The sequence below is a fragment of the Cannabis sativa genome, chromosome 8 (assembly GCF_029168945.1).
Source record: "Cannabis sativa cultivar Pink pepper isolate KNU-18-1 chromosome 8, ASM2916894v1, whole genome shotgun sequence".
In the NCBI taxonomy this organism is placed as follows: Eukaryota; Viridiplantae; Streptophyta; class Magnoliopsida; order Rosales; family Cannabaceae; genus Cannabis; species Cannabis sativa.
This window is the reverse complement of record NC_083608.1, coordinates 49,484,615-49,556,703: the sequence shown is the minus strand read 5'-3', so window position 1 is coordinate 49,556,703 and position 72,089 is coordinate 49,484,615. Positions and strand designations below refer to the sequence as shown.

General features: G+C 30.0%; 6 protein-coding genes, 1 long non-coding RNA gene and 1 other non-coding gene across 8 annotated transcripts in view; 6 read left to right on the top strand and 2 right to left on the bottom strand.

The window, feature by feature from the left end:
- The first annotated feature begins 2,818 nt into the window (after positions 1-2,818).
- LOC133030662 (uncharacterized) lies at positions 2,819-4,379 on the top strand. The gene is made up of 3 exons (XM_061103475.1): positions 2,819-2,936; positions 3,297-3,657; positions 3,830-4,379. The coding sequence occupies exons 1-3, from the start codon at positions 2,819-2,821 to the stop codon at positions 4,377-4,379; spliced, it is 1,029 nt and encodes a 342-aa protein (XP_060959458.1).
- Positions 4,380-4,827: 448 nt separating this feature from the next.
- LOC133030358 (uncharacterized) lies at positions 4,828-6,345 on the top strand. The gene is made up of 2 exons (XR_009684198.1): positions 4,828-5,609; positions 6,099-6,345. It is a non-coding gene; the product is annotated as an uncharacterized LOC133030358 (long non-coding RNA).
- Positions 6,346-22,514: 16,169 nt separating this feature from the next.
- LOC115698585 (transcription factor MYB30) lies at positions 22,515-24,198 on the bottom strand. Its single transcript, XM_030625691.2, has 3 exons — positions 23,858-24,198; positions 23,650-23,779; positions 22,515-23,555 (listed from the first exon to the last, which is right to left on the bottom strand). Exons 1-3 carry the CDS (start codon positions 23,988-23,990, stop codon positions 22,832-22,834), a joined length of 987 nt encoding a protein of 328 aa, XP_030481551.2. The 5' UTR covers positions 23,991-24,198; the 3' UTR covers positions 22,515-22,831.
- Positions 24,199-45,266: 21,068 nt separating this feature from the next.
- On the top strand, positions 45,267-49,448 carry LOC115701290 (uncharacterized). Its single transcript, XM_030629043.2, has 6 exons — positions 45,267-45,575; positions 45,748-46,005; positions 46,096-47,210; positions 48,274-48,657; positions 48,756-48,991; positions 49,170-49,448. Exons 2-6 carry the CDS (start codon positions 45,851-45,853, stop codon positions 49,419-49,421), a joined length of 2,142 nt encoding a protein of 713 aa, XP_030484903.2. The 5' UTR covers positions 45,267-45,575; positions 45,748-45,850; the 3' UTR covers positions 49,422-49,448.
- A 1,935-nt stretch (positions 49,449-51,383) lies between these two features.
- Positions 51,384-55,740, bottom strand: LOC115701484 (protease Do-like 8, chloroplastic). Its single transcript, XM_030629296.2, has 13 exons — positions 55,440-55,740; positions 55,217-55,341; positions 54,803-54,885; positions 54,593-54,691; positions 54,090-54,156; positions 53,814-53,889; positions 53,646-53,712; positions 52,960-53,177; positions 52,794-52,861; positions 52,625-52,704; positions 52,461-52,547; positions 51,934-52,041; positions 51,384-51,841 (listed from the first exon to the last, which is right to left on the bottom strand). Exons 1-13 carry the CDS (start codon positions 55,727-55,729, stop codon positions 51,713-51,715), a joined length of 1,497 nt encoding a protein of 498 aa, XP_030485156.1. The 5' UTR covers positions 55,730-55,740; the 3' UTR covers positions 51,384-51,712.
- A 60-nt stretch (positions 55,741-55,800) lies between these two features.
- Positions 55,801-55,881, top strand: TRNAL-CAG (transfer RNA leucine (anticodon CAG)). Its single transcript has one exon. It is a non-coding gene; the product is annotated as a tRNA-Leu (tRNA).
- Positions 55,882-61,206: 5,325 nt separating this feature from the next.
- Positions 61,207-63,588, top strand: LOC115700780 (putative NAC domain-containing protein 94). The gene is made up of 3 exons (XM_030628421.2): positions 61,207-61,767; positions 61,870-62,201; positions 62,788-63,588. Exons 1-3 carry the CDS (start codon positions 61,590-61,592, stop codon positions 63,376-63,378), a joined length of 1,101 nt encoding a protein of 366 aa, XP_030484281.2. The 5' UTR covers positions 61,207-61,589; the 3' UTR covers positions 63,379-63,588.
- Positions 63,589-68,380: 4,792 nt separating this feature from the next.
- The window catches only part of LOC115700490 (DExH-box ATP-dependent RNA helicase DExH18, mitochondrial), a 3,883-nt gene continuing 174 nt past the window's right edge, over positions 68,381-72,089 (top strand). The window contains exons 1-3 of the mRNA XM_030628033.2: positions 68,381-71,105; positions 71,519-71,583; positions 71,881-72,089. The exon at positions 71,881-72,089 is cut by the window's right edge and continues 174 nt beyond it. Coding sequence (XP_030483893.2) covers positions 68,710-71,105; positions 71,519-71,573 — 2,451 coding nt within the window. The 5' untranslated portion in view covers positions 68,381-68,709 and the 3' untranslated portion in view covers positions 71,574-71,583; positions 71,881-72,089. The remainder of the gene's footprint in view (positions 71,106-71,518; positions 71,584-71,880) is intronic.

Below are 72,089 nucleotides of genomic sequence, written 5' to 3'. Positions count from 1 at the left end.
CTGGAAGGAATCATTCATAGGCAGGACGAAGAACTTCGTCGGGCGAGACGTCAACCGAGCCGCCGGTCAAATCGGGCAAGATGCGGAAAATAGAGACCCACCAAGTGCGGTGGTATATCCTGCTACGGAGAGGCTAGACATGAGTTGTTAGCGAGAGAGATTTCGAAAACAACACCCACCTGAGTTTGAGGGAGGCATAGACCCGGTAGTGGCTGAGGAGTGGATAAGTCGCATAGAAAGCATTTTGCAGATGCTAAGGGTGGATGGGAATGACCGAGTGAAGTGTGCATCTTACATGCTGAGGAAAGATGCTCGTATCTGGTGGGAGGTGGTGGAACAAACAAAGGATGTAGATACCATGAACTGGAACGATTTCAAAAGGGTCTTTAATGAGAAGTATTATAACTCAAATAGCGGTTCTAGCGAAGAAGGTCGATGAATTCTTTGGGTTAGTCCAAGGGAGTCTTCTTGTGATCGAGTATGCACAAAAATTTGATAGATTGGCGAAATTTGCTCCGGATCCGGTACTCTGCGATAGAGTGCGAGCACATCGATTTGTGGAAGGCCCGAAACCAATGGTTGCTCGAGATGTGGAAATTGTGTCAAGGGGTCAATTCGGCTATGCTCAAGTTGTCGAAATGGCTCTTACGGGCGAGCGGAGTGAAAACAAAATTTGGAAGGAAAATGCGCCAGAGAGAATCTAAGAAAGGTGGAGCCAATTCTAATGACCACAAGAAACGGGGACGGGACCGGTCAGGGCGGCCAAGTCAAGACAAGAGGTACAAAAGTGATAACGACCAACGATTTAATGGCGGCGGTGGGCGAACCATTCCGTAATGCCCTAAATGTACCAAACGTCATCTCGGTGAGGGTCGCGCAAAATCATGCTACAAATGTGGAAAAGAAGGACACATCAAACGCAATTGCCCACCGTGGGGACGGGCGGGAACGAGAGCGGGAACCCAAGAAAGATGACAAGTATGTTCCGGCCGAGTTTTTGCCATCACTCAAGCGAAGCCGAGGCCGGTCCTTCGGTTGTATCGGGTCGGATTCCTATGGCCAACACCACTTGTAAAGTTTTGTTTGATTACGGTGCAACTCATTCCTTTATTGCTAGCACAATTGTAAATCATATAAATGCACCGAGTGAATTATTTACCGTGGGGTTTGGGACCATGTTACCATGCGGGGAGGTTGTAATCTCTGAAGTTGGCTTAGGGGTATACTGTCGGGATAGATGGTAGAGAATTATTTGTAGACCTGATTGTATTAGATTTATTTGATTTTGATGTAATCTTGGGCATGGATTTTCTTACCAAATATGGAGCATCAATTGACTGCAAGCAAAAGAAAGTTGTTTTCACACCAGAAGATGGAGAGACTTTCGAGTTCGGGGGTAGGAAAGAAACCCCGCACTCCTATTATTTCGGCAATGAAGGCTGGGCAACTATTGCAGCGTGGGTGCTTAGGGTATCTAGTTAATGTGGTTGATGACACCAAGAAAATTGAAAGAAAGCCGGAGGAAACACGGGTAGTTGCTGAGTTTCTTGATGTATTTCCGGAAGGAGTTACCCGGGTTACCACCACACGGAGAAATCGAATTTGTGATAGAATTAGTGCCCGGAACAGCACCAGTTTCCCGCGCACCATATAGGATGGCACCATCGGAATTGAAAGAACTCAAAATACAGTTGGAAGAATTGCTTAAGTTAGGGTTTATCAGACCTAGCTACTCTCCGTGGGGCGCACCAGTTCTATTTGTTAAAAAGAAAGACGGTACTATGAGAATGTGCATAGATTACCGAGAATTGAACAAGGTGACTATAAAGAATCGGTACCGCCGAGGATTGACGACTTGTTTGACCGGCTTCAAGGGAAAAAGGTGTTTTCTAAGATTGATCTTCGTTCGGGGTATCATCGGCTAAGAATCAAAAATGAAGATATACCGAAGACTGGCCTTCGTAACGAGATACGGGCATTATGAGTTCATGGTGATGTCATTTGGACTTACAAATGCCCCGGCGGCTTTTATGGACCTCATGAACCGAGTCTTCAAGGAATATCTGGATCAGTTTGTCATTGTATTCATAGATGATATATTGATTTATTCTAAGACAGAGGAGGAACATGAGGAGCACTTACGCTTGACCTTGCAGCGACTAAGAGAACATCAATTGTATGCCAAGTACAAAAAATGTGAGTTCTGGTTGTCCGAGGTTGCATTTTTGGGCCACATTGTCACTAACGGGGGAATAAAAGTAGATCCTGCCAAGGTTCTTTGCGGTGAAAGAATGGCCTAGACCAAAGACCGCCTCAGAGGTTCGAAGCTTTTTGGGTTTAGCAGGCTATTATAGAAGGTTTGTTGAGGGGTTCTCAAAGATAGCCACACCCTTAACAGAATTAACTAGGAAGAATCTAAAATTTTCCTGGTCAGACAAGTGTGAGCAAAGCTTCCAAGAGTTGAAGAATAGACTTATCTCAGCACCAATCCTCAGTTTACCAACAGAAGAGGGACAATTTACGGTATATTGTGATGCATCTAAACAAGGGTTGGGTTGTGTTCTAATGCAAGAAGGGAAGGTAATTGCTTACGCTTCAAGGCAATTAAAAGAATACGAACAGAGATACCCGACACATGACCTAGAGTTAGCCGCAGTAGTTTTTGCACTAAAAATGCAAGGCGTCATTATCTCTATGGAGTGAAATGTGAAATCTACACCGATCATAAGAGTTTAAAGTACTTTTTCACCCGAGAGAGAGTTAAACATGAGGCGAGAGGAGATGGTTGGAGCTAGTCAAAGACTACGACTGCGAGATAATGTACCATCCCGGTAAAGCCAATGTGGTAGCGGATGCACTCAGCCGTAGAGGTCCCGGACTAGTTTCCACTTTACAAGGAGTATCAAGGGAATTAGTGGAAGACATGGAACGAGCTGGTATAGAATTTATTACAGGGCAACTTGCAAAGGTCACACTTAAATCCACTTTGTTAGAAAGAATTAAGGAGGGGCAGACGACAGATCAAAAGCTCAGTGAACTAAAGCAAGAAATATTGAATAGTAACGCCAAAGATTATGAAATATCAGACACGGGATTAATTCGGTTCAAGGGACGAATTTATGTGCCCGATAATGATGAGCTCAAGAAGGGGATATTGGTAGAAGCTCATACTACACCTTATTCAGTTCATCCCGGGACCACTAAAATGTACCATGACCTAAAAGCATTGTATTGGTGGCCTGGTATGAAAAAGGATGTAGTTGAATTTGTGGCCAAATGCTTAACATGTCAACAAGTTAAAGCAGAGCATCAAAGACCAGCGGGATTGTTACAACCACTGAAGCTCCCTGAATGGAAGTGGGAAGAGATTTCCATGGATTTTGTGACTGGATTACCTAAGACTACAAAGCAACATGACGCCATTTGGGTAGTCGTCGATAGGTATACAAAATCTGCCCATTTTCTACCAGTACGCATGACTTACTCCATGGACCATTTTGCTGAACTTTATGTGAATGAGATTGTGAGATTAAATGGGGCACCGTATTCTATTGTTTGTGATCGAGATGCTCGGTTCACTTCGTTTTTTGGGAAAGCTTACGAGAGAGCAATGGGAACTCGATTGAAGTTCGACCGCATATCATCCAGAGACAGATGGTCAGACTGAGAGAACAAATCAGATCTTGGAAGATATGTTGAGGGCATGTGTGATAGATTTCCAAGGATCATGGAGCAAATACCTGCCTTTGATTGAATTTTCTTACAACAACAGCTATCAGTCTACTATCGGGGTAGCACCCTATGAGATGTTGTATGGGAGAAAATGCAGGTCTCCACTGCATTGGGATGAGTTGGGAGAGAACAAACTCCTAGGGCCAGATGCAGTTCAGCACACCAACGAAGCTATTCAAAAGATCAGGGCTAGAATGATCACAGCTCAGAGCAGACAGAAATCTTATGCAGACCTGAAGCGGAGAGACATTGAGTTCGAAGTGGGTGATCATGTGTTTCTTCGAGTGACACCACGAAAAGGACTCTCGGTGAAGAGATTTGGCAAGAGAGGGAAACTAAGTCCTAGATATGTTGGTCCATTTCAGATATTGGATAGAGTGGGCAGTGTAGCTTATAGAATAGCTTTACCGCCATCATTATCTGGGGTGCATAATGTATTTCATGTATCTCAACTCCGGAAATATGTGTCAGACCCATCGCATGTTTTGAGCTATGAAACACTGGGTTTGCAGGAAGATTTGTCCTACAATGAACGTCCGGTGAAGATTCTTGATCAAAAGGATAGGATTTTGAGAAATAAGACAATTACCCTGGTGAAAGTCCTATGGAGAAACAAAGGTGGCCGAGGAAGCTACTTGGGAGCTTGAATCTGATATGCGAGAACAATATCCAGAATTATTTGAGTAAAATTTCGGGACGAAATTTTCTTTTAGAGGGGGATAATTGTAATATCCGCTAACTCCGAAAGGGTATTTTTGTAATTTTATTTAGTTGAGAGTATTTTTTTTTTTTTTTATTTTACATATTTATGGATTTAAATATGTATGGGATTATTTTTATGATAATATAATATTTGATTTTATTGGCATGTGCATAATGCCTAATAGATACATATGTGTGGATATTGTTATATGGGTATATTATTATTATTATTATTATTATTATTATTATTATTATACGTATTATTATTATTATTATTATTATTATTATTATTATTATTATCATTATTATTATTATTATTATTATTATTATTATTATCATTATCATTATTATTATTATTATTATTATTATTATTATTATTATTAATATTATTAACAGTTATATATATATATGCGATACGTATACGAATAAATCGAAACCGAACTCCTATTTTGGTGGAATGGGAATCGCTCCACTTCGGTTCAATGCGATATTTTGCTTGGGTTTAAACACGATAGAAATTAGGTTTTAAACTCTATTTTTCGTTCACCCAAAACAGAGAACCAACGAGAGAGAGAGAGAGCACGTATACGGCGTATACGGTACCGAAAACTTTCGTTTCTTCAAGCGGAGTGAAACCTGGGTGAACGTGGGGGTTTGGGATCACTTATATACGACCTAAGGAAGCTTTTTAACGTGGTATAAGGGGCGGAAGTCGTCGTTTTGAGATTCGCCATTTTTGAAGCTTCAAAGGTGCGGCTTAGTTACGGACTCAAATTCGAACGTGTTTAAGCTTGTTCTTGGGTCAAGGGAGGTTATATTTGAGTGCATGGGACCCTAAGGATTGTTTTTGACGTAAGAAAACGAAGCTTTAACGTCCAAAACGAAAATCCAAAATTTTGACTCCATTAAAGGCGGTACACCGCCAACGAAGAAGACAACCCCGATCTGCCTTCTCGGACCACTTTTCTTGATCGTTTTGAGGTCCTGAGCATTGTGGAGAGCTTCCCCAATCGAAAGGACGCTTCAAGAGCCATCGGAGACAAAGTTACACTTTACCGGCGACGAAACCGACGAGAACGCCGGCGACCGCGTTCTGACCGTTTCTGAGGATCTTGTTCTCAACAAGGAAATTCGTTGAGGTGCTCGAGGTAGCAAGTGTGGTCTTAGCAACTGAGGTAAGAAGAGTGGACATCTGTACACAGGGTGTATGTTATGCATACAACTTGGGTTGGTTTGTTATTTAATTTGATAGTGTTGTGATTTCCTTATATTTTGTGAGCATCATTAGCATGAGAATAATATTAGGGTCTTGCTGCTTGTGTGAGCATAACACTTGCAGATTATAACATTATCATGGGTGAGTACAACTTATGGTAATTAATTGCCCTGTTGGATGCCAAGTGTGAGAATAACACAAGGCAGGGCAGTTTACCTCATGTCTGATCAACATGAGTGTATAGTTGATTATCGTATGTGAGTATAATGTGCGATATGAGACATGATTGGTGCATGTGAGAACAACATGCGTTGTGGTTATATTTATGGAATGTGAATTACTGTTGATTAATATTAAAGAGCAAATTATGTCAAGTAACTAGTTAGGAGGGTTATGTCCTACATAGCTCTTCTTACTGGGCGTTAGCTCACAGGTACTCTGTGTGCAGGTAAGGGTAAGGCTAAGCAGTGAGAATGAAGAGCTCGAGGCGTGGACCGCATGTTAGGGGGCTGGCACAGTATTTTGCTTTTAATGTTTTTAACTGCTAAACATTTTGGAACTATTATTTTGACTTAACTAGTTCTTATTTAAGTTTACAGTACTAAAAGTATTTTGTTTTAAACAATGAGATCTCATGCTTGGATATTTTTCAATAAAGCAGTATTTGATTGTCTTTATCTTATTAAATTATTTTATACGGACTATCCTATGTGACATCTCGGGAAATCGGGGTGTTACATCTTTAATCAATATTTACTAGTACGGTTCACTGATGCCTGTTTTTCAGTGCAAGTAATCTTGGTTCAGATTATGGATGTAGTATGACATCAAAGTGAATGTGCTGTATATAATAGAGATTATATATAACAAGGACTGAGGACTGATATGAATGAAGATGTCTTTATCTAACATGTCGTTTACTATAAAGACCTAATTCATATCATAATGATGATCAATAGTAGATCGACCTAAATCTTTGTAATATCTCGATAATCCTAATAGTAAATAATTAGAATTTATATTATATTTTAAATTAATCAAGTAATAAATAGGAATATAAGTCTAGAGTTAAACATAAATTTTAAATAATAATGATAATAAAATTACTATATTTGAAATACCATTAGGGTATTTAAATATAATTCTACTTTTTAGATTTTTTTACTTTCAATTTTATGAGATTTTCAAAAGTAACATTTTAGTTGCTTACGATGCATAAAAACAATACCAAATAATAATTACTTTTTCATTAAAAAGATTATTTTTAAATAATATTATATCGTATATTGGTTACATGATTTCAATTAGTTCTTAAAATTATGATTTTATATAAAAAATAAATATATATTTAGGCCCTTGGGTTGAGTGGGCCTTAGGCGCAAGTTTAGCCCGCGTTAGCCCAAACCCGACCCAATGAATGTTACTATATATTTTACTTTTGAAATTATATTAAAGAAACTAATGAATCATTATAAAGTATATATAAAAAGTGATCATTCTTATTAGCAAAATAGCATAGTCATATAAGTTTAAGACATCATTTAGTTACCATATTAGTTTTTTTTTTTAGCAATCTATCAAAATTTTGTAATTACATTTTTTTATTAGAATGTCATCTCATAACTTTTAAATTTAAAATATGAAGTTAATTTGTCGTTATATTGAATTTTTGTTTGTGTAAAATTTGGTTACTTTTTTTTGGTTAACAAAAATATAAAAGAAATTAAAAACTAACTTCGATTTCAAATAATTTCTCTAGCGACCATAAATGTAAGCAGTGATAGTACTATTATTTAGCTCAAACAACTAATAGGTTCGCCATATTAATTTCACAAATAAATAAAAATTGGGAAATACGTTGATGGGTTTGTAAGGTTGGAATTATCTATATATATATATTAAAATTTGACCAAAGTCTATACTATTAGAGAAGATGAAATTTTAGGGTTAGAAAAAAGAATAAGAATTAATATGAAGTTTAAGAAGATAACAAAGATCAAAGTATCATCTTTTCAACTTGCAAAATAAATATTTCCAAATGGACATATAAGTATGAAAATATGTTATTAATTGGTTTTAATTTATTAATATCTTAATACGAGAGACCTTAATTATAATTATTTCAAATTAATTTTGTGGTGGTGAAATGATAGAATATTGTGTTTATGTGAAAAGAAAATAGAAGAAGAAGAAAAAAAAAACTGATAGTAGGGATAAATTGAGTCGATGGAGACTTTATGATTGTGTTATTAGAAGATATATATAAATATATATATAAAATGAAAGGTAAAAGACATTTTGCCTCTCACCAACCCAACCCACATTTTGTGATGCCCAATCAAAAGGGGTTTGTGATTATGGCTGTTGGGGTCCTTAATTTCCTTTCTCATAAAGAATCTTAAGCCTTCTTAATCACACATTAATATGAAGATAATATTAGTTGAAATAAAAATAAATGTGAATATTTTTGATGAATAATTGAAAAAGCTCAAATGGTATTGTGTTAGCTTAAATAAGGAAATATTGTGTATATATATTTATAAGTTGATGCGTGCAACTGACCAAGAAGATTCGTATATATAAATAAATAAATAAATATATTCTTTTGCAGTGATGAAAAGAATATGATGAAATCTTTGTTTCAAATAGAGTAAGATGCCTCATTACATTGGACCACAACATGTCTATTCTAATTTTTAAGGATCATTCCACAATTATTATTACTCATCTGCAATGTGTAGCCACACATACACATTTACATATACATATTCATACATTTATATATATGCATATAATAATTAAGCTTCAAGGATTTTTTTTTTCTTTTTGTTTCACCTCACCTTTTCCTTTTTCCTTTTATTAGGTATTTGTTTTTTTGATATATATATTTTTATAATTGCATATGGTGAAAAATGAATAAATACTAATTATAATTGGAAATCAAACCTGTCATGATAAAGTTATAACATACCATGAGTATTGAATTTTCGAAAGAAAAGACATTGAATTAATCAAACCAACTTGATTAGAAACTAGAAATAGAATGTATATATAATATTTATATACATATATAATTAGTTTGATTGTATCAAAAGAAAAGATATAAAATTACTCCAACCAACTTGATTAGAATATACAAATATTATGTTTAATTTATATGAAATATTATTATTATTATTATTATTATTATTATTATTATTATTATTATTATTATTATTATTATTATTATTAGAGTTTTATTTAACCCCACAAACTAAGTACACTCTAATATTAAAAAATAAAATTAAGAAAAATTTATATAATTGACCAAAATTTTGAAAAAAAAAATACAAATATATGTCAACACTAAACTTTCTTATTTGTAAAAATACAATTTCGATAAAAATAATAAACCACTTCTTTTGATTATTTTATAATTTATTTATAATTGTATTGTAGTTATCATAAAGATAATTTTTTGATTATTTTTTTTTTGTTATTTTATAGTTTATTTTGTAGTTGTCCTAAGATTGATTTTTAGTTGTTTTCTTATTTTTTGTTGAGAAAATTGTATTTTTGTAAAAAAAAAACTTTAAGTTGTAAAATTATAAATAAAATATAAAAAATGATATTTTTGAAAATTCCTTCAAATTAATTTCATAAGATCACTTTTAATATTTTTTAGCTTTCCTTTTCATAATATTTTGGGTTAATTTGAATAATTAATTTATAATCTTTTTTTTTTTTTTATGAATCAAGTGATGTTTCAATACTCCATATCTCAATTTGTACAATCTACAAGCATTCTTAAATTAGAGGACCTTTAAGAAGCTATAATATTTACATTGTGTCAAACCGTACTTCATCACTGTTAGAAATTTTTTTTTTGGCCATATACATGAAATTCGACCTTTAGTTACATTCTTAATTTGAGTAATTACTGCGTTGCTATTTTCAACTTTGTTTTCCCGAAACTTGGTGTTTCGAGTACACCGGATAGTGTACACCAGGACTGCTAGTGCAGCAACCAAAGTGGACTTCTTAAATTTGCTCATTTTTGCTTTACCTAGCCACTTGACAGCACTTACCAAGGAGGTAGAGTTCATGTTACAATGAAACCAATTTCGTTTGGTTTAAGCAATCCTGTGAAAAGGAGCAAGCAAAAAATAGATGATCCACCGATTGCTCTTCATTGCTGCAGAACAAACATGTATCTAATTAAGTATTGAACTTTATAGCCTATTTTTAGTCTTGAGTCTCTTAAGCATAGCCAACCACAAAATAAAGCTGTGCTTGGGAGAGTTAAGTCGACTCCACACAATGACAAGCCAATGCTCTTTAGTTACTGCAGGGACAAGTTTTTTATATCCTTGTGCAATCTGATGCTTGCTCCTTGTATTTTCCCTATATCATCACTATCAAACAGCTCATTCATTTTCTCCTTTAAAGTAACTAATTCTCTCAAATACCAACTATCACTTTCTTTAACACTGTAATTCCACAAATTATCTTCTTTAATATACACACAATGCACCCATTTAACCCATAAATTATTTTCTTTCTTAGCAACAGTCCACACATATTTAAACATAGCAACTGTATTCCAATCAGAATCCTGTTTGAGTCCTAGACCCCCTGTTGATTTGGGTTGACAAACTTTGCTCCATGCCACAGCAGCAGCCCCAGTCAGATTTTGGCTGGTACTCCATAAAAAACCCATGCAAAAATAGCCTCTATGTCTCTAACAATACTTTTAGGCAGAACCATTAATTGACTCCAATAGGTGTGAATGACCATCAAAATTGAATTTATAAGATCCGCTTTACCTAAAAATGATAGATTTTTAGAGTTTCAAGTTCTAATCTTGGCCACGATTTTTTCCACTAGGATTGAGCAATCCTTTGGAGAAATTTTTTTAGGACAAATTGGAACACCCATCTGTGTCACAAATGTTATTGCAGTAGACAAAGGTCTTATTAGGATTAGGAAATAAACTTGATGTTTGAGAAAAGAGCTTGAGTCCCTGCAGCATAAAATAAATGTATTTGTAGTCCCCATTGTAAAAGAGCAAAACATCATCAGCAAAGCTCAGATGATTAAGCTTCAACTGCCCCACATCTCTCATGGTATTTGGAATCCTTCTTTAGCCCCACTTTCTTCATAATCCTAGACAGATACTTCATGCCCAACATAAAGAGTAGGAGAGACATAGGATCCCCTCGTCTCAATCCTCTCTTGGCCTCAAAGAATTCATGCATGGATCCATTAAACATCAAAGAGAATCTAGGTGTTCTGACACAGATCATAGCTTGATGAAGCTTGCTGGAAAGTTGAATGCACACCACATTTCCTCAATGAATTCCCATTCCAAGGTATCATATCCTTTTTGAAGATCCAGCTTGATCATGCAATTGGCCTTGCTTGTTTTCCTCCCATAATGCCTAATGAGATCTTGACATATCATTATATTGTGGCCAATAAATTTCCCTTGAACAAAACTACTCTGATTCTGTGAAAATACATTCAAATATACATAAAAATATAAATATATAATCGGATAGAGTAATAGGGCAATTATACACATGTATTCGTACCCTACCCTATACCTGTATTGAATCCATATTTTCATACCCTTATTTTATCCTAAACTCTATTCAACGCGTAATACCATACTCGTAAATGTATTTAGGTAAAATGGCCATCCCAAATCAAATGGCAGGGATATAATTGAAAAATGAGTAAAGATTAACATAATTTTTTTTTTGACGTAAAATTAACATAATTTGAATATATGGTAAACTTGGAAGTTTTTTTGTTAATTGGTCTATTTTTAAGCATAAAAAGATAATTTTGCCAACTCTCTAAATAAATTTAGAAAATGAATCATCGCTATAAAATTTGTCATTAATAAAAAAGTTGGAGATAATTCGAAACAAACAAATTGATACTAGTACTAGTCAAGAAAAGCTAATTAATTAATTATTAAGCATCCGCCACTTGAGAATTTCGTACATATCTAATTAAAAAAAAATCAAATTATATAAGAATCAATGTAAATTCGTATATCGATTGATATCACTACATTGGGACTTAAAAAGTAGTTTAATTAAGAATTTAAATAGAATTGCACCCATCCATTTATTGCTATTGAGAATTAGTGGTGCCCAACACTTTCTATAAGTATCACTCTATGATTAGTTAACGATATTATTCCCTAAAATTTATTTTCTTAAGTTATATGTGATTCGCTATTTAATTACACCAATAGCAGTATGACATTAAGGAGGATGCTAGACACTAGTAGTGCCCTTTAGCAACATGAAGCCAAAGTTTTTTTAAAATTTAGGAAGTTTTATCTACACCGCTAAAACATATAATTAATAATTTTTATTTTATATGAGATATATATTTAATTTTTTCTAAAAAAATATATATTTAATTTATATTATTATTTGTTTTTTTAAAAAAATCTTCTTATATTCTTAAAAAGGACATATATAAATTAAAAATAAAATATACTTAATTTAAATATTATAACAAAAAAATTAACATAACAAATTATATAAAATTTTATTAGAAAAAGTATATGAAAATAAATATAAATAACTAGTGTGAATGATGAGAATTCTATCCAGGATCCTACATATAATTAATCACCACTCATTGAATTATTTCGTGAGAAATAAGTTGAAAAAAACAAATTAAGGACATTGAAAATTTAGTGTTTCGTATCATAAAGTATTATTCATACTTTGGAGGTCATTTCCTAGAATACATTTTACTGTGCATGGTATCACCACATTATGATGAATGCGGTTGCCAAGTAGATTGCAACATATATAGTTATTCATGAAGCCAAAGTTTGACAAGAAATTTCACAAGGTTATTGAAATACAGATCCACTGTTGAATATCTTGAGGGTATTAGGTGTGAAAAGTGGGCTCATGCTTATTGTTCAAGCAACATGTACAACATAATAACAAGCAACTATGGCGAAATGTTCAATAACAAGAGAAAAAAAACAAGAAGTTTTACAATCAATACTTTCATTGAATTCATCAAGTTCACACAGCAACCTTAGTTTTCAAAGCGACATGAGAAGGCATATAAGTGTAGAACACCTTTATCGTTCTTTATGGAGGAAGACTTGGCATTACAATGAAAGAATATTAAGTACTTTAACATCGATGCTAGTGGTCCTAGTAAGTTCAATGTTTAAATAGGATGTAATGGTTCAAAGGGTAGTGACAATGCTTATGAGCCAATAACACACCCTCAAAAAAAATAAGCACAACCTCAGTCTATGCTTGTTCAGGATAAAGAGAGAGAAATACAAAACACAACAGACAACTAAAATCTAAATTGATCTTTTAGTTAGTTTAGAGAGACATACATAACACAACAGAGAAACACTAGAGATTTGATATCAGAGTTCACTCAAATTCTAGGATTACGTCTCTGTGAAGCTCGCCTTAGAGATGCTTGATTATGTACAATCAACATCAAGCTACATATATAGCCAACACAATTCGCCTCCACAATTCATTGCCAAAGAAAGTTTTTTCAAATTAATTGCATTCACCTTTTTTTAATACCTTTTTAGGCAAAATCATAATTTGAGCCCTTTAGAAATGTAACCAACAACTTATATAGACATTTAACAACATTAACCTTAAAGGTAAAAAAAATTAGTAAATCAAACTTCTTTAAATAATAACTTTTAATATATAAAAATATAAATTTGAACATAGAAAAGATGAAGAAGATAGGCCCCAACAAATTAATTAAGCTATAGATGATTGGCCCCAACCAAAAGCTATATTAATTAATAAATGAATTAATTAGTTAATTAATGTTACTTATCGTTACAAATTGTGGTCACGTTTTACTTGCCTTGCCGAAAGCCAATATAACTTTGTTGTTGTGTGGCGGCTCCTTTGTCCTTCAAAGTAATAATCTTTTTCTCACCTATATATATATATATATAGCTATATATATATATATGTTACTCTTTCATAATTATTAGTAACATTAATTAGTTAAACCCCATCATCACATTATATGTGAACAAACCTAACTTATTATTACTCATTTCTTTCTGGTGTTAAATCCATTAATATAGTCCAGTGCGAAAAATGCTATATAATATATATAGCTAGGCTATACGCATACTTATAAGGTTATTTTTTGTGTACATAATAAATTAATTAGGTTAATCAACTAATAGTATAGTACTATAATATACAGATTAGTACTATTCTTAGTATCTCAAATTAAAAATTAAAGAATAATAAAAGAGGCCGGGTTTATAGTGTATAAAAAAAAGAATTATTTAGTACCACATACTGAAATTTTTAATTTTTTTTACCGTAAGGCAGAATTTTCTTCAAAAATACTGTGTTTTTTTTTTTTCAAAAATATTGTATAAGTCTTATGCTGCGTGCTGTGTTAAGTTTTTATTTTTGTTATACGGTTATTTTTTAGTTGTTCTACTGTTGTTTTTAGTTGTTATGTTTTGTATTCCACGGTTGTTTTATAAAAATACAGTATTTTTGAAGAAAAAAAATCGTGTGATAGTATTTTTGTAAAAATTAATCTAAATTATAGTATTTTTGTAAATTTGTAAAATGAAGTTAAAAAACTTAAGAGTGAGAAAAGGACTAAAACATTAATTTAAATATTAATGATGATAGCTAAAATATTTATCATTTTATATATAAAAAAATAATTATATATATATTGCTTCTATCAAGTCCCTCAAGTTGATTAGAGTCTTTGGGCAAAAAAATTTAATAATTGGACTTTTTTATATGAAAAACTTTATATTTATATATAGTGGTGAAATTTTAAAATATAATATTTTAAAAATATAATTGGATCTTTATTTTATAAAATAGTAGAAATTATACAATATATGTAAAAATTATAAGAATTAACTTTTTATAACATAAATAAATAATATTTTAGAGTTATGGGCTTTTTAGTTTTTTACATTAGTATGTATTTTTTTATGCCATATTTTTAGGGAAATTTACAAAAATACTAATTTTTGGTCTAATCTTTACAAAAATACTGCCACACGGGAGAAATTACTTTTATATTGTCTTGGCCATTTTTTTTTTCTTTTATACTGTAAACACAAAAAAAAAAAGAGACCTCCATTTTCCACACCCACAGACAGAACCACCATAGGAACACTCAGAACAATCGAAAAACAAGCATTGCATTAATTCTTATGAGATTGAGAATAAATAGGTGAAATCGACGTCCAATAAATAATCATGGCAAAATAAATGTAAAACAATACTAAAACAAATCAAACAAAAAAAAGGGAAACATGATTAAAACAAACTAAAAATTGTTTTGTACAGCCTCAATGCAAGCCCAATCTTAAAAAAATCATAACCAAAAAACTACTAAAACAAAACAAAAACAAATGTAAAACAATAAGCAGATATAAGCACTTCGAAAAACATAAAAAAACCACACACCTCAAAATATTTTTTCTAATGAGCTCGTCAAATATATTTTTAAAAGAACCAAAATAAAAAAAAATAACTACAAAATAACCATAGAGAAGGAAGAAAAAATGTATTTTATAGCCTCCATCTTCCATACTTACGGATAGAAGAACCACAGCACAACAAGAACACCCAAAAAACAATCATTAATTCCAGTAAAAATAGAACAAGAATAGTGAAATTGATGTTAAAAAATAAATTATGGAAAACAACCGTAAAACAACACTAAAACAAACATGAGATGACCTTTGCAAGTCTAAGAAAGATGGTGGGTTGGATTTCTAAGACATTACCTTATTATGGAACTAGTGTGCTACCGAAAAGCATGTTTGGGCTATTTCTTTAAAGAAAGACAATCTTTGAGTGACATGGGTGAATGCAAATATTTTAAGAATTAGAATTGGTGTTGGTATTGGAGAAGAATTGTTCAAGTCAAGGAAAGGATAAAGGGTGTGTTTACTCAAAAGGATTTTCAAAAATACCAATTTTCCATAGCCCATCTTTGTTCCAAAATGGCGCAAGGTAATGGGACCAGATGGCGTTATAATGGTATTTGGGATAGATTTTGTCTTCTCAAACACAAGATTATTATCTAGTTATTGGCTTTGAAGAATAGACTTTCATCAATTCGTTAAATTGTTTAGTGTGTGGAAATGGGTTGGAGAGCCATTGCCACCTCTTTTTTGGCTGTTGTTACAGCAATAAAGTGATGCACAAGTTTTGGCTTTGGACGACTGGTATTCTACTAGCTCGGAAAAAAGAGCTTCATGAAATCCTTGATTAGAAAGACAAAGGGTCTATATATGTAAGTGTCATTACAACTATGATTTATTACGTTTAGCATGCTAAAAACAAAGTACTATAGGACCAAAAATTAATTATTATCAAGGTCACTTTTTTTTTGGACGTAAATGTCAATATTAATTGTATTCTTTATTTTATAAATATTAAGAAAATGAGTAGAAAGAATAAAGAGTGAGTGGAAACTTTGCATAAGGCTTTGTAAGTAATTTTAAACTTTGTAATTGTTTGTTTGTGCTCAGTATACTTGATTTAGCAAAAAATATATATATCATATTCCCTTTACAAAAATTAATTATATATTTATTTATTTATAATCCATTAGTTTTGTTCTGTGAAACAATATACTGTTTTAATTTGTTTAAAAATATAACTAAATTGACAGAAAATCAAGAGAAATTATAGAAAGGAAATTAAAATTATTCAAAAGTACTCATTTTCACAATTTATTGTTTTCTAATTTTTTTTCTTTTTTTAAATTATATTTTTTGAGTTACTTATATGATCAGATTCGATCTCATAACCCTACACACCTTATAATATACCTTTTATATGAACACTTAAAGCTAACCTTAATTAGGTGAGTTAAAAAAGTCATTACCACAATCACAAGTAATTTTATGTTACTTATAGAATATTGTCTCTCTCACTTTAAATTTTGAGGCTGGATGCAGCTATTTTTTTCTGAAGGATTAGGTAGGTTTTTTCATTACATACACTTACATATATATATATATATATGTACGTATACATGTATATATATATATATGCACCATATATGTGAAATGTATCTTTAATTAAGCACCGAATTATGACATTCATGTGGTAGCATTTAAAGATAGGGTAGCTAGCTACTAAAACACCTCTCTCTTTCTGTATGTTAGAAGAACTCTGACTCAATAAACATGTAGTACTATATATATAGTCTCATTCATCAATATCATATCTCTTTATTATTCTATGTATATATATATATATCTACACATTCATATATAGACCAGACCAAACCACTACTACTACTACTACAGTATTTTAACCAATTTTTAAGGAAAAATACTTACTGTTATACCATGTAAATATTTAATATTGGGTCCATGTACATTTAAATTGAATAATTATTGTAAAAATTATTAACTAATTTTAAAAATGTTATTTCTGAGTTAAAATTATTTTAGACTCTGTATTGATTAGACTTTTTATTTTAATATTGAACCTTATATTTTTCAAAATCATACCTTAAAGTAATTTTTTGTCAAAATAAAACTTAATAATAATTCCATCTAGAAGTATTACAACAAAAATAATTACGTACACCGTATCTACTTGTGTAAAGATTTATCTTCAAGTTAATTATATTAAAAAAAATTATCGAAAATTAAATTCAAAGTCCTATTTATACTATTTTGAAAAATACAAAATTTATTATATCATTTAACAAAAAAATATCAAATTAATTAATAATTTTTACCGAACACCAAAATTCAAAATTCAAAATATATTAACCCTAATAATAATATTAAACACCACACCACAAATAATTTAATGGTTGGATTTAATTTCATTTATGAATAATTTGTTTTTCTTATTATATCATATATATCAATTGGTCCTTCTAGAAGATCGGCAGGGGTGCCATTAGTACTACTGCCAGCTGCTTTAAGAGAGTTCATCTTTTTCTCTTTTTTCCATGCAATTATGTATTAAGTTCCAAAGTTAAATTATTGCATACTGTAATCAATATATAAATATATATATATATATATAAGAGACTAGTACTACTTAACATTGCTTGATGATATTTATATATAAAAATTTATATGATGTGATATATATTAAAATTACACATCCCAAGGTCTCATGTCAATTAACATGTATGTATGGTAATTATAGTTTCCTAAGTTTACAGAAATTACATCATTATGGACAGTTTATATAGTTAAAGATGATAGATTATATATAACTGCAGACGTTGTATATTGCGATATATAACAAATAACATATAATTATATGTATATGTATATTGTGACAATTATATATATATGCATGTTTCCTTCAAAGTAATGTGTGAGAGGCACATGCAGACATGTGTCAATAAGGAGTATAATTTATGATTCTTCATATTATGCAATCAAAATTAATGGGATTGAAATATTTGTTTAATACAGCTCAATATGTTTTCTGTGTATTTATATTTGTACATTTATTAAGTATTATTTATATACATACATTATACATATACATATATAGTACTAGACGTCTAATTTAGGGGTCCACTTTTTTCTAAGATACATAACCTATAAGCCAAGCCTTATATATACATATGAATAAATAATAAATTAAGGATGTATATATGTATATATATATATGTCATTTAAAAGATATATATTCCTGTATATATATAATATTTCTGAGTTATGGGGGAATGAATATATTTTATATACCAGAAAAAAAATATGAGAAACTAGGCATCTTAGCTAGCTCCATTCCCATATTGATGTTAAAGTATATATAAATATTATATTAATTACAATAAATATATATTATATTGTAGCTGAGCCAGCCACAGTTCTTAGTGGGAGAAAAAAAATTGTTAAAAGAATATTAATGGGATAAAAATATAATAAATTGGAATAATAATAAAAACCATATAAATAATTAATAGGAATAAAAATTAAATTATGTGGGATAAAAAATATAAAATTTATTGGGATAAAAATAAAAAATTTTAAGAATATAAATAAAAAACTATTAATTTATAGGGACAAAACATAATTTTTTAAAATTTTATACATAAAAAATTAATTTATAAAAATTTGAGGGGAGTCATCAAATGATCCCATAAGTCTCCCCTTCCCTTTGCCATGCAGCAATACTAAATAATGGTCTTGGTTGGATGGGCTTCTAAAGCTCCAAAAATATTTTTGTTGTCGGTTAGGTAAGAGTATTTCTAAGCATACTCTTTAGCTAAAATAATAAGCGAGACTTAAAAAAATGAACTTCAATCGTACAAAAAAATAGTTTTCTATAATAAAAAATGGATAGGTATTTGCTAAACTTTTTTAATAATATTTTAATAAAAAATAATATTATTTTTTCATTAATTTATATTTTACAAATTCAAATTATAAGATATTATTAAAATAATTAAATATTAACTAAAATAAAGAACATAATTAGAGCAACTACAATAAAACTAATTCTCTATTTTAACTAAAAAAAATACAATTAAAGATGCTCTAACTAGTGAATTTAATCTTTTAGCTCTAAAATTCAAAAAGCATGGCTAAGGAAGTTTCCTTTTGAAAGTGAGATGTTGACTTCAAGTAATCTCTTCTTTAATTCCTATTGATATTTTGTATGCATAAATATATATATTAGAGAGAGAGGGAGAGATTGTGTAATAATATTAATTAGTTATGGTTGAAAACAAAATTCCAATATGAGATGTCTCTATGCCATTTTGCCTAATGCCTAATGGCATGTGATGGAGGCAGACAGATATAGACCAGGAAGCAAACCTCTTTAATTCAAATTGAAACACACTTCATTTTTGCTCATCCATCCATCCATGCAAGTTGGCTAAAGTGACACTACTTTTAATTTGTTTGGTCTTTTAATTTTCACCATTTTTGTCATGTTATTGTTTTTCAATTTTATTAGGTATGTGGTTTATATTCATTATCATATATGATTCATAATAGATCATACATTGTAACATCCCCGCTTCAAGCCTCCATTGGGTCCTTACACCCACGGAATAATGGCTCTTATACACGAGTACGTCACTCTGGCTGCTTCATGGACTGATGACTGGCCCTACAGACCAACACGAGTGTTTCCAGCGTGCTTTGTCCTCACTCGCACGCTTCCTGAGAAAACTTCCCAGGAGGTCACCCATCCTGAAATTGCTCCCAAGTCAAGCACGCTTAACTGTGGAGTTCTTTCGTGATGGGCTACCGAAAAACAAGATGCACCTTGTTGACATAGGTAGTACCAATCAATCCATTTAAGCTCTCTTCAACTGTGTAGTCACATACCTACACAGTCTCAGAATCATCCCACTTGACCTTCCCCAGGCGGTGTGGGATTGCACAGCTTACCCGGTGTTTCCCCTTACGGATCACGGGACTACTGACTGTCACAATCACCCCCCCTTACAGGGTCCGACGTCCTCGTCGACCACACTTCCGGCTGGGTCAAGGCTCTGATACCATTTGTAACGTCCCCGCTTCAAGCCTCCATTGGGTCCTTACACCCACGGAATAATGGCTCTTATACACGAGTACGTCACTCCGAACCGCTTCATGGACCGATGACCGGCCCTACAGACCAACACGAGTGTTTCCAGCGTGCTTTGTCCTCACTCGCACGCTTCCTGAGAAAACTTCCCAGGAGGTCACCCATCCTGAAATTGCTCCCAAGTCAAGCACGCTTAACTGTGGAGTTCTTTCGTGATGGGCTACCGAAAAACAAGATGCACCTTGTTGACATAGGTAGTACCAATCAATCCATTTAAGCTCTCTTCAACTGTGTAGTCACATACCTACACAGTCTCAGAATCATCCCACTTGACCTTCCCCAGGCGGTGTGGGATTGCACAGCTTACCCGGTGTTTCCCCTTACGGATCACGGGACTACTGACTGTCACATACATACATTTCCCAGCTAATTACGATTCTTCCCATATGCCTTTACACAACATTGGGACGTGTTTTCGCAAAGGATTATTTCAAACTAGTGATCATCATCCAATTTTAACTTTTTAAGACAAAGTCACTAATGTGAAAACTAATTCACATGTTAAGGAATCAACTATATCGATCTCCAACGCAATAATTATAAATAAAGTTCTTTAATTTGATTTTGAGAAATGGTAAAAGACATTATGAGTGTTTAAGAATATTCTTACTGTTATGGGTGTAATTTGGTATCAGGTCTCATATAACTTAAAAACTTAAAGATAATAACTTTTAAGAAATATCGTGAAACAATTGTAAGGCTATATCTATAGAAAGTGTTGGGCACCACTGTTGCCCAATAGTAATGATTTTTAATTTTAGATAGGTTCGACTTTAGGCTAAGGTAGACTAGGCCCGTGCCTAGGACCCACCCAAACCCAAAACCCAAAATTTTTCTATAATATACTTTTTTACATTAAAGAAATGATATTTTTTGTACAATTGGGCCCATTATTACTCAGGGCACTAGTAGTACCTAACACCTCCTAAAAGATGATTGGCTAGCATAAATAACAATATGATATTAACGATGAAAGTGCTAGAAACCACTAATAACTTTTAACGTTTCTCTTGAATTTATTATACAATATTTATATCTTTTTTTTCCCAATGAACTTGTGAATATTATTATGAGAGAGAAAGAGAAGATGAATTAAATCAAAGGCTTGAATACAATAAAGAGTATCCTGTGAACCTTAGTTGTTATGACAGATATCACTAACTAAAGTTTCATCTGAAACAATGGCTTCACTACTTCTGAGTGAAAAGCTATATTAAGAATCCTCTCTACCCTTTTTAATTGGTATCTTTTTACTTTATAATTTATGGTGAAATTTATCACAAAAACCTAAAAAGCTTCACACTATAGCTTGGTCTAAGCTGTACATTGTAAATTATTCCTAGGCCACAAATTATATCTCATTTATTATAACAATAATAAAGGAAAACATGTGTTAAGTTTCATACGATCTAACTATCAATATTAATTTCTAAATATATATATATATATATGAGTGAATATAAGTTGTCCCACGAGAGAGAAAAAAGTTACAATAGCTAAAAATGAAATGTGGACAATTCAACATTACTCTTGTTGATGATCATGAATAATATGGCTTCCATGAATTTTGTGATCTCTATTTATATTTAATATATATTTATATCTAAACAATGGGAAAAATTTAAGTTTAAATTAATGAAAAATAAAATAATCTAGCATTTATGTCTCAATTTAACTAAGGCCACATGATGATCCACATATATATATATTTATACATATATATAATAGGTGAAGGTTTTAACTTTATTATCATTTTTGTAGGGGAGTAGATAGACATCAATTTCTCATTAAATATTTATGGACAATCGTCTCATATATATTTTATATTTATATACTCAATACTCACTCACTGAGCTTTCAACAGAAAACTGAGGAATACTCTATAGTTATAAACTGATCAGTACTGGTACACTTAATTTAATTAAGCAGCTGCAATATTTTGACTTTGTTACACTGTTTTTATTCACATAAATTAAGTCTGTCCATTCCTAAAACTATATGGACCAATTACTATTATTTTACAGATATTATTTTTATTAAATTATATGGAATGTGTGACACACTATTGATGTGTTTTAGAATTTCTCATCTTAATAAGCTATAAAAGCATTAACTATATATGAAGTAAAAAAGTAAATCTTTACAAGTGTCTACAGTAATAAGGTCAACTTCTTGTTCTACATTACAACATTAATATCTCTCTTTAATACATTATGTTAAATCATACCATCGATCCAAGATCACATATATTTGATCGAATGAAATGAAAAAAGAAAAAGAGAGATGTTTATAAATCTAGTCATCATCATCAACAAGGAATAATTACTCGTAACACAAATTAATAATAATATATGAAAATTTACACTTTTCTTTTGGTTCTAAGCTTTAAATAAAAAATAAAGGCAAATTATAACTACCACCACCAAACTTTTCCAGCTTATTCATCAAACAATTTCCAAGATAATATTGTAGTAGTATTAGTAGTAGTCTTGTAGATCCAAAAGTAAGCAAAATTAAAAACCAATAATAATACAAAAAGATGGGGAAGAAGCTTTATATATATTTATTATATATAAAATAATTAGAAAAAATTAGGATTTTCATCTAAAATCATATCACTAAGAACAACTTCTTTGCCTTGAGTAGTTGTAGTAGTAACAGTTTCATCAAAAAGCCATTTCTCAAGCAATGAAAATGGCAATTGATGAGCATTATTACCAATATTGGGCTTACTCTCATGATCTTGATCTGGTGACTGAGAAAAATCAGAATTATTATTTGAAGACTCAAATGACTCAAAACCAAACAAAGACTCAAATGCCTCAGACAAATCAACATTATTATTTGGTAATGTTGTATTAGTACTAGAAGTAGTTGTAGTAGTTGTTGTTGTTGTTGTTGTTGTTGTTGTACCACCAGATCTCTTTATTGGTGGATTTCTCATCCAACTTTTGAGCAATCTTGATATGTTTTCTGTGCTTGAAGCATATGTTGTTGTGGTTGAAAGTGTCTGATCAGATGAAGAAGAAGAAGGTTTTTGATCATGATGAGTCAAAGATGTTGACTTTTCAGGAGACAGAGCCTCAGACAGAGCTTGTTTAGCCAAATGAATATCAGTTTGAAGCCTTCTTTCCCATTGACCTCTTGACATACTTGGTTGTGAAGATGAAAACCCTTCTTCATGATCATCTCTTGATGATGATTGATTTTGAATCTTACTCAGCTTTTTCTTCAAGTAAGTATTCCAATAGTTTTTAATATCATTATCTGTTCTTTGTGGAAGATATGATGCTATAGCTGCCCATCTAAAACCATTATAACCAAACAAAACTCACATAAACATTTTGTTCATAACAAAAAAAAAAAACAATTTTTTTAAAAAAAAATAAAATAAAATACCTATTGCCCAAAAGAGCTTGAAGATGTATAATCATCTTCTCTTCATTGTCAGTGAAATTACCACGTTTAATCCCTGGTCGAAGGTAATTAGTCCATCTAAGCCTACAACTCTTACTACACCTAAGCAAACCTGATAATAATCAAAATAATTAGGATTTATATTTTATTAGGAAAAAATTTACACAAAAAAAAAATGAAATATTTGTACCTGTATTAGTAGGAACAGCCCTCCAATTTCCAGGACCATGTTCTTGAATGTAAGAGACTAAAATGATATCTTCTTCTGGAGTCCAAGGACCTTTCTTGACCCCTTCTTTATCACAACAAGGAGGTCTCCCCATTTCACTTGGTTTTTCTTATTCAGTCCACTATAGTACTATTTTATATATGTATAGTGGTACAAACTAAGGCTTTTTCAAGGAAAAGAAAAAACAGGTACTGTAAAAATTGTTAGAGGAAAAAAAAAAATTAGTTTGTGGAAGAGATGAGAGTAAAGGGTAAGATGACTAGCTTGTGTTGCTTTGTGTTCACTCTTCATTTATAGAAAAAATAAAACTAAAGAAGGGGAAAGGCTAAGAAGGGTAGTTTGACTTAAAATATAGAGAAAACTAAAGAGTCAAAACTTGACAGCAAGGTCATTAACTCAAGGGTATACTAAAGTCAGCTCTTAGCAATATTATCTCTTGAAACCGCGTGGCATTCAATTGGGACTACTGCAACAAATAACAAAAAAAGAAAAGAAAAAATTAATGGGAGAAAAACTTTTTATATAAATATGGCTATTTATATTATTATTATTATTATGTGTATTTATAATGGCTTTAATGTCACCACACTCCTTATAACATGTATAATGTGTTTTTAGCTGACTCTACTGCATACCCTTTGCTTGTCCTTTCTAAATTCCACATATATATCTTATAATAATAAGAAGAAAATCTGTACTTTCGGTTTATCGGGTCTCGTATAATTTAATAATATGTATCTATATATTTTTCTTTGTTGGCATGCAAATTTCTCAAAAATTGATTTGAGTTTTGTTGGGAACCGACAGGTTATAAACAAATCATGTGTTTTGATCTACTTACTAGTTGGACGTGTCTTATCTTATTAGACCTTGTAGTTATTATTAGTTCATAAATACACACTTATATATTTATATATATAGTCCATGCAATGCATATATATATATGTGCATCATGATCATTTTGGTTATGTTTAGGTAAAAGTGAGATGGACCATTATAAGATAATTAGCAGTGTGTATTATAAGTTTGTAGATTCAATTTTCAATGACAAAGATTAAGCATACCAACTTAATTAATTAATTAATTAATTAATAAGGTTTGGGGGGCCTCCCAAATTTAATTAAGATATTTAAATATAGAAATTCAAATTGTAATTGGGAACTATTGTCTTAATTGGTATATATTCCCGTGCAATCGTCATGCATGATCTGCTCTGCATGGATAGCGATGTTGACAAAAGTCAAAACCAATTACTTATTACATTATTATCGAGAAAATATATATATGGGTTTATTATTATTATTATTTATGTATTTATTATTATTATTGTTATTGCCTTTTGAACAAGCCACAAGCAATCACTGGTTAATACATTTAAATTATATTACTGTTTTTCATGGATTGGATATTATCTTGATTCTTAAGTCAAGGACATTAATTAGTCTTTCTTCTACAGATTTATTAATGATGTTTATGTATATACATCATCAGTATAATGATATATATGTGGCCTCTCATCTCCACCAAAATCATAAATTGATTATGTGTCTAGCTTGCTATATTTATATATAGCTAGATATATATATATATGATAGTGTATATACAGCTAAATATGTTTCACTTGCATGCAGCAGGAGTTTTTACATGTACTAAATTGTACCTTTTGAAAGGCAGTTAAAGTTTTTTATTAAAATTGTTAGATTAAAAAACATTTGTCCATTCTTTCAATTTTATTTATTCATGTACTAAATCATATTCCCCAAATATTGTAGTCTATAAATCTACCATAAACAAATTCATCTTGATATTGAGCAATGAGACTATTGAAGAACATTATTTCACATTGATTAAATATAAAAGTATTGAGTCATATGTAAGAATATGGGCTACTTCACTCATTACCATTTAGTTTTGAGATGAAACCCCATGTTTCTTGACATGGTATCAGATCTATATCTCTAGCGAGTTTTTGATTCACACCTATCTAGATGGTTAGCCAGCCGCATGAAATCCAAATGGTGCAAAGAAACTTGAGATCCGAACAATAATAAAGCTAGCAAAAATGGCACGGTCTATGATAAGGTAATTCAAGATTAGCGAACAAAAATAGCTATCATCTTGAGAGGAGATATTGGAAAATATTGTCCCAAATATATTAAATGTAAAAGTATTAAGTCATATATAAGAACTTATACTACTTTACTCATCACCAATTGACGTTGAGATGGAACCTCATTATTCTTGACAGAGACCCCTAATATTAATATGTATAAAATGGTGTTCAACTCCTAAACTTTCATAGGTTTGTCATTTTAATAGAATAAATGTTCCACTATCTAGTAAAATAACTATATATTCTATTTTAAAATAGAAGAAAGTCTATTTCAATGCAAGATAAAGTAATTATATATTCTATTTTGTTATTTCGGTTATTTTCCTAACTGTCACTTTCTGTTATCTTGTTGTTGTTGTCTGATGTAAAACTCAGTTTGTTACAAGTTCTATATAAGCCCATAACAACTCACATTTTGATTGAGCTTCCTTTTTCATTTTCTTTCTGTTTTCTTTTTCTCTCTAAATTCTCTGCTCTTACATGGTATCATACATATTATGGCTAATCTTCTTCCTCTGAATATTCGACTTGATCGACACAATTACTCATACTGGCGCTCGTTAATTCTTCCCTCCATTCGTGCACGTGGACTTGAAGAAACTCTTCTTGGTACCACTCCACGACCAAATTCATTTCTTGCAGGTACGAACACAATTAACCCTATTTTTGATCATTAGACTCGTTATGATGCTCTACTAATGAGTTGGCTTATGAATTCTTTCTCTAAGGCTATGCTTGGACATGCTCTTCACTGTGAATCTGTTGCTGATATTTGAATCGTCTTTGCAAGCCTCTTCGCCACTCAATTGAAGGCTCGACAGCTTCAACTTTGACTTGCCATTTAGAGCACCAAGAAAAGATCCATGAGTGTTGATGAGTACACATCTTGAAGATGAAAAATCTAACTGATTCTCTTGCTGTTGCTAGTCACAAATTTTCAGATCAAGAATTGGCTATGTACATTCTTGGAGGTGTTGGCCATGAATATGAAACGGTGGTGGTTTTACTGGCTGCAAGAGTTGATGCTCTCACTCTTCAAGAAGTCCAATACATGCTCCAAAATGAAGAAATGCTCTCACTCTTCAATGAGCTTGGCCTACAGCTTCCCTCATGTCCCATTCTTTGGTGAGACAACCTTGGAGCTACATCTCTTGCATCCAACCCTATGTTTCATCAACGGACAAAACACATTGAAGTTGATCTTCACTTCGTTAGGGACAGAGTGCTTGCTCATGAACTTGACATCAGACATGTTTCAGTAGCTCACCAAATAGCAGACAGTCTCACAAAACTACTTCCACAACTTCAATATGACATGTTTAGAGACAAGTTAACACTTCGAGAGCTGAGTGTAACTTGAGGAGGGTGCTAGAGTTAGTTAGTGATCACTACAAAAAATCTTACTTTTAGTCAAAACAAGATTTGTGATTAAAAGTGAAAAAATTGTGACTAATAATAAAATATTATTCTTATGTTTTGACTAAAAAGTCTGTGGCTAAAGGTATTAGTTAGAGAATCGCACATTGCTAATGTGTGAAAAGATAATAGAATATATAAGAGGAATGGACTACTCCTCCCATTGCCAATTGGTTTTGAGATGGAACCCCCTTCACCTTATCTCAAATTCTAACATGGTATTAGAGCAAAAAAAAACAAACAAAAAAAAATCTCTAGCTAGCGACTAACTGACCCACAAAAAAACCGATCGAAGTAGAGCCAAAAAAAAAGAGCCACCAAAAATTCAAAAAAAAAACTGATCCAAGAGCCAAAAAGTCAAAAAATGTCACTTGTGATTCGGGAATAGTGAGCGAAAAAAAAAGAGAGCCACCAAAAATCTAAAAATACCGATCCAAAAAGTAGAGCAACAGAGTCACTTGTGATCAGGGATAGTGAGCCAAAAAAGAGTCGCTTATGATCGAGTTGTCTAAGATGGTGAGCATATAATTAAAATAACCACTATCTTGAGGGGAGATGTTAAAGAGTCTCATATTGCTAATGTGTGAAAATATAATAGATCGAATATATAAAAGGAATTGACTAATCCTCCCGTTGCCAATTGGTTTTGAGATGTACCCCATTCACCTATCCCAAATTCTAAGAGTTACAAAAATTACAATTTGTTGTCACTAAATATATTTTTAGTCACAATACCTATTGTGACTAAAACTAAATCAGTGACAACTTACAACTTAATACTATGTTTTAGTCACAAGTAATATTTTGTTATGATGACTAAAATTCGTATTTAATCACAAAAAAATTATGTTGTTACTAAAAGTTACAATTTTTTGTAGTGGATTAAGCATTCATTTCGATTATTTTCCTAGCTGTCACTTTCTATTATCTTATTGTTATTGTTTGATGTGAAACTCAGTTTGTTACAAATTCTATATAAGGCCATAACAACTCACATATTTGATTGAGCTTTCCTTTTCATTTTCATTCCATGTTTTCTTCATCTCTCTAAATTCTCTGCTCTTACACACCTTCAAACCAACAAAATTGATGTGTTTTATCACTAAAGCTTTTATAACACACCCTTATACAACAATAATTATGATTCTTTATGGAAAAAAAATGATCAGATACAAGTTGTTTGAAGAAATTAATAAGAGAATTATTAAATAACTATCATTGAACTTCTTGTTCAAGTAAAAGAGAAAAATGAATCACGTTATTGAATTGGAACCTTATCATGGCATGGATTAAAGTAAATGAGTTCTTTTAACCCTATCTCACAATCTAAACATACCTCTTCTACTATAATTACACTAAGATTATTACAAACTAATGAAAAGGAGAGAAAGAAAATATAAGAGATAATGGTAGAAATTAATAAAATTAAAATGATAGAAATGAAAGTTTAGTTCTTTTTTACTTTCCTCAAGGAACTACGTATTTATAAATAATAATTTTTAATTAACATTAGAAATAACAGAAGTAATTTTTTAGAGGAACAATTTTCTTTTAACAATGTCTGTCAAAATCTCCAAAGCATCGCATGATTGTTTGTAATGAAAGTCAAAGCTTAATTTGTGGGAGTTCGATAAAGACCCATATGAACACTTCTTTTTTGGCTGCCATTACAGTCTAATATTATTTATAAAGAGGTCTTTTTTTTTTTGGGCTGGAATTGATCTAAACTGATATACTCTTAAAGGGATAATAATTAAATTGGATCAAAAATTACATAAGCTTCTATAATTCAGAAGATAAGTCTATATTTCAATACTTAATGTTATTGTATATGAATTGCTATCTCTTTCTGTTAATATTGTGTGGTCGCACTTTAAATACTACTAGTTCTTTATAATTAATGAAATATTTCTTCTAGTAGGGTTGGAGAAATTTATCTCAATAACAGTCAAACTCAAAGTTTTATTCAACCAATATATAAGATAGACCAGGTCAATTACAAGAACTCTAGCATATACAAACAAAAGTCATGGTCAATTAATGTCATTACAAAGATTTAAACTATCCAAAATAGAAGCAATTGAAAAACAACATTGCTATTAAATACCGGTAGTGCCTAGAATCTTTTTGATGTGTCTTGTTGTGATTGGTTAGCAATATTCCTTAAAAATTATTATATTAAATTATAAGAAACTCAATACTTAGTTAGATCAATAGTAATATTGACACATAAGAGAATATTAAATACCACTGCTACCCTTTAACATTTATCATTAGAAAACAACAAGAATATGTAATTATTACCAATTCCTACATTGGGAACATGTTACTTTTGGTTTTATTATAAAGTTTTATGGTTTAATATTTTATATTTTGATTGATGCTTTTTGTTTGATTAATTATGTGTTCTTCATCACTATTTTTTGATTAAAGAGTGGCATTATAGTACTAAATTGAATTCACTACAATATATATTGATAAATAGCATTTTTTTTTGCAAGAATAAATAGCATGGTTAATTGAGAACACTACTACAAATATCAGAATTCGCGAAGGTTCTATAAACAATTTATTTCGGGGGCAGTCGTTAAAAAAATTAAGTAATTATTTAAAATTATCGAGAAAAATTTAGTATTCCCAACGGTTTAAAATCGTAGTAAACAAAATAGGTAACGTTTTTTAATAAAATGTAATTTTTTAATCGTCGCCTTTAAGGGTACATTAAAAAATCGTCACCTACTTCTCGCCACATTTTCCACATGTCTACCTACTTTTTTTTTATTTCTCACATGCCCACCTATTTCTTCTCCATTTCCCACATCCTAAAACGAAAATCTTTATTCTCCAAAACCCCACACACGCCTCCGCACTATCGCCCTCCTCTCTCGCCGTCTTCCTCCCTCTCTCGATCTCCCTTTCTTCTCGTCTCTCTCGTCCATCGATCTCCACCCACCCCTCCTCTCGTCGGTCTCCCTCTACTCTCCGTCGCATACGTTAGACCACCACCACCTCCCGTCGGTATCCCTCTCATCTCCGTCTCATACGTCGAACCACCACCACCTCTTGTCCGTCTCCCTTTCTCTCTTTTTCTCTCTCTCCGAGCTCGGTATAAATACATTAATTTATTTATATACATTTTTATTTATTATATATATTTATTTTGTTATTGTATAAATTTAATGTATTTTTTTTCTTTTTTTTTACATTTCCGACGGTTTAAAATCGTTGCCTATAACAGGGTATAGGCAACAATTTTAAACCGTGCCCTATACTATAGGCGACGGTTTTAAACCGTTAAGAAGTCCACATTAGCGACAATTTTTAACCGTCGCCGTTTTACGACGGTCGTATAGGCGACGGTTATAGAAACTGACGGAAATACTTTCAACAACTATTTAAAAATGTCGAGAAAAACCATATTTATAGTAGTGGAAATTTACACAAAGTGTTATTGTTAGTACATTTTTTTTATATATTTTTACCACGTGAAAATAATAAAAAAAAAAATAATATCAAAACAATATAAAGTTTAGAAAAAAAACAATGACAAGTATAATATTTTATATAAATAAAATTTTAAAAACCGTAAAAATATTTAAATTTTATATGACTTTATTTTTATAATTTTTTTTTTGTTATTTATTTTTTTATTAATCGATCCCCATTTAATTTGACTATCGTGTAAAGCTGATTTGATTGAAAACTTGAAAAAGAAAAAAAAAATCACATCTTAGATAATTGGGTCATTAATGTTTTACCAAAAAAAAAGTGAGTCTCATGACTGAAAGTAAATGAAGATGAACCAAATTTACCGTAACTCACTGAGTTGAATTAATGACTTGCAGAGAACAAGAACTTGATGTATATATATGTGTGTGACTAAAAGAAAAAAGGAATAATATATATGGAGAGATAAGATACGTATATATATTTTTTATATGTATACGATGAGGGGTTTTTGAGTATGTGTATAAAGTTAATTATAATTATAAGTAGTAGGGTTGTAATTAATAATTTAGTGTATGAATTAAGTTGGGGACCCATGTTCATTTATCACCCATTACCGGCGATAATGATACACAAAAGCATAGAGATGAGTTATCAATTCTCACTAATGGAACCGGCTAATAAATACTATGTGGTCCCCTTCATAATGTTCATCATTTAATACTAATTCAACAAAATATATTTATATAATATATTTAGAATTGACATCTTCATCATCATCTTCTATACTTCATTATTTTCCTAGCTATATATAGCCCATTTTTATATATCTGTATTCATATACACGCATACATGCATGTTAAAATATGTATACATATATATATATGTATTATAATTGTTATGAGTTATATCAGTAGTAGTGTTTAACATTATTTAAAAATGATATGTATTGGTTAACGATATTTATTAAAAGTAATTATCTATTTAATTGGACTAATTGAGAAGAATGTTAAGCACTACTGATATACTATTTCTGCTACATTTTTTTGGTTAGATTAATTTTTCCAATTTCTACCATTAAAATGAATGTTATTACTCTTGTATTGATTTGGTATACCTATATATATTGCATATTACATATGAGTATATATGTAGTACAGTGTTTGGTTGAATACACATAGGACTCTATTATTATATTGTGGAATTAATTTTAGACTGCATATTTTCAGGGTTTATTTGATAATTAATCAATGAATGAGTAATCACCACCACAAAGTAGTTGAGATCTGAGGGAATTATAATTATATCACTATTATTTAGATGTAGTGATGAAGAAGAACATGCATATAATGTAATTACACTTATTAAGTGGGAAAAAGTTGGGCAAAGACTTTAGCCAATTTAGGTTATTTGAAACCAGCTTAGAGACAACACCAACTAAGGGGTCCCTGTAAACTTGCCAACCCCAATACCCATGTAGTCAAGTACTGAAAGCTATATATACATAAATATATATATATATATATATATGTGTATGTGTATATATATCACTATGTACACTAATAGTATTTGAAGCCGCCTTTCATTTAATTTGTATTTGTTGCCTTATAGCTCCTCTCTAGTAGTAGTCATCTAGTCACAAACTATATATATACACAAAATTTCAAACTTGATTAAAATGCAGTCTAGTTTAATTTGTCATATTATAACACAAGAAAAGAACCTTAAAATTATATATATGTAAGTTGGACTATCTGATTACCCTTAATTACCATCTAAACTACCTAATTACTAAACCAAATGACATTGTTAATGTAACATTTTTATTTTTTAATTTTTTAATCACAAAAATAAAAATAAATTTGTGTTTTTAGAAAACAAAAATGTATTATAACCACTTTTATTGTTTAATTTTAAACATTAAAAATAAAAATATATGTTCTATATAACTTTTATTTAACGGAGGTACTTACGAAGTTCTAAAAATTTAACTTAAAGTATTATTATCGCCAAAAAATAAACTTAAATATTTATTTACAACCAGAATTAAATATAAGTATTTATGCCACAAATTACTTTTTAATTTTTATTAGGTATTAAATTGTTGGACATTAATTTTTTAGTTCAATGATATATTATTACTTTAAAAAGAAAAATAAATAATAATAATAATAATAATAATAATAATAATAATAATAATAATAATAATAATAATAATCTTTTAAAAAAATAATAATAATAATATTGATCTCTTTTTAATTTCTATAGTAGAAAAATGGTCAATTAAGCCTTGTCATAAACTTGAGATAAATATGTATTATTGCTCTCTCTCTCATTTGCCTCATCGATCATGTCATACACCCTGCAATTCCATGTGCCCTATTTAAATGTAATTATAATAATATTCTATTATACATATATAGAGAGAGATTGAGAATGGAGATAAGATATATTTTGTCTGAATTAATTACAGCTCCTCTACTATACTTCTCTTTAATTCTTATTAATGGAGATTTAACAATTTGCTTATTATGGATACTCTCTACTACATATATATATACTTCATTTAGTTGAGAAGTTTTAAATATTTTGATTGATTAAAATATTGAAGTTTCTATGATTTTGATAGTTACATTTCTCAAATATTTAATGAACATCACCACCATTTACATTTAGAAAAAATATTCATTTTTTATCTCAAATATATACCCGAGTGGAAAATTATATGCAACTTATAAAAATGACATTGAGCAATCATTTCGAATTCTTATCAAGTAAAATTAATTTTTTTTTTTGATTGAAAATCTTAATTTTTAAAACCCTGTCAAATAGGGTATAGAATTTCCATCTATCGAAATTTTACAAAAAAAAAAATGCAAAAGATTACGAATACGTACAGCTCAAAAAAATGTATAAATAGTTCAAAATGATTGTACAAAATGCTGTTTAAATTGATATTTATCATGAGTTCAAGTTTTTTAAATCATCAAAATTGTTTATTTATTCGTTTTTGTAAACTATATATATTACCATATTTTTGTAAAAAACATTTTAATTTTTTTTTATATAAAATGACCATATTTAATTTTTTACATTATTTTATTCTACCATATTTTCTCTACACTATAATAATTTTTCCCAATTTTTTTTGTAAAATTTCCTTTGGTTTTTGTGACAGCTAAGAAAATAAATATATATATGTCTATCAACTATATTATCACTAAAAAATATGTGAGCAATAACTATAAGTATTAATTTACAAGTATTATAGTTTATTTGTGACTAAATATATTGTTAGTTTTTATTTCAATATTTTTTTTTGTCTTAATAAGTGTTATTGTATTCATTAGAATAAAATTAGTAAAAATATTTATCTAACTAGCTATTATATTTTACACACAAATAACTAATTTTATTATGACTTAAAAAATAACATTTCGTAATCAGATTAGATAATATTAAATATTATAAATAAGATTATTGTCTAAAGAGAGAGAGACCAGCCTCACCTCATGTACAACAAGAAGTAACTTATAATATTTATATATTAGAATTTTAATAATTAGATAAATATTATATTTTCATATAAGAAAATTTTCTCGCCTTTCTTATTTACCAAAAAACATAAAACAATCATTCAAAAAAAAAAATAACATAAAACAAAATATTTTTTTTTTCTTTCCTTTAATAATTTTTACATCCCTCTTATTTTGTTTCGTTTTTACCAAATATGTGATTTTTGGCCCAAAATGGTTGGCCCACTCATCTTTATGGACTATGGACTATAAGGGGTTGCTTATGGAGTTGCATGAGTTCCATGGACATGCATCCACAATAAAGGAGTTTCTCTCAATTAAATCCCAAAAAGGATCACAATTAAACTAAACTCTCATCTTCTTGTTTATTTCTCATGATTAGTGCTCTAAATTTGTACTTGTCCTGCTGGTTCTGCCCTTATTTTTTCGTGATTTTCAAGTATAGGTCTTGTCGGGTGTGCCCTAAAAAATATAGGTTGTATCATGTCGTGATATTATTTTCAAATAGTAGGCCTAGCACCGACCTTAGATTCGGTATTTTCATATCATGTTCGGATTCGTGACGTGCTTTGCTCTTGTTGACCTATTTTTGTTAAACAGGCCAACCTAATTTCATATTAGAGCTCGAATTGTGCTTTACTTTTATATATTTTGTTTTACAATTGATGAATTAATTTCTAAAGTATATGTATATTCTCTAGTTTCAATTATATTTATGTACATTAAAAAGTTATATTTATGTAATTTTTCAACAATATTTTACAAACAGTTAAATAAAAACTATTTAAAATTATTAAAATTTAAATATTTACTTTATATTTTCCATGCCATGCTTAATCACATATTTTTCATGTCGTGTCGTACTATTTTATAACATCGTATCGTATTATGCGCAAACTCATATTTTTTTGTCATGCATGGTCATGCTAGTGTAGTTTCATGACATATCAAAAAATTTGACCCGTTTTTACAGCAATACTCTCATGATCATAAAAGATTTAAAATAGATCCAAAAGTGTAAAATAGAGAGAAAAACTGAATAACATGCACAATGTTATAAGTCTAATTTGTAGTATTTGTATATATATATATATATTAAAATATTATGAGTAGTAATATTTTCTACCAACTATTAACTATAAAATCCTAAAAAGAAAACTGATCAACCATAAAATATTTTATGTTATGGTAGTACGGTTATATATACTACTACCAATTTGGTTGTTCACTAGATAAAGACAGCCTATCAAACACATTGAACAACCATATAAATATATATATAAATATTAATCTAAAGATTAAAAAAATATGTGTTAATGATTATTAAGATTGATTAGAGTATGGGATGAGAGGTCAGACTATTTAAGATTTATAAGCCTTTGGAAATTTCATGTCATGTGTCTAATTTCTCAGCCACAAAACAAAACTCCCATTAATACCTTTGGTATACTCAGTAGTAGTCACCTACCAAATTGGGTCTTTCTTCATTTATATTTATTTATACTATAGGGATACACACACTGACTGTTCAATTTAATGATTTGTCTTTTGCTGGGTTTTATTTTAATACTTACAACTTTCAACATCACTTTCAAAACAAAACTTCCCCTGGTTTTAATTCGAAATTTGGTGATATTATGAATGTTCTTTTTGTTAAATGGGCTTAAAAAAAGACAGTGAAGAAGTGAGATGACAGATGGTTTAATGATTGTAGTCTAAAGGGCCCAGACCAGAGGCCCATTAAGATTATACTCTGACTAAAGGGCCCAGAGCAGAAGCCCATAGAGATACCTAGTAAAATCCCTAAATTATTGTACTTTGTAAAGGCCCTATATTAAGCCCATAAATATGGTACTCAGGGCCCGAAGAGTGGATAAATCAATCAAATCTAATAACAACGTCAAATATTAAATATCCAATTATGATTAAATCATATAAGATATTATTTTAAATATCTAATTGGATTACATGCTGAATGGAGTATCTGAAAATTCAATACTCCCAACATCCAATTCTAATCGAACTAATTAATATTTTTGTTTAGAATAATTAGATTCTATATTATACATAACAACAAGGGGTAAGTTGAAAAATACTTCTTTTATTAATCAATTAATCAAATTTACCTCTAATTTTATATTTATTTGAAACATACCTCTTTTTATATGTATTGTACTCAAAATACCCTGATATAAGAGAGTCATATGGAGAGTATCTTTAAATGACAGGGGCAAAATTGGTACAATGTTTAAAAAAAGAAGTAAAAATGATAGACTTTAAAAAAGAGGGTAAAAATAAAATAGGACAATATAAAAAGGGTATAGAATGTAATTTCCTCTACCAACAAATATATAACATTGAAGCCCATTATGATAGCCAGTAAAAGCCCTAGATTATTGTAGACTTTGTAAAGGCCTTTTATTAGAAACCCATAAAGATTGTAGACCATCTAAAGGGCCCAGATCAGAAGAAGGCCATTAAGATACGTAGTAAAGGCCCTATATTAGAAACCCATAAACATGGTACCCAATAATATCATCTTCTTCTGCATTTTACAAGTTTAAAAAAGAAGATGCTGGAAAAATCATACTATAAATTAAAATCAATAAAAAATAGGATAGCTTAGTTAATATATATTCCAATTTTGGTAAAATTTTAGTTAAGCTACTTATTTGAAAAACCAATTCATTAACTTAGAACTAATTTAGGCATGTACCAAGTTACAAAAGATGAGGTTGTTTTTCCTTCATTTTGTCAAATGCCCATGACAAAATATATTTCCATTTTCTTTTTGCTTCAAATTTGTGCGTGGAATCTAAAAATGTCAAAAATGAATGAGTCAAATCCTTGTTGTCTCCTCATAACAAGATAGTTAGTCCAATGTTTTTAAGTTTTAAGTTTTCTTGATTTTTTTGGTTATAATTATGAATAATTTTATAAGATGGGAAGGTAAGAAAATGAGACCCTTAAGAAACATCTTCCATATGATCCATATTATAACAATTTTATTTTCATTTCTTGTGCCTAATGTGTTATTTGACTAAGACTTTTTCGTTGTGTTGGCATATGATGTATCGTTAATTCCCTTTTTTTCTTTTTCCTTTAGAAGAATTTGTATCTTATATATTATATTATATTAAAACATTATCATATCATATAATATAATATGTGTGAACTGAGCAGACGCGGTTTTATAAAATTGGGCTTTATATAATTTATGTTATGGTTTCTTCTTCCTTCTAAATTGTCCTTTTCATTGTATATATCCAAAGTTCCAAACACTATCCCTATCTCGATTCTCAAATAACATCATAAAATTGCCAAAAACAAAAGTTGTTTGACATTGATATTTCTTCTCTTCTTATAAATATATATTTAATTTTATTTGAAAAAATCACTAACAAAAATAATAAATTACATTCTTTACATTGGTCATAATATAAGGAAAAAATTATTTTAACTAAGTAACCTCGTTTTCATATTATAATGAATCTTTGACATTGAAATAAGGAAATTTCAAAAGCTAGAGTGGTGCAAAAAATGTGGTCTTCTCCGACATTCTTTGCATTAGGGTGGTCGAATGACTCGAATCTCAAGTGCTATCTTTCTCTTTCTCTCGACGGTGCAAGTAAGTTGCAGATATTTGGTGATGAGGGGTTCTTGTAGTGAATAAGTTGTTCTCCCATATTTGTCTACATTGTTGGATTGCACAAGATCTTTCACAGTGATGGTGGTCCGGTTTAGCTTTGGTCTAAATTAGTATTTTAGTGGCATTATTTTTACTGCAATCATACAATGTAGTTACTAGTTATAGTATAGTATTGTTGCAAATTATGGGGTTCCATCTCAAAATCAATTGGTAATGAGTGGAGTAGCTCATGTTCTTATATATGGTTCAATATTTTTACATTTGATCCATGTAGGATAATATTGTGCAATATTCCCCCTCAAAATGAATCAAAATTAATTATTTTTAAGTCTTTAATTAATTATTGTTAGATGAATCAAGGTGATTAAACTCATATGGATCTTTTAATTAATTATTTTTGAGTCTTTAATTTTAATTAGATGAATCAAAATTATAACAAATGAAACTTACAATTAATGAGTGATAAGAACTAACATTTCAAATATTATGAAGCACTAGAACATTGAGTTCGCTATATTCATGTTATGAATTTTAATTTGTCAAATATACTATATATGATAACTTTCTCTAAGTATAAACAAAATATCCTTAATCAATTATCAAGATATATATTTCTATTAATAATTTAATATTAATCAATATATGATTCTTTTAGGTGAAACTCATATATATTCTTGGAATTTCTCAATGGCACAATCTTTCTGTGTCATTCAATTTTATAAATCAAATTTAAAATTACCTCTCTCTCAAATATAAAATCCTAAAACTCAATTCAAAATTAATAGTTGATTAAGTATTAAGAAGATGATAATAATTGTACAAGAATACATAAGATAATAATAACAAGAATTATGATACCTTTAGTACATAATACATTGGAAAAGGTTAATTAATGTTCGATTGACTTTTTGATACTTCAATTTTTTTTAAAAAAAAATCTAAATAAATATGTGAATATTAATTCTATTGAAAACCTTAACATCTTAAAAAAATCAAGTTTACTACGTACTGCACTAAATTTATATATATAATATATAAAATAGGAAGTGTTTACAGTATGATATAATTTATGTCTAGTACAAATATATATACTCTTAAATCAAACAAATTTAAGAATTTAATCCAGATTTTTTTTATGATAATGTCCTTTGTAGTTATAATAAAATATTTGTATGTTTTCAATTTTATTTTTTTTTTAAATATTTTATAATACTGAAAATAAAATTTAGTCAAGATGTTACTTTGTGCACACTTTTTTAAGAAGCTATTTTAAAATTTAAATTCCAAAGTGGGCTAAATTATAGTAAATCCTATCATAAAATATATTCAGAATTAAAATAAATAAATATATGAGAGTAAATTGCTCCTTGCTCCTTCGGGTTAATAGTAGTTGTATAATGTATGTATATATTACAAAATATCTTTTAATTATATATAATATTTTATATAGTTAGATTTTGATATTTATTATCTGATTTAATTTTTAATTAATTAGTTATCTCACCTATAAAAATAAGGTTCAGGAGCTTTTTATTTATTTTGTGCAAATAGCAAATTTTATCTAAAAAAAAAAAGTGGAGAGAGCTTAAAAGTCGATTTCTCATTCTGAAACAATTACTGAAATTGAAACTTAAAAATCAATAACGAAAAGTATTTCAATTCTTTTATTCTTTTATTACATGTATGGTTTCAATATGTCTATTTTTTTTTTATTTAAGCGTTTATATATTACAACATGTTTTACCTGGGACTCGAACCCAGGACCTCTAACACTCACACACCCATCTATGATTACTTGAGCTAAGTTTCAATATGTTTATAATTATTCTGTTTTACATATCTATACTTTATTTTTGATATCAAATTTAATTCTAAAGTATAAATATACATGTAGTCTTATTGAATGGGTGGTACGTACGTAGACAAATAGTGTTAAAAGTAGTTTTTATGTTTATGCATTACAAATAAAGAGATACCTAAAAAAACAAAAGTGGTATTAATAATGGTTTGGTCATCAAATCATAAATAGCCAATTAATTAATTAATTGGGCATTAAGTATTATAAAGCAGAAACAAGGCAATAATAGCTGTGTCTCTGACTGGTCACTATAGTACATATATATATATATATATAAATACACATTAATTATTTGTACGTACTTAATGGAACTAATTTTATATGTTAATTAACACGCCTAATAGCTTTTTCTAATAATCAGGCCGAGCCCTATAATTACTAATTACTGCTTCGTTGCATCATTAATTACCAATACTTGTAATTAAGTAGCTATATATCCAGCATTATTCCTATTAGCTACTAGTATGTCATATTATTATTTGGTTTATTCTCTACCAATTATTATATTTAATTATATAAAAAATTTACTTTTTTTTTGAAAGAACTTTTGGTTCAATTAATTAGACAAAACGATGGGAATCACAGGGGATAAAAAATTTACTTAATTGCAACAATAATAATATTGCTACTATAAGACACAAGTAGTATACAACAGCGCTCTATACACCTCCAAAATACAACTAATTATAATACAAAAAAAATATCATCATAAATAATGAGAATAAAAATAATGTTCTCACTTAAAAAAAATCTAATTATTTATGATAATTTAAAGAGTTTTTTTTTAACTTTTTGTTTGCAGCAAACACATAGAACACAGTTACGAAAATAAGTCAAATATATTATATATAATTTGACTCAAATTTTAAATATATTCTTTCTTTCTCTTACAGTCAAATAAAATATTATACCTAGGAATGCCTTTATCATAAATTTATTCGTTTACGAATATATATATTTTTAAACGGATATTTGTTAAGGAATTTAAAATAATCATAATTATTCCTAATTTGAAAGAACTGATTAAGTTACTAACTGATTTTGTATATGCTCTTAAAAATGAAAAAAATGTTAAAGATATTATATAATTAAGTATTAGATCTTATATAATTTAATATAATAATTTTTAGTGAGTATAAGATAATAATACGATTATTTTTTTAAGATATCTAATCATAATGCTAAAAAAAAAGTCTAATAATTAGGTCAAAAGGAAAAATAAACCATTAAAGGCAATTAGAAGTGATTGGACTGGCTTTTGATGATATTGGCTCATCTATGTAGAATAATATTATTGCTTATTTTCTACTATTAATATGTTGAAAGAAGGTAAACCTTGTTCAATCATGTACTTGCCATTCTAATCAAAGCAAAAAAAGTCCAATAATTAGGTTATTATATATAAATGTAGATAGTATATGTAATTTGAGTGGTTCATCAGTAGAAAGTGTGATTTTAATTTTTATTATAAGGAAAATAGAAAGTGTGATTTGGGGTTATCACACACCACTAAAATGATTAGTAATAGTTTAATTTTTTTAGTTGTTATTTTTAAACAATTTACTTTAGCTTTCAAAAATGAATAGAAAACAATCCATCTTTATATATAATATATGTATATACGTAAATAATTTGCAGTATAAATATACTTAAATTTTAATTTTCGGTTACAAATAAATATCTAAATTTAATTTTCTGTAGAAATAATACTTAAATTATATTTCTGTAACTTAGTACCTAACCGTAAAATGTCAAGTCACTATCTACATGTCATTTTTTTCTTGATATATTTAAACTATCTTTTAAAAAAATAAAATAAAATAACTGAACCAATTAGAGATTACTACATGACAATTTACTTAATACTTAATATCTACGTACTGTGACAGTCAGTAGTCCCGTGATCCGTAAGGGGAAATACCGGGTAAGCTGTGCAATCCCACATCACCTGGGGAAGGTCAAGTGTGATGATTCGGAGACTGTGTAGGTATGGGACTACACAGTTGAAGAGAGCTTAAATGGATTGATTGGTACTACCTATATCAACAAGGTGCATCTTGTTTTTCGGTAGCCCGTCTCGAAAGAACTCCACAGTTAAGCGAGCTTGACTTGGGAGCGATTTCAGGATGGGTGACCTCCTGGGAAGTTTTCCCAGGAAGCATGCGAGTGAGGACAAAGCCCGCTGGAAACACTCGTGTTGGTCTGTAGGGCCAGTCGTCAATCCACGAAGCAGCCAGAGTGGCGTACTCGTGTATAAGAGCCATTATTCTGTGGGTGGAAGGACCCAATGGAGGCTTGAAGCGGGGACGTTACAAATGGTATCAGAGCCTTGACCCAGCCGGAAGTGTGGTCGACGAGGACGTCGGACCCTGTAAGGGGGGGGTGATTGTGACAGTCAGTAGTCCCGTGATCCGTAAGGGGAAATACCGGGTAAGCTGTGCAATCCCACATCGCCTGGGGAAGGTCAAGTGTGATGATTCGGAGACTGTGTAGGTATGGGACTACACAGTTGAAGAGAGCTTAAATGGATGTACTACCTATATCAACAAGGTGCATCTTGTTTTTCGGTAGCCCATCTCGAAAGAACTCCACAGTTAAGCGAGCTTGACTTGGGAGCGATTTCAGGATGGGTGACCTCCTGGGAAGTTTTCCCAGGAAGCGTGCGAGTGAGGACAAAGCCCGCTGGAAACACTCGTATTGGTCTGTAGGGCCAGTCGTCAATCCACAAAGCAGCCAGAGTGGCGTACTCGTGTATAAGAGCCATTATTATGTGGGTGGAAGGACCCAATGGAGGCTTGAAGCGGGGACGTTACACGTACCTACAGAAGTTTTAGAATTATAACTTAAATATTATTACTGCTAAAAATTAAACTTAGGTATTTATTCACAATCGAAAGTTAAACTTAGATATTTATGCCGCAGATTACTCTATATATAGGTGCACTCTTAATGGGTATCACTCATGAATGAGTAAAATTAGAAAAATTTAAGTTTTTATGCTTAACTTTTCCATCTAATTAAAAAAATATTTTATTTTTACATCATATGGGTTGAGTTGTTCCGATGAAAGAAAAATTAGCCAAAAAAAAAAAGATAAGAAAAAATTAAATTTTACTTAAATATTTTTATATGAATATATTTTTGATATAGTGTAAAAAAAAAAAAAATGTATTCTGATATATATTATTTAATCATCTAAATTAATATAGAAATTTAAATTTATGTTTTATCAAAAATAAAAAAAATTTATACTAATTTGGTGTGAATTCTTTACTAATAAAACACTAACGTTTGGTTGGGAGGAATAAAAATATAGGAATAGGAATGCGAATGGGAATTGGAATAGGAATGGAATGGAATAAAATTTAAAATGGATAAAAAAAATTGATAAAAAAATAATTAATTTTTTTTTCTTGTTACATTGGAATGGTCATTCCTTCCTTTTTAAAATGGAATAGTCATTCCACCAAAATGGTGGAAAGAGCATTCCATTGGAATGCCATTCCAATACTTTAAAATGCAACCAAACAAAGGAATGGAATGAAAATTATTTCCTTTTCATTCCATTCTATTTCATTACCTACAACCAAACGCCACCTAAATTTAATGAGATTTTACATTAAATTCATTCCAACAACGCTCTAAAACTTATTTTATTTATAACATATTGTCTGACTATAGTGTCTCACTATTATTAGTGTGACACTATATATAAACTACACTAAATCTTTTTCTATTAGTTTTTAATCTTTAAATAATATATTTATACTTAAATTTTTTGTATATTTATTATTGGGTTTATTTATAATTTAATAAAATAATATAGTAATAAAGAATATAATTTTAGTATACTTTTTAGAGTTGTGATTGAAACAGAAAAAAATTTAATGCCAAACTTTTATCATTTTTGTGTTGATTTAACACTAAATTTAACATTTATCATTGTAGTTGTCCTAAGAGATGTTCATGTCTAATTACTAAAGCTCTATCAAGTGGTGTTGCCCTAAGAGATATTCTTATCATAAGTCTGTTGTTGACTTTCATGTGTTTTGGCTATCCCACAATGCTAATATGGTTATTCACGAGTTAGCGGTTTAGGCTGCATCTTACAATGTTGCTCGACGCCGGTGCCTGTACTGAAAGGGAAATAGCACCTCTTTTGTTGCTACTACAAACTTTTTCTGGTTTTATGAGGTCTATCAAACTATATTAGAAGAATATAAATAAAAATAAAAGGTTGTGAAAGATTTTCATAAATTTAGTCATATGGAATATGTTGTAAATTGTGTGGTACCAAAAAGTTAATGTTTATACTTTATAGTTGAGTTGGGATATGTAATTAGAAATTGGGTGTGATAGCGTGTGAAACACATTCATTCATGAACAATTTATGATTTTTTTAACCTTCCCAATGAGATGACACACCAAACCAAACACTCATTTTCCCCTAATACACAACTTCTTCTTCTTCTTCTTCTTGTTATGGGAAACTAGTAAATTACCACCACCAAAAAAAGTCAATCAGTTAAAAATTGTGAAAAGTAATTACTTTCTCTGAAATTTCGTCCACAAATAAAAAAGAAACTACTCATCAAATTTTCTTAAAAGTGAACTTAGAAAATGATTCTCTCTTTATAAATTTCTTCTTTTTACAAAATCAAACCAAAGTCAGCTTTGTTATCACCAAAAAATAGAATTTAAAGAAAGTTGAATTTTCTTTTCTTTTCTCCTTACATTCCCCAAAACTCCACCGACCTTATATACAAATTAGATTTTACATTTTCCCAAGAAAAAATTAGAAAGCGTGGTCTTTGACATTGTTCATTTTAAGTATTAAATAATAATTAACAAACTAACCAATTAAAAAAAATACTAATTAGAATTTTTTGCCTCAAATTTTATCAATTGGTTATGGTGGTACTCAATACTTTCTAAAATATAGTAACTTATAATTAGTTATTCATGAATTTTTTTATATTAAACTATATAGAACTGAATATTTAATTACATTAATATTATTTTTTTTGTACTAAATCATAACCTTTAATTTTTGAAACCTCTTAAAAATCTCTTTAAACTATTAAAATTATTAGTTTAAAAATTTTTATCTAATTTTAATAATATTAAGGATGTACTAAATTGTACTTTTAAATTTTTATCCATATCATATTTTTATTATTAATAAAATTAAATGAAAATTCTTTAATTTAATAATTTCAATAATTTTATGAAATTTTTAACAACCTGAAATATTCAGAGACATTCTGAAAGTTTCTCAAAAAAAAAAATTATTTAGCCTTAAATAAAACTATAAATAAAGACGTAAACTTTCAATTTGACCCAATTTTCTTCATCTCCTCTAGTGCGCATAGAAAAAAGGAAACCCCAAAACACAGACCTCCCAACTTATATAAATACAAAATTATATTAATGTATATATTATTATTATGTTAATTGTGTAATTAATCTTTTGTTATTATGTCGATCATATTCAGTCTCATAGACATAACGGTCCTGAGAGTATTCCTAGGCTCTAAGCAACCTAATAAGCTAAGGATTAGTTCTAATAACCAAAAACCAAGTTCGCTGACAAGTTCTTTTCCAATACGTGATTTTTGCTTGTAAATCCCACCTCACCTCAAAATATTCCCCCAAATTAGGTCTCATTTCAACCTCACTCAATTCTTTCCCATGCACAAGTTTTTGCTCTCATAATCTCTTCTCTACTATTTTTACAGCTTACCTGTCTCTGTTTTCACTTTTGAAAATTTCAACCTTGGAATCAAACTGCCTATCGACTAATCTCTCTTCTCTTCTCTTTTTTTGCTTCAGAATGAAATAATAATTAAAGACACTAAATGAAGATGGATTTAATTGATGATGGGTGGCCCAATATTCAAGTTTGTATTTCTGTACATAGTTTGATTTTGTGAACATGGCATCTACTGCTACTCCTACTGCTATTACTACTAATAAAAATCATGCCTTTTTTCGTACAAAGATGCCTCTTTTTTCTTTTTCCTCTTTTTGGGTCACTATTTCCTCTCTCTTACTCACTCTCTTCAGATTCTTCCCCAAGTTTTTTCACAGGTAAACCAACTGTTCTTCTGATCTTTGTGTTCATAATTCTTTTACTGTTTATTCTATTATTCATGTGGGGTTTTCTTGTTTTTTTTTTAGATATATTGAAAACGATTCTACCCAGATGAACAATTCTTCTAAAGCTGAGTACCAAATTGGTTCGAGTCTTATTGAGCCAGAAAAAGATGAAGATTTGGATGATTCGTTGGAAGATTCAAAACCCCATTTTGGTTTCACATTTAAGTTTCCAACATATGAAGAATTCAGTAAAAGCCATGGTGATTTTGCCAGCTCGAGTGGGAACCAGTTTTGTTCTGAGGAACCAGAAGTGAAAGTTTTTAGCAACAAATATGATTTTGTTTCTGGTGAAAACCTTAGCTTTTTCGTTGAAGAAGCTAAAGTTTCAAACTTTTTTATCAAGGAGTTATTTGCAGACTCTAATGGAGATTCTTCATTGAAACTTGGTGAGGTTATTGATTCTGGGTTCTTGTCTGAAAACGATTTTGGGAAACAAGAAGAGGTTAATGTCATTAAAGAAGATTCTTCTAATTCTGGGAAAGTTGATTCAGAGAATGACAGAGAAAACAATTCTCAAAAGGTACAAGAAATTAATGAGGAGAAAGGAGAGAAGTTTTTGTCAGAAAGTAACTATATGTGTTCAGATTCTGACTCGGATTCCATTACTTCGAGCCATGAATTCTCATTTATGAGTCAATTTATTGATTCAACAACTGATAGTTTTCTCTCAGATATGGATTTTGAAATTGAAGGTGGGAACTTTGAGTCAAAAAATGGCGAGTTAGATTCCAATGATGATGAAGATGAAGACATTCTTGGTGAGCTTAGGAAATTAGTGGAGTCCCAAACAGAGGAATTGGGAGCCAAACAGGGGAATGTGGAAGACAATTCTGAAAATGGTTCAATTAATGATAATGGTAATGAGGATTCGAATGGATTGGAATCGTTATGGGAACATCAAGAATTGGTTGAGCAGCTGAAAATGGAGCTTAGAAAGGTGAAAGCCACAGGACTTCCTACCATTCTTGAAGAATCTGAATCACCAAAGATAACAGAGGATTTGAAGCCATGGAAGATGATTGATGAGAAGTTTAACCATGGTGATAAATTGAATGAGCTTCATAAGTTTTATAAGAGTTACAGAGAACGTATGAGGAAACTAGATATTCTTAATTACCAGAAGATGTACGCATTAGGTCAGTCAAAGTTTCTTACTTATGTCTTTTTTGTTTTCATCTAATATCTCTATTATTTTTACTATTATTACATTTTGGAATATGGGATTTACAAAATTATCCATCCATTTTGTTTTTGTCAAATGATAAACAAAACAATAACTTGAGCTCAATTTAAAGATAATTTTTAGTATGAACAAATGAATAAAATATAACTAGATTTGTCGTTACATATCTAAATAGAGTTATTATTAAATTTTATTTTGATAAAAAATTATTCTATGTAATATTTTAAAAAATAAAAGATTTAATTTATGATAGAGAGTGTCTAAAATAATATTTACCGAACTATATATATATATATATATATATATGCTGCCTTTTTCATCTTTATGGCATAATAAAATGGTATGATTATCACAACTTACCTATGTTGGGGAAAGTTGGGCCCACTCAATCTAGTTAGTTGGCAATTCTATATGTAATTGTAGCTGTTTTTTCTTTCTTATCTCAATTTAGAGTTATTATAGTTTTTAGGTTGGAAGAAGTAGATAGATATATATAAACATTGTGAGCTTGTTTTGTGTACTTTATAACTTTTTAAGAAAATGTTTTTGTGATACAACTCAACCAAACCAAAGTACTTGTGATTTCATTCATAGACTAGAAACCCCATTAAAACATGACATTTTATTCCTAGGTGTAAATTTAAGCTTAGTAGTTGAAGAAGGTAGAAATTCTTTCATTTAAAAAGCTTTAGTCTTTATGGTATGGAGCCTTTACCTAACTCTGAATTCTCTGTCACCATGATAATAATGCTAGTAGTGCCCCTAATAAGCTTTTCTCATTCTTTATTGTTTTTCTTTTTGTACCTTTGCTATTAAAGTCACTTTTTTTTGGGCTTTATGCTTATTTATGCATACACAAAAGTGTATGTTGCCAATTATAACTCTCTACCCCATTAGAGCCCATGTCTAAAAGAAATGCTAAAGGACGCTGCCTAGTTTCACTATTGGTACAATTTAATATCGAGTGAAACTTATTTTAACCCCATATCTAATTTTGTATCATGAACAATCAATAGGCTTTCTTCAATCAAAGGACCCACTTCACTCACTATGGAGCCCCAAGTCTTCAACTTTCTGGAGACACAAAAGAAAAAAGCCTCATTCGGACCAAATGGTGAAGTTCATACGCGAATTGCAGACCGATTTGGAAATGGTTTACGTTGGACATTTGTGTCTTTCATGGGAATTCCTTCAATGGCAATACGAAAAGGCTTTCGAGATATGGGAAGCTGATCCTTACGTGTGGCGCCAATACAATGAAGTTGCCAATGAATTTCAACAATTTCAGGTTCTCTTACACAGGTTTGTAGAGAATGAACCTTTTCAAGGTCCAAGAGTTGAGAATTATGTCAAGAATAGATGTGTTATGAAAAATCTTCTTCAAGTACCTGTCATAAGAGGTGAGAGTACTTAATATAATAGTTTTCATTTGAACTTGTGTTAGAATGATATTATTATAGCTTTAGCTTAATTGGGGTATGTTTAAAACATTATGCAGAAGACTCAAAAGAAAGAAAAAGAGCAAGAAGTAAAGGAAAAGATAGTGATGCAATTACAAGTGACATGGTATTAGAGATTTTGGAAGAATCAATAAGAACCATTTGGAGATTCATAAAGGCTGATAAGTTTACTCACAATTTGGTTCCGAAAAATCGTAGAGGAGGAACTCAAGTAGAGCTTCATGACCCTGCAGATTCTGATCTTTTAGTAACTGTTCAAACAGAGCTCCAAAAGGTAATTTTGGTTTTACTTTTTGTTAATTGTTTGGCTATGAGAATGAAAAGTGAAAAGTTCAATTTGTTATAGGGATATTTTCGTAAATATTTAAAAAAAATCGAAAAAAATTATAAAAATATGGTTGTACGAAATTTATTTTTATGTTGTAATCTTGTTTGTATTGTGTTTTATACAGAAAGACAAGAAACTTAAAGAGGTATTGAGGAGTGGGCATTGCATACTTAAGAAATTCCAAAAGCAGGAAGATGATGGCTCAGATCACCTTTACTTCTTCTCTCAAGTAGATATGAGATTAGTGTGTAGAGTTCTAAACATGTCAAAGATAACGACTGATCAACTTGTTTGGTGTCACAATAAGCTAAGCAAGATCAATTTTGTTAAGAGAAAAATACATGTAGAACCTTCATTTTTGTTATTTCCTTGCTGAATGTTAATAAAAAAGTTTTTTAACTTTCGAGTAAATATTATTTTAGACCCTAAGTTGATTTTTTGTCAAATTAAAATTAACGCTAATTAGAATTGTTACCCTCTGAACTTTTACATGTACCAAATCATGTATCTTGAACTTTTCATGTCGGTAAAAATTACCCTCGAACTATTGAAATTGTTAGATTTAAAGATTTCTGTCCAATTTCATTCAATTTTACTTATATGACAATTATTCATTTATTAAATCATGTCCTCCGAACTTCGATATCTACTAAATCATGCCCCTAAACTTTCAAAAATATAAAATTGTGCCCCCTAAATTTGCATTCACGTCAGACTTTGTTTAGTATAATTAGACAAAAGTTTTTAAATCTAACAATCTTAATAACTTAGGGGAATTTTTAACGACATGAAAAATTCAAGAGGTATGATTTGGTACATGTCAAAGTTTAGGGGACAAACATTTAAATTAGCCTAAAATTAATAATAATCTGATCAAAAGTTATTATAACAAGATTGAGTATATTTTATGCATCTATTTATATGTTAGAAATTGTTTTCAAGTTAGTTATATTTAAAAAAAAAATATATATCGAAAATTAAATTTAGGTATTATTTTGCACCATTTTAAAAAATACGAATTTTTTTTTATCATTTAACAAAATAAAAAATCTATAGTGTCAATTTTTAAAAATAATGATTTGTATTGATCCTTAATTGTTTAGCTCCAATATCCTTATCTTAAATATTCATTATTCAAATGTATGTGTCCCATTAAGAAACTCACAAGAACACCACCACCACACACGAGTCTTTGCTTAATATTGAAACCTCATAACAATTGTGAATACTTTGACCACATTTATAATGCAATATAGTTCCACCTTTGATGTGCTCTGTTTACTATTTGGCACAATAGAATAATGTGGTTAGAGATTGAATTTGGTGATTAGTCATGCGCAAGTGCAAGTGCAACAGCCTGAAAATTGATTTTACACTTAGAAAAGAAAAAGATAGAATGGGAATTCATTGTTTGTTTGTTTGCCTATTCTTTTAGTGGGATGCCCTTTTGAATTAATAAATATCATGGGAGTAGTGATTATTGATTTTTGAGAGTGAGATTTCTATTGACTTGGAACAAATACAAATATTCTTTTTGTTTGTTTCTATGTCTTTTTTTTAATGAGTATATTTTTATTTTCAGAAGGTTTCAAATGTGTTCCTTTCAAGTTTCAAGTAATAAATAAGAGACTTTTCTATTTTTATTAAATAAAATTATTTATAAATTTTAGAATTAATTTTGGTTATTTTATAACTTAAAAAGTATATTTTCATTCATTTGATTTTATTATTGGGATAGTGAAATTTCAATATTTTAATATTTTAGACATGTTTTTCATTAAAAAAACAAAAAGGTATTTTTTTTAATGCAAAATAGTAATTGGGTATTTAATTTCTATGCTTAACCAACTTGTATTTTTCTTATAACTATTGGGTACAAATATCTCTCATTATAATATAAAAAATCTATATTTTACCAAAATTTATATAAAAAAGGACAAATAATGCTTATATTAAAACTAATATAAGAGTCTTGTTGTGTTTTAAATTATACTTGATTTTAGTATTTAAAATTTTATATTTTATTTTAATTTTGTTAAAAGATTATTTCATGAGTAAAATTGTTTATCCTATGTGAAAATCTAAGGTTGATGTACGTTTGTTCACTTGGTCCAATCCAATATTATATTCTATTTATACATGTTTTGTATAATTACAAGAGAAACATTTATTTATAGCTAATAAATTAAAATTATGTCTTAGTTATAAATTTTTCTATTGTCTTTTCTTTAATATTAAATTAAGATAAACATCCTAATCAAATATTCCATGTCCACAATCTTTCACACGCTAACTCCTCCTCCTTTGTCCTCTACTTATAAAAAAAAAAGGTGTAATCTTTATCAAAATGAACCCACTTGGACTTAGGTAAATTTAAATTAAATAACATTCCCATTCCCATCAACAAATATTTTTCAAAGGAGTTTATTATCTATGTCGTATCAAATGATCAGATCTCTTGGGTTGTTTCCTCAACACCAATCTAATCTAAAAGTCTTTCCTAACAACTATGATGTCGTTTTGTTAAGCCGTTATAAGAACTTCGGCGTCGTTTAGTCGCAACAACTTTGATGTCGGTTTTCCATATTTCCTCATAAAACGACATGTCGTTTAAACATCCCCGCCTCACTATGAAAGTATGCTATTATTCTCAAGAGGATTTGAGGGTTATGAACTCTTTTCCTCTAAAGTTATAGGAAGCTCCAAACTGTCACTGGCCCTCTGAATCTTTAAAATTACTTGGTCACCAACATTATAGTCATCCAATGCTTTGTACAATTCTGCTTTGTTTTTTACCTAAACACAAATAATTTTTGTTATTTTAGAAATTTTATGGATCACTAGACTAATGCTGCAAACACTAGCCAAATTACAAAACAATAGCTTACAGGTTTGTTGTCAACTGCTACAATGATATCCCCGAGTACAATGCTACCGGCGAAGCCCCTTGTGGTCGGAAGTAGCCCTGCTTTGGCAGCCACACTGTTTCCCGGTACCTATCATATGGCCACAGTACAAAAAATTTATGCAGGAATTGCAGTAATGTTTAGGGTGCGTTTGGAATGGAAGTAAACCTAGTAATTACGCTATATTTTAAAATACAGGTGTTTGAATATGAGATGGCAATTACTTATGAATTCTAAATGTCTTGTTTGGAAAAATAGTTGGTAATTACAGAGAAATAGCACTTAAGGTTTAAAATGGAAACACCGATTCTCATGGGGGTATGAGAATTGAAAAGTGTAATTGAAACACTTGACTTACCTCCAATTACACAATTACAGTATAATTACGTGATCAAATAAACATGCAAAACTATTTAATTACCTTCAATTATATTGAATTTCCAAACGCGCTGTTAAGTAATAAGCAATAAGAAAGATGGTAGACCAAAATGAGAACTCAACAGGAATACCTGTAGAACAAGAGCTCCATATCGAACATTGAGCTGATTTGCAATCAGATCAGGAGCAATCTCTATATTCAAACCAGCTCGAAAAGCCTAATGGATTTGAACAAGAAATATGTAAGTAGAAACTTCCATACACTGAGAAATTCTTTACAATGAAAAATACTCACTTTGCCAAATTGAATTAGTTGGGGGACAATCTTGGCTACAGTTGAGGATTGAATGGCAAACCCTACCCCTGCTGAAGTTCCTGCAACACATTAAGGCGAAAAAGTTTTTAGAAAACGTTACAATGTGAAAACCCGAAAGAAAACTGAATGAAGAGGAGACTAAACCTACCAGTTTGCGTAAATATTGCAGTGTTAATCCCTATTAAATTTCCTTTGGAATCCAATAGGGGTCCTCCACTGTCACAGTTATAGAAGAATGAAAACGAATTTGGATCAAAGCAAGGAGAATTGACAGTTTAAAGTTTAAAGCTTCAATCAAAAAATTAGCAGCAAACCTGTTCCCGGGATTGATGGCTGCATCTGTTTGAATTCCACCGCTAATTGTGACTCCAGCTTGACTGAAAATGTCTCGGTTCAGCCCACTGATGACTCCAACAGTGAGGGTATGATCAAAACCAAATGGATTTCCAATCGCCAAGCATTGTTGACCGACTTTCAGTGAAGATGACTGCCCCACAAGGATTGGCTTTAACAGATCGTCAGGGGCTTCAACCTAGCAATTCGTAGAAAATGGTACATCATTATATTTTTCATGTTACTACATATTTATGTCAATTGAATTTTCCTCAGCCAACACTTTGCAGGAAACAGTGATGATTATCAATTCCTTCCTAAATAAGTTCATTTCTTAGAATAAAGATCCAACTCGAATATTAACAAAATTGAATCAGACAAATGGATTGATGAGATAAATAGATGCACCAAGCTAAAATCATAACCAGGATTTAAGAAAATTAAGTGTTTCTTGATACACACATGTTGGATACAGATTATACTTCAATCAAATAAAGTTCAACGAATCGGTTCAGCACTGATAAGAATCACGAGATTTCATCTGAAAATCAATTGGTGATGAGTGGAGCAGCCCATGTCTTTATATAAATAGGGCTCAATATTATTACATTTAATCCATGTGGGACAATGTTGTTCAATAAGAGAAAGCAACAAGATAAATACATACCTTCAAAACAGCAAGATCCTTGGCACGATCAGCGCCAATCAACTTGCCCTCAAAATTTTTTTGTACCCTTTGAAAACATAAAAGAAGAGAGAAAAGGAATCATGAAATTGATGAAACAAAACTCAAATAAAACAAATAAGCAAGTCTAAGATGCACTGTTTTTCTCACCCATCTGATGTTAAAATATTAACTCGTGCAACAACCTCCCCAGGGCTTGGATTTCTAGTGAGGGCATTGCCAATCACTAGCAATAAAGGAGAATAATGTCAATAAGATATCACAGTACTAAAATAATCCATTGGCATCAGATTAAATTTGAACAAACTTTGCATAACAGACATACAAGGTCTGACCCTTTTGGCAAACTCCCCAATCCCAAAAATTGTTAAAAGAGAAAAACCGAAAGAAAGGAAGAAGGAAAGATGTTCCTTTGCCAGCTTTTACCATGATAATTTGTCACAATATGTCCTTCTCTATCCCAAACTACTCCAGAACCATTTCCTTCTGGAATCTGTCAATACATGATAATTTGTTACTATTGAAGCTATAAAAATAAAAGAGAAAAGAAAAAAAAAAGTTAATTAAGATTTCTATCCCATCTTGAAATTTTTAGGCCGTTAAAAGTTCCTCCGAATTATTGAAATTGTTGGATTCAATGACTTTTATCCAATTTTACTAACCTAAGCCTAACGTTAATAAAAGTTCAGGGGGCACACGATTGATAGATATCAAAATTTGGGGGGCGTGATTTAGTACAGACAATTGCCGCGTCAGTAAAATTGAACAGAATTGGATCTCAATAGTTTGGGGCAAATTTTTGATGGCTTGAAAAATTTGGGAGATATGATTTGGTACTTGTCAAAATTCAGAGGAGCAAAAATACTAATTAGCCAAAAAGAAAAAGAAGAAAGACAATGATGATCATTTTGGTACCAAATTATAAATACCTCAACTGCACCAGTTACATTAAGTTGAGGGCGCAATGTTACATCAAAAATGTTGACAACAGAGTATGTGTTTTTCTCAAAGAGTTGGACAATTCTGTTCTGTACATTACACACATCAACAACACCACAATTACATCAGACAAAAAACTTCAATAAGACACCTGCTGTGATCAGAATGAAACTAAACATAATAAAATTGATATGATGAACCTCAGTAGGGAAGAGTTCCCCGGAAGCAATGACAGTAGGAGTAACTTCATCAATGGTTACAGTTGGATCTCCTAAAGCTTGAGCTGAAAATCCGTACATAACAATCTAAGAAGCAAGTTTTTTCAATTGGCTAATAATTAAGAAAACCAAAATCCAAATTATACCATATTTGACTCTGTGTTTTACCAATGTTACTGATTAGATTCTGTTTTGTTAAATGAGAATTTGGACCCAGAAGTGTTACGACAAAGTTGACACATTCTCCATCTGTTGTTCGTGCTAGAAATTATCTAAGTTTATTATGTATTAACCCTTTTATAATTACCAATTCATTTGCTTAAACAACCATATCACCATAGAGATAATTTAATGAAGCAAAAGATAAAGTAAAAGGCTCAAAAGTGGTGAGCAGACCTGCTAAGTACCTTGAGGAATGAAAAAAAGAATACAAAAACAAAGTGGAGAACAATGCACGCCTTGAAGTGAAAGGAGTAATCTTCATCAACAATTGGCTCAAATCCTTTGTGGGATTTTCAACACTGAAAAAACCAAATCAAAAGTTAAAAGCTTTAGAATCAAAGCAAGCAAACAACCAAAAAAAAAAAGCTTCATAACAAATGAAAAGTAAAAGCTTCACCTTTGAATGGATATTGGACTGAGTGAAGGAACATCAATGGAAGAGGAGGAGGAAGAAGAGACGCCATTGAAGCAGAGTTGTCTACGACCCAAGTAGTGGTTTTGGGAAACACGTGATGAGATTACATGGAATTGTAGAGGGCATGCCAACAAGACCATCTTTTTTTTTTCTCTTTCTTGAAAGGAACCAAAGAAGTATAGTGTAGACTCTGTAGAGGGGCAGATAAGGGGTGGTCTGGTCGAGACTTTCTCGACTCCAGTCCTGTCCCTGTGTTTTTGGTTCTCTCTCATCTCACCATTCTATTATACTCTGATTTAGTTTCAATATTCATATATTATAATTTGCAATTAGAGGACATAAGGTCAAGATGGCCGAGTTGGTCTAAGGCGCCAGTTTCAGGTACTGGTCCGAAAGGGCATGGGTTCGAATCCCATTCTTGACATAAAAATCTTTTTTATTTTTTAAATTATTATTTAGTTTATGACAAAGTGGAGATTATTATTAGAAGTTAATAAGAACTCTCTCTCTTTTTGTTTAAAATAAAAAGAGATAAAAAAATGAAAACGAAAGATAATGAAATTAATCTATATGATGATGATGATATTATTTAATGATAAAATGATCAAAATTTTGTTTTATTAGGCTCTCTGTTTTATGATTGTAAATGCAATTAAAAAGACTTTAATAGAGAGGGGTTTCCTTTCTATGGGTGATTATGATCTATTCTCCATGCCTATCTTCATGATTAACTAAAAATAATTATAATAAGAGTAATATGGCAAATGTCATTGTAAATCATTTATAAAAATTATTGATTGGAGTTTTGTTAACCGGCTACACTCCCTCTTCGGTTCGTACGTAGAGACACTTGGTTAAATTATTTTGAATTCTCTTTGTATTCAAGAAACTCATCTAAGTTTTTTTTTATGATCTTTGTTTACAAACACGAAAAATCAAGTACAACATTTAAGAGAATTAGGCTATTAATTACATCATTTTAGTTTATATGTTTTATTGTTTAGGAATTGAGTAAGTTTACATTAAGACTATGTAGGAGTGAATTTAATTTGAAGAAATTTCAAGATGGATACCTAGGATTAACTTAAATTATGAGTTTTGCTAGACAAAATCTTATTCAAATTGAACTAATATGGCATCTTTGATGTTATTATTTTACTACATATATTAGATAATATTTTGTTATATCTCAAATTTAGATATATAAATTACTTGTTTTAGAACATTTCTTAAATAGTTATGGGGGAGATACATAAGATTTTTTTTTTTTTTTTTTTGACAAATACATAAGATTTGTTCCTACACTATGTGGTATTATTTTAATACTTGTAATTTTTATAAAAATAAGTATGAGACTTTTAAAAATATATTTATGTTATTTTATTAAGTAATTATCACTTTTTAAACGGCAAAAGAAGTTTTCTAGACATTTATAAGTTTAATATTTTTTACTATTTTTTTTTGTAAAATTTATACATATAAATTAATTACACCACATACAATATTTATTCAATTAATAAAATTAATTTTGAGATTAAGGTTTTGTAAAGTTTCGTAGTTTTTAATATTTAAAAATACAGATATGATCTATTATTTAACAAAACACTAGTATGTATATAAGAATTATTTTCTAAATATACAAAAATGGCAAAAAGTTTTACATTTCTACTGATCTACTATTTTTTTTTTATTATTTTTACAGATTTTATATATTTTTTTACAAAAGTACAGCGTTTTTTTTTTTTCTGATATTTTCAAAACTGTTGTTTTAACGTTGCTGTTACGAGAAAGCAAAGTATTTTTTTTGCATCAATACGAAGTGTTATTTTTCTGTTATTTAATTAGAACAATGTTCTTTGGACGTTGCTACTACAGGAAAGCAATATTTCTAAAAAAAAAATAAGTAAAAACTTGTAAAAAAAAATCTGTAAAAATATAAATAAAAAATTTCATTAAAATGTATATATATATATATTATATTTATGTAAATTTCTCATTATATCCATATATAGGTTGATGATATTTTTATTCAAATATCTCAATATGGTATTATTATCGTCAAAGTTAAACTTAAATATTTATTTGTAACTATTTAAACAGTTGGAATTCATATATAGTGTTTTACTTCTCTCGCTTGATCAACATATCACCCTCATTTATACACACATATATAATATTATATATGAACTATTGAAAGAAATCATATTTTTAAAAAGTTCCCAACAATCATATAATAATTTGCATCATTTGTATAACATATACATCGGCTATATATAAATCACACAATTATATAAAATTTTCTCGTAATTAATTTTGATGATTTGAAGTTCCAATAAAAAAAAAAAAATGATTTGAATTAGTTTCCAAAACACCATTTTTGATTTCATTTTATGACATTATTAGACTTTAAATGAAAGTATATATTTTGATTTGATTAATAAATTTATACTCAACTAAACCCTTAAAAATCTGTGTATTAAGTGGACTTGAAAGCAACAAACATATGCTTTTCATTAATGTTGTCAATAGAAGGAGTATCGAAAACCAAGTTTTATCATTTCTGACATTTAAATTTATCATGTGTGTTAAAAAAATTTAATTATATTTTTTATACTGTAAATTATTTAGAATTTTTCAAAAATATATAGAGCATGATATTATAACTATAACAAACATTACTATAAAAAAAAATTGAAAGAAAAATATTTATCAACATGTGTTTTGAAACATAAAAGTTGAGAAAGAAATTGTAATTAACACTCTTTCTCATAGAGTAAATTATTTATTGTCTTTCTTCAAAGTATACAATATGTTTAGTATTATATTAGAGAAATTATGGAGCTACAAAAGCTTAGGTTGTACTCTAAATTTGTAGTATTTATTTATTTATTTATTAATAATATTATTAAGAGTATTGAGTATGAAATAAATGAATGAGTTTGATTTGAACGAGGAAGAAGCTACACACTCCAAGCCCTAGACAAGCTACATGCACAAACAACATTGTATTCTATTATTATTATTATTAGTATTAGTACTAATTAAACTACAAATAGCTAATTATAGTCTTGTATTGTATGTGTAGCTCGACAACAAAGAAAGTTCTATTTGTACTTGAAGTTGAATTTGGTTAATATATTTTCAATAAAATTTAAATACATTTTGTTTATTTTTTTTGAAGTAACATTTAAGTTATTATTGACAATAAAATTATTTATTCTTTACGGTCGATAATAGTAATTAATCCCAATACTTTGTAGCACAACCATCTTTCACTAAAGGTAATTATTTTTTTTGCGGTCGTTTGTATATTTGTACTAGAACTTCTTATTTGATAGAGGTAGTGACCAAGGACGGAAGCAGAAAGGAAATATGGAGACCAATATGTAAATTTATAAAGAAAAATAAACTAAAAAATTATAAGTAAAAAAATTGACCCCCCATATCACCTATCACAATTTTCTCTTCTTTTTTTTTTTAAAAAAAAAAAAGAATATTTAAAATTAATTAAACAAAAACAATTTTTTTTAAAAAAAAAATAGCAATTAAAAACAATAATTATTTTTATTTTTGGAAAAATGATTATATTTTGTATTTAATCAAAAGGTTTTATTATTCAACTAGAGGTCATAACACTTAAATAAAATTTGAAAAATAAAGACAATGTAGATTTGTCAAAGGTGTGTTATATATTAGAGTTAAAAGCAATAAATGTATATTAAGAAGATTGATGAAAAGCATTAATGGGAAATTTGCTTGTGTGAGCATAACATGGTTAATATGAGATTAATGTTCACACATAAAGATGTTAGAAAACTTATTATGTTACAAGAGTAGAGTAGAGTACTTTGACCCAATATTTTCAACTTGGGTAATTACACGAATGGTTTCCAAAACCCAATGCTTCATTTTGAAATAAAAAATCAATAAAAAATGGTAAAATGTATTATTAGTGACTAGTATCTTATTCGTTATTATATTATTGTTAGTGTAATTAATAATCAGGTCTTATATAATTAAAAAAAATATTTTTTAAAAAATATTGCTAACTAATTATAAAGTGTCACTTATTAAATGTGTTGGACACTACTAATACTCAGTAATAATACTCTTCAATCAATATAATATTTTATGGAATTTCACTAGATTTTGGAGTCCCCAATTGCTAAATATTTGACTCTTGATTTTTCAACTATTTATTAATGGCTTCTTTGCTTTGTTATCCATATAGCAGACATGTTTAGCAAACTCATGTGATTAACAATTATTTAAAGAAAAAAAAAAATTGCATCTCTAATTTCTATTTATAGTTATTAGCTAGTGGTTTTTGTTTTTGTTTTTGTTTTATTTAGTTGATTGTAAAATGACAAGAATGTGCATGGATTTAATTGACCAGCACAGTGTAAAAAGATGGGTAGAATTGTCTTTTTAGCATAAATGGAAGTAAAAGTTCAGCTGAGTCCATCACCACTGGAACAAATAAACTGATGAAATTTCAATAAGATCTTAAAAATTAATATTTTCATTAAAAAATATATATATTTTGCTTGAAGAAACTCGATAATTGGATATCCATTTGAGGTGTTTCTTTTTTTTTTTTTTTTTTTTCAAAATTTACATGTTTGTAATATGTACATACATATTTGAGTAGTATAATTTATTCTAAACAAAATGTATAAATTTCTAGCAATACCACTTTTTTGTAACACGTTTACAAATTTGTAAAAACTGTTCCAAATAACTTTAATTCATCATAGGATTAGGAGCATTTGTTCACTCATCAAATTCTTGTTAATTGGTGTTTCTTTGTAACTCTTTCCCCTTTTATAGGTCATTTTATTTTGAGTTTTGGTCTAAAATTTTGATATATAATTCATATTCATGAATCATGATGTCAGATATTGGTACAGTGAACTATCCATTCCAGAAATTTACCTTAAAAATGTAAAAATGCACAAACAGAAACACAACTGTTTGCCTACCCTTGTCATCACCTACACTAACTTTTCATTTGTTTCTTCCTATAATTATTTTTCATTGTAGAACAAAAGAGACAACCTTATATACCTTTTTGTTTGTGAACTCTCATTCCAACTCCAACCTTTTTCTTTCTTGTTATTTTATTTTATGGGAATGTTGTAAATGTGTGAAATAATCTTTAATTTTATATTTTCTCTTCATAAATGGGGCCATAACCTTATAGTCTTGATTTTAGAATAAGTATATCTACAATATTTAATAATTGATTAGCAATTTAAAATTTAATATTAAATTGAACCAATAATAATATCACGATATTTTTGTTTTGCACTTTAAAGTATCCTTTAACCTTTTTTTTTTTTTTTGGAATATATCATAATTTCTGACATGTGCCTATTATTTATTTATGTGATGAAAAATGGAAGGTTTGGAAAGAATGAAATGAAATAGTCAGTTTCTTTGGATCTTGGGAGGTCAAAAATATTAATATATAGTTCTAAAAGGAGGTGTAATTAAATAGAATTTTTTTTTTTTCTTCATAAATACAGAGAATCTATCAATCTATTAATCTCCTATTAGATTGACTCTAAACTTAAAAGCTTTTGTATAGTAAGCTGGTCCACCATATTTTTTTATTATTCATAAAAAAACAAAACTTTATAAAAAAATAATAAAATGATTTAAAAGATCATGACATGGATTCCTTCTTTGTCATATTGTCTTGCTTAAATTGTAGATAAAATATAAGATAAGAGACACTAGAAGAAGAGATTGGTAGTTTTTTTATAGTCCCAACAATATAAATTTCTTATTTTGGAGTCTCTTTACATGATCCTTAATTTGGAAGACATGAACAAACCCCAATAAAAGGGTTTTTTTTATTTATTTATTTAATTAATCAATAAGAGAAATATTCATTAATTAATAACTTCCCATTCTCTCTTGACTTTAGTTCTTAAAATTTAGCTTATTATTAAAGCTCTCTTTTTTCTTAACAAACTCATCCTAAAAGAGAAAGCCTAAGCTTCAAAATCAAACCCCTTTTCAGTATCCATATTAAACCACTTAATATTATTATTAATAACAACTTAAAGGGTAGTCTTTCCTTTACTTTTTTTGATAAAAAAACTCATAAAGTTGTTACCTTTATCAATGGAAGAGAATATTAAGAATAATGAGATTATGTTACCTGGTTTTAGATTTCATCCAACAGATGAGGAGTTAGTTGGGTTTTATCTCAACAGAAAAATTCAACAACATCCTCTTCCTCTGCCTATTGAGCTCATCAAACAAGTTGATATATACAAATATGATCCTTGGGATCTTCCAAGTAAGAAAAGTTCCAACCTTTTTTTGTTCTCTTTAATCATTATTATTATGACTTAAAGTGTGTAAATAATTTGAGTTTTTTTTTTTTGTTTGGTTTAAGAAGACTTGGGAAGTAGTACAGGTGAGAAAGAATGGTATTTCTACTGTCCAAGAGATAGAAAGTACAGAAATAGTGCTAGGCCTAATAGAGTAACTGGAGCTGGGTTTTGGAAAGCAACAGGTACAGATAGGCCTATTTATTCATCTGATGGAACTAAGTGTATTGGGTTGAAAAAATCACTTGTGTTCTATAGAGGCAGAGCTGCTAAAGGCATGAAAACTGATTGGATGATGCATGAGTTTCGTTTGCCTTCTTTGACAGACTCAACAACAACAACAACAACACCATCACCATCTAAGAATCATAAGCTTTTTGATAAAAGCTTTCCTGCCCATGTAAGTAAAAACCAACAAGACTTTTATTATTATCATTACATAGCATTTTTATACTCATTTCTTCCATGTCTATTGTAGTCTCTTAGTCAACTAATAATTTTCAGTTTTTATTTTCCATCTCATGGAAAATCTTTTTCTATCCTATTTGGACAAATATCTCACAATAAACTCTTATGTTCCTTTCGTTACAGTTTTGTATTTCGAAACAAGTTCATGGATAACAAGCCTAAGGGTTTTGCCCGAAAATATATTTTGATTTTTTTTTTGTTTTTCATGGTGGTGTTTTATAAATTTTTGAAAATTTTTGAGTAGTTTATTGTGTCAAAAATAAATTTTAAGTTTTTTGAACACGTGTGATAAATTGAAATATTAATAACTCTGTTTTTGATATTGTAAACCATTTGATATTTTTCAAAAGTTTACATGAATAATATTGTAATTATAACGAAAATTATTATGAAAAAAAATATATTCTGGCACGTGATTATTAGACCAAAAGTTGACTAAAAAAATGTTATAAGTGGTTGTAATTAGGGTGTTTTTTATTTTTATTTTTTGTGTAATGGTCTAATAATGACTACTTCAGGATGCATGGGCTATATGTAGGATATTCAAGAAGACAAACTCAATGGCACAAAGAGCTCTTTCTCATTCTTGGGTGTCTAGTCCTTTACAAGGAATTATTACACCAGGGGACTTACTCATGTCTCAAACTCCAAACTTTACTCATTTTAGTCCTCAAAATATTCACCTACCCAACTCAACACCCACTTTTACAGCTCAAGAAATCTCTCCTTACAAGCCTCCTATTAACTCTTTTCCAAATGGAGAGTTTCCCAATGAATTTATGTTCTCTCCTCCATCAGAGGGACAAACAAAGTCAACAACATTTGACTCAGCTTCCATGCTCTTAATCCCTGAAAGTACAGTAGATGAGTTCAATGGCTTCTCTGTTAATATGCATACAACCATGGAGACAATATCACCAGAAGAAGAAGACTTGAGTGGTTTAAAGAAAAACCCAGAAGAAACTGAGGTCAATAATCAATGGGGAAGCATTAGATCAATTGGATTTCCTTTCAATTTGCCACAAAATGATATTAATTGGAAACCAACTCTGTTTTGGGACACAGAATCACCTAGTGATATAATGTCCACAAGCAAATGTTACAACTAGTTAAAGTTTGATTTTGATGATACAGAAAAATCTTGGGGTACCAAACCGGTACTAGTAATGTAGTGTACTACCCTTTTGAGCCATGAATTAAATTGTTTATGTAAGATAAGATTATTTATTAGGTTCATTAGTACAGTACTACTGGTACCTGTTAGGTACCTTAATTAGATGATTTCTTATCTTATCATAAAAAGCTAATTTTGTGCTTGTTGATTATGTTTTAGAAAAAATATGTTACTGTTTTCTCCTATTCTTGTACAGTTGTTGTCTATATTTGAATGTACATGTTAGGCTATTTATATATTGTGTTTGAGTGTGTTGGTTCAGTTAAATGCATCATTAGAAGTTTTATATATTTATAAAATTTTCAAGAAGAAAAAATAAACCAGCATTTTGTACATAGTGACCAAAAACTAAAGTCCCCCTCCCAAAATTTGTAGAAGCCAGATGTATGTGGCAGTGTATTTATAAAGATAAAGAAAGAAATCATGATGTAACATAGTGTATTTGGTAAGAAAATTGGACAAAGCCTAGCATGAAGATATAGCTAGCAAATCAACAATAATAGAGTTATTAAACTGTTTAAGGAACAAAATCTTAACAACAACTTCAACTAAGAGTCTAATAAGCTACCAGCGATCAAGCATAAAGAAAAAGTGTGAAACATATAAGATTTCCAAACTAAATAAACATCTATAAGAATCCACTTACCAATAGCTATGAATCACCGATCTTTCAATAAAAATTAAAAATTAACAATCTCGTTATTCAAATAGTAAACAAGAAAAATTATTCATTCTGTTTGCTTTAATTAATTTATTTTAAGTTGGGGTTAGTTTTTAAACTTGAAAAAAATCATATTTTAGAAGTATTTGCATAAAAAATAAAAGTCCATTCCCGACCTAAAAATTTTATAAGTTAATGAGTAGAACATTGTTATTAGGCATCAATAATGCACGAAGTAACACCTTAAAAATAGCTAATAATATTCTAAAAAAATTATTACATTAAATCATGTGAAACTAAATAAATACTATATTAATATAGGTGATGTCTTTTAGCATTTCTTTAATGAGTATCTTGAGTTTGTTGACATTTCTATGGGAAATTAACATAATGCACTTAAAATTAGATTTTTTTAAAAAAAAATTTACAAATTCTGTATTTTATAGGTTTTTCACTTATTTTCTATTTTTTTTTAAAAAAAAAATATATTTTCACATTACTACAATGGGAAAGCAATGTGAAAAACAACATTTTATAAAAAATAAGATTCCCTACTTTTGTAAAAAGATAAAAATTAAAATTCGTAATAATGTTAAAAAATTGTAGATCTTTAAAAATATAAAGGTTGTTTGTCTGTGTTTTCAGTTTTTAATTTTCAAAATTGTGTTTTCAAAAATGAGAACAGAAAACAGTTTTTTTATCATTTTAAAAATTTAATGGTGTTTGGCTCAGGTTTTTTAAAACTATTTTTAGATTTTTCTTTACTAAAAAAAATCAATATTCTACATCATACCATGACATGAACCCATCCAATCACAGACCGAATCATAAACCCAAACCCAAACCCGGACCGAGATGATATTTTATTTAAGATTTATAATGTTACTTAGAAAAAAAAAGTTTGCCTGAAAAAGTTATCATTGTTCGGGTCCTGGTCTTAGTCAGGCTGGGATCCGGGGTCGACACCCAGTGTTCGGGCTCTGGGTTCGGGGTCGAGGTCTAGTGTTCGGGCTCTGGGTCCGGGGTCGAGGTCCAGTGTTCGGGCTCTGGGTCCGGGGTCGAGGTCCAGTGTTTAGGCTTTGGGTCCGGGGTCAAGGTCCGGTGTTTGGACTCTGGGTCCGGGGTCTAGGTCCGGTTTGGGTCCGAGTTCGGGTCCTGGGTCTAGGGTCTGGGGTTTGGGGGTCCAAGATTCGAGTTTGGTCTGGGTCGGGGTTCGGGTCCGATTTGGGTCTAAGTTTGGGTCCAGGGTCCAGGGTCCTGGTCTGTGTTTGGGGGTCGAGGTCCGGGTCTAGGTTGAGGTCTGAGTCAGGTTTGGGGTCCAGGGTCCAGGTCGGGGTTGGGGTCTAAATTCGGGTTCGAGTCTAGGTCTAGGGTCTGGGTTTGGGTCCGAGTCAAGTCTGGGTCGGGTCAGGGGTTTGGGGTCTTGGTTTAGGGTCCAGGGTCCAAGTCAAGGTCGGTGTTGGGGTTAGGGTCCGAATCTGGCTTTGGGGTTCGGGTTTAGTTTCAGGTCCGAGCCAGGGTCTGGATCCGAGTTTGAGTTTGAGTCCAGGGTCTAAGCCGGGGTTCGGGGTCCATGGTCCGGGTTAGGGTCCAGGTCGGGTTTGAGGTCTGGGTCTGGCTTCGAGATTCGATTTTTGGAGTCCAGAGCCTGGGGTCTGGGCCTGGGTCTGGGTCTGAGTTCCATGATCTGAATCCAAGGTCCGAGTATGTGAGCAAAAATATAAAATATAATATATTAGATAAAAAACACTATTTTTAAAAATAAGAAACTACATTTTTGATATTTTCTGTTTTTTAATTTTTTAAGTTTAAAAAATTTGGCCATACCACCCTATATTTTTTTTTTCTTTTTGGGTATTTATATATAAAAAAAAAGGGCTATTTACAAAAATATGGGAAAATAAAGATAAGTTTTGATATATATGGCATAAAAACTTAATTACACTAAATATGACATTTTTTAAAAAAACTTACAAATATGGGAAAAAGTCTTGAGTAATGCCATAAAAAACTTAAAATTTGTGTTTCTTTTTATTTATTTTTTCTTTTTTAAAAAAATAAAATACTAAAATAAATAAAAAATGATCTCAACTATAGATATTATTTTTTTTTACAGAAATTAAACTTGTTTTTTTTTTTTTATTTAAACTACTATTTTTTTTCTTTGTTTTTTTGTTAAGAACTAATTATTTCATTAAAAGCAACAGAAAAAAAAAAAACCAGTTTCATCAACATCATCCTGAAGAAAAAACAATATAAAAAGTTATAATCTAAAGATAATATAAACTTTAAAAATCAATTTCATCAACATTGAAAGAAACTATTAATTTCATTAAAAGAATAAAAAAAATAATTTCATTATGTTATTAGAATTTTTTTTCAAGTTACTTTTTTATTATTTTGTTTCTAGGTTGGAAACTTACACTTATATTTTGTTATTAAATTATTGGTAGGCATTATGTGTTGTTTTGATTATATTTGTGATTAGTATTTTTTTTTTTTTTTGTATATTTGTGTGTGTGTATGTTTTTATTTGATTGTACGATGAAGCTTGGTTTCAATTAACTTTATTATTAACATTTGTATTTTGTTATGATTTTTAATAACGTCAAAACTGGTTTCACATGTCGAAACTGGTTTCACATGTTTTAACTATTCTGTAATGGGGTTGCTCAATTTTTATGATATTATTATATATTTTTTCGTTTGTATAAAACCAGTTTTATTATTGTATGATATTTGAACAACAATTTTTATTTTATTTTAATTAATCAGTTTCTGACATACATATTATTTTATTATTTTTATAACTGGTTTTTTAAGTAATTAATTTTTTTTATTGTTGTTCATAATTGAGTTTTATTCAATTTTTTATTAATTTATCTCAAGAAAGCTTGGTTTTTATTTGTTTGTTTTTATTTTGGTTGTTTTACTAACTTGGTTTCTCACATTCCACTTTGTTTTTTTTTATTCTTTTATGGTTTTTATTGCACTTTTGTCTCTTTAATTTTCTTTGTTTCTTTTTTTTCTCTTTGATTTTAATTTGTGATTCTCTTTGTTATATTTGCTGCATATTGTATGTTTAAATTAACTCTAATTTTTGAGCAAGCAAATAAAAAATTAAATGCCAAAATAAAGAATGAAGTTAGAAGTTTGATTATTAGGTATTGATATAAATTTTATATGTTCGAAACTGGTTTTTATATTTAGTATCGTTAATTTGTAAAAGTTTAGTTATTAGGCATTGTGTATTTTTTATTATGTTATTGTTGAAACTATTTTTTTTTTTGCCTCTTTTAATGAAATAATTCGTTTATTTTAATATTGATGAAACTGGTTTTTAAAGTTAGTATCGTCTTTAGATTGTAATTTTTTTCATTATCTTGTTGATGAAACTATTTTTTGTATTCTTTAAATGAAATTATTAGTTTCTTTCAATGTTGATGAAACTAGTTTTTAAAGTTTGGATTCTTTTTAGATTATGATTTTTTATATTTTTTTTCAGGATGATGCGATGAAAGCTTGGTTTTTTTTTTTTTCTGCTGTTTTTAATGGAATAATTAGTTTTTAACAAAAAAAAACGAATAGTAGTTTAAATAAAAAAACAAGTTTAATTTTTGTAAAAAAAAATGAAATATAAAAATGTACACTTATTATATATATTAAGAGAAAAAAATTAGGTTGAGAAAAAAATTGAAAAAAAAAAAAGAGAGACACAAAGAGAAATTAGAAAAAAAAAATAGAGAGAGATAAGCGAAAAAAAGAAAAAAAAAAGTAGCAATTGACTTAAAAGTTGAAAAGAAAAAAGAGAGCCAAAATTGACTAAAAAATATATAAAAAAGACAAAAAAAAAAAACTTTTTGAAGTTTCAATAAGTAAAAAAGAAAAAAAAAATTAATAAAAGTATAAAAGTAAAATGTTCTTGTCAAATTAAAAATGTAATGTTTGAAAAAAAATGTAGTATTTGGTGTAAATTTTTCAAATAAAAAGAAACCCTAAAATGTAAGTGTAAAATAAATTAAAAAAATAAATAAAACTAATTAAGTTAAAAACAAAAACATAAAATATGGGATTGGATAATAAGTTTATAAAAATATGGCATATCAAATACCATAAAAAACTTAAATGTGAAAAAATGCCATAGAAAAGTGGCAAACCTAAAAATGCCATATTTTTCTAATTTTGTTATGAAATCCCATATTTCATGTAATTTTCACAAAAAAAAATTATCCCCAATTTCTATTTATAATTTTGGGCCAAATTGCGAATATGGGGCACAATAATTTGGGCCATAAGGAAGGGAAGTCCAAGACAGAAGAGAGCCTGTATTGGAGTTGGAGGGGGTATACGGTGGGTTTAGCATCACAACCATTCACCACTGTTCTTCCCTGCAGTCGCGCTAGCCCCCCTGTTTCTCTCTTAAATCTCTGCCCCAACTACTTTTTTCAGGTATGCTCCCAACAAAAACTATAAAAAACCCAACTTTGCCGCTTTTCTATATAATCTATCCGCTCTTTAGTTAAGCTTTCAATCTTTTTTTATGAGTTATTATTAATTTTCTGGTTCAGATTATTATTATATATGTTTATGTGAGAGTGTTAAGCAATGGCAATAGGCCCTGCTTCGTCTCTGTTTCGTGCTTATGCTTCTAAGAAACACGTTTCAAGGATTAGGGTATTGCTATGTAATCAATATCTCGCTCAACCTCACCCTTTGCTAACTCAAAATTCCTCAAAGACTCCACCTTTTCGAGTCCAAAACCGTTCTTTTTTTAAGGGTTTGATTGGTAAAAAGTGTTTTGGATTACTTTCCCAAAGAGATATTTTTCTGGGTAGTGATGGTTTTGATGTGAAACCCTTTTCTTCGGTTGTGGATGATGTGGACGAAGATACTAATGTTAAAAGTGAAGGTTCAGTCTCTGAATTTGATGCTGATATGGGGCAAATTGTTGACCTTGATAATGAAATTGGGGGCAATGTGATTGCTTGTGATTCGGTTATTTCCAATGAACAAGAAGATGATGATGATTATGGTGTTGATGTTGAAATTGATGAGAATTGTAATTCTGATATGGTTGAATTGGAGAAGAGTGAGGGTTATGTTCATGTTCAGTATCGTGATCCTGTCGAATTGTATCGAGAGCTTCGCAATGCTGAGAAGGGCGCGAAACAGAGACGGTCTGATTGGGATACACTCAAAGAAATATTTAATTTGTTGGGAAAATCAGGTTGGGCATCTGATCAAGCTCTTGCCATTTACATTGGCAAAGCTTTTTTCCCTACTGCTGTGCAAAAATTTAGAAACTTTTTCTTCAAGAAATGCTCAGCTGATATTGCCAAGTATTTGGTAACTCTTGGCCCATCAGATGCAGCTGTTAAGTTCTTGTTCCCAATATTTATTGAGTTTTGCTTAGAAGAGTTTACTTCTGAGATCAAACAGTTTAAGAGTATGATTCAGGCAGCTGATCTCACTAAGCCACACACATGGTTCCCTTTTGCACGAGCTATGAGGCGTAAGATCATATACCATGTTGGTCCAACCAACAGTGGTAAAACTTATAATGCCTTGCAAAGATTTATGGAGGCAAAGAAAGGTATTTATTGCAGTCCTCTCAGATTATTGGCCATGGAAGTTTTTGACAAGGTGAATGCTCTTGGTGTGTATTGTAGTCTTCTTACTGGTCAGGAAAAGAAGCATGTTCCATTTTCGAATCATGTTGCTTGCACTGTTGAAATGGTTTCCACAGATGAATTGTATGATGTTGCTGTTATTGATGAAATACAAATGATAGCAGACCCACATAGAGGTTATGCGTGGACTCGTGCATTGCTTGGATTGAAAGCTGATGAGATACATTTGTGTGGAGACCCGAGTGTTCTGAATATTGTTCGTAAGGTCTGTTCCGATACTGGTGATGAGTTGTGTGAGCAGCATTATGAGAGATTTAAACCATTGGTTGTGGAAGCAAAGACACTCCTAGGTGATCTTAGGAACGTTCGGTCTGGAGACTGTGTGGTTGCATTCTCTAGAAGAGAGATATTTGAGGTTAAATTGGCTATTGAGAAGCACACTGATCACAGATGCTGTGTAATATATGGTGCTTTGCCACCAGAAACTCGTAGGCAGCAAGCGAATTTGTTTAATGATCAAGATAATGAATTTGATGTTCTTGTTGCAAGTGATGCAGTGGGAATGGGCCTGAATCTTAATATTAGGAGGGTTGTATTTTATACCTTATCGAAATTCAATGGTGATAAGGTTGTTCCAGTTCCAGCTTCCCAGGTGAAGCAGATTGCTGGAAGAGCTGGTCGAAGGGGAAGCCGCTATCCCGATGGACTTACTACCACATTGCATTTAAGTGATCTAGATTACTTAATTGAGTGTCTGAAGCAACCTTTTGATGAAGTTAAGAAACTGGGACTCTTTCCTTTCTTTGAGCAGGTTGAGCTGTTTGCAGGAAAACTCCACAACTCTTCATTCTGCCAGCTACTTGAAAAATTCGGTGAAAATTGCCGTCTTGATGGATCATATTTCTTGTGTAGACATGATCATATCAAAAAGGTTGCAAACATGTTGGAGAAGGTTCCCGCGTTATCACTTGAGGATCGATTCAATTTTTGCTTTGCCCCGGTTAACATCAGGGACCCAAAGGCTATGTATCATCTTCTGAAGTTTGCTTCCTCATATGGTCAGAGTATTCCAGTCAATATTTATATGGGCATGCCTAAGGGTTCTGCTAGTAATGACAAAGAGCTCTTGGATCTTGAGACTAAGCATCAAGTTTTGTCTATGTATCTGTGGTTGGCACAACACTTCAAGGGAGATAATTTTCCATATGTGAAGAAAGTTGAGGCAATGGCTACAGATATTGCTGACTTATTGGGGAAATCTCTTGTTAAAGCTAATTGGAAACCTGAGGCAAGAAATGCAGGGAAACCAAAGCCTCAACAGAAGGCAGATGGTTATGAAAGGCCATTGTCACTCATTAAACAATATGATCAGTAAGTTTTACTAATAAACTTTATTTTTTCCTTACTTGTTTCCAACCTGGGGCATTATGTTGTTTGATTAGTCTTACAGTGTAGAGTTTTATATTATAGCTCTAGTTTAGCTTTGTATTTCACATTCAGTATGAAGATACGTCTAAGCTTTCGGCTTGCTAACTAGATTATTGTCAGTTGTTTCTTAAGTTGATGATCATGGCAGACTGCAATGTATTTATTCGATATTTTACTAAATGCTTTTTAAAAATATTTTGGTAGAGAATGGAAAGATTATAAATGTAGATCATATCATATTATGAAATAGTTGTTATAATTCAGTTTACTTCTCATGTTTTTATGTGATACAAATAAAATTATTTAATTTTTCCTCTTTACATCTTGGGATGTTAATAAATTTTGTGGTCATGCAGGGAAAGACACGAAAGGTTCCTACAACACAAGCCGTCAGAGAAAGTAATTGCTTAGCTTGTTGCAGGTAATTTACTTAACAATTGTTGGTTTGACGCTCAAAGTTTTGAGTTTGTAACTGAAATGATTTTTTAAAAAAATACAAGTAACTAATGTTACTGAAACCGTAATTTTCGTCCAGTATAGACTCATTTGGCTTGATTGTAAATGTAAGGCATTAATGGAATTCATGTTGATGAAATTGGACAAAAATTACAATTTTACTAATAATATTGGCTACTTATAACTATAAATTATTAAATTTATGCTGTACTTATGTCACTATTAACCTTGAAATAAATACGAACTCATTTTTGATCTGCAGGAGCTTATTATTTGTAGGTGACTGATTCAATGTTCACAACCAATGAAACTGAGCGTAGCCTGCAATGCTGTATTTTAGTTTTGGTGAGGAGAGAACATACTAGCTTGTAAAGTGAAATTTTTGTAGTCAAAATCTTAGATAGAGCATAACAACATGAGACCTTAGTATTTTTCCATCAGCAGACTGTGAATGCTGAATGCAAAAGCCAA

Coding starts and splice junctions, on each gene's coding strand:
- LOC133030662 (XM_061103475.1), top strand. CDS start 2,819: ATGTACCATCCCGGTAAAGCCAATGTGGTAGCGGATGCACTCAGCCGT. Junction 2,937..3,296: donor GGAAGACATGGAACGAGCTG/GTATAGAATTTA, acceptor CATGTCAACAAG/TTAAAGCAGAGCATCAAAGA. Junction 3,658..3,829: donor ATATCATCCAGAGACAGATG/GTCAGACTGAGA, acceptor GAGAAAATGCAG/GTCTCCACTGCATTGGGATG.
- LOC115698585 (XM_030625691.2), bottom strand. CDS start 23,990: ATGGGGAGACCTCCTTGTTGTGATAAAGAAGGGGTCAAGAAAGGTCCT. Junction 23,780..23,857: donor GGCTGTTCCTACTAATACAG/GTACAAATATTT, acceptor GATTATTATCAG/GTTTGCTTAGGTGTAGTAAG. Junction 23,556..23,649: donor CAAGCTCTTTTGGGCAATAG/GTATTTTATTTT, acceptor TAATGGTTTTAG/ATGGGCAGCTATAGCATCAT.
- LOC115701290 (XM_030629043.2), top strand. CDS start 45,851: ATGGCATCTACTGCTACTCCTACTGCTATTACTACTAATAAAAATCAT. Junction 46,006..46,095: donor TTCCCCAAGTTTTTTCACAG/GTAAACCAACTG, acceptor TTTTTTTTTTAG/ATATATTGAAAACGATTCTA. Junction 48,992..49,169: donor TTCAAACAGAGCTCCAAAAG/GTAATTTTGGTT, acceptor TGTTTTATACAG/AAAGACAAGAAACTTAAAGA.
- LOC115701484 (XM_030629296.2), bottom strand. CDS start 55,729: ATGAGAGAGAACCAAAAACACAGGGACAGGACTGGAGTCGAGAAAGTC. Junction 53,890..54,089: donor TATTGTGACAAATTATCATG/GTAAAAGCTGGC, acceptor CTTTATTGCTAG/TGATTGGCAATGCCCTCACT. Junction 51,842..51,933: donor TAGCAGTTGACAACAAACCT/GTAAGCTATTGT, acceptor ATTTGTGTTTAG/GTAAAAAACAAAGCAGAATT.
- LOC115700780 (XM_030628421.2), top strand. CDS start 61,590: ATGGAAGAGAATATTAAGAATAATGAGATTATGTTACCTGGTTTTAGA. Junction 61,768..61,869: donor TGATCCTTGGGATCTTCCAA/GTAAGAAAAGTT, acceptor TGGTTTAAGAAG/ACTTGGGAAGTAGTACAGGT. Junction 62,202..62,787: donor ATAAAAGCTTTCCTGCCCAT/GTAAGTAAAAAC, acceptor TGACTACTTCAG/GATGCATGGGCTATATGTAG.